Source organism: Arachis ipaensis, chromosome B6 (genome assembly GCF_059453495.1).
Source record: "Arachis ipaensis isolate K30076 ecotype BB chromosome B6, ASM5945349v1, whole genome shotgun sequence".
In the NCBI taxonomy this organism is placed as follows: domain Eukaryota; kingdom Viridiplantae; phylum Streptophyta; class Magnoliopsida; order Fabales; family Fabaceae; genus Arachis; species Arachis ipaensis.
This window is the reverse complement of record NC_142441.1, coordinates 142,972,727-143,043,838: the sequence shown is the minus strand read 5'-3', so window position 1 is coordinate 143,043,838 and position 71,112 is coordinate 142,972,727. Positions and strand designations below refer to the sequence as shown.

The 71,112-nt window shown below is 34.0% G+C and overlaps 5 protein-coding genes and 1 pseudogene across 12 annotated transcripts; 3 read left to right on the top strand and 3 right to left on the bottom strand.

Annotated features, from left to right (window-relative positions):
• Positions 1-12,088: 12,088 nt before the first annotated feature.
• Positions 12,089-17,382, top strand: ELP6 (elongator protein 6). Of its 2 annotated transcripts, none has more exons than XM_016306995.3 (6): positions 12,089-12,330; positions 12,421-12,694; positions 13,066-13,138; positions 13,500-13,699; positions 13,781-13,927; positions 16,904-17,382. In XM_016306995.3, the coding sequence occupies exons 2-6, from the start codon at positions 12,455-12,457 to the stop codon at positions 17,024-17,026; spliced, it is 783 nt and encodes a 260-aa protein (XP_016162481.1). In that variant the 5' UTR covers positions 12,089-12,330; positions 12,421-12,454; the 3' UTR covers positions 17,027-17,382. The 2 variants fall into 2 exon arrangements, with proteins under 2 accessions (XP_016162481.1, XP_020960736.1); XM_021105077.2 differs by lacking the exon at positions 16,904-17,382 and adding an exon at positions 15,384-15,864 and having other exon boundaries at positions 12,109-12,330.
• A 2,482-nt stretch (positions 17,383-19,864) lies between these two features.
• On the top strand, positions 19,865-30,020 carry LOC107605207 (uncharacterized). Of its 2 annotated transcripts, none has more exons than XM_088491855.1 (16): positions 19,865-20,050; positions 20,636-21,028; positions 21,118-21,203; positions 21,962-22,116; positions 24,190-24,254; positions 24,370-24,564; positions 24,686-24,740; positions 25,321-25,566; positions 25,666-25,799; positions 26,654-26,843; positions 26,970-27,029; positions 27,115-27,363; positions 28,204-28,462; positions 28,536-28,741; positions 29,352-29,399; positions 29,590-30,020. In XM_088491855.1, exons 2-16 carry the CDS (start codon positions 20,925-20,927, stop codon positions 29,878-29,880), a joined length of 2,343 nt encoding a protein of 780 aa, XP_088347981.1. In that variant the 5' UTR covers positions 19,865-20,050; positions 20,636-20,924; the 3' UTR covers positions 29,881-30,020. The 2 variants fall into 2 exon arrangements, with proteins under 2 accessions (XP_088347981.1, XP_016162480.1); XM_016306994.3 differs by having other exon boundaries at positions 29,349-29,399.
• A 2,441-nt stretch (positions 30,021-32,461) lies between these two features.
• LOC107605212 (cation-transporting ATPase) lies at positions 32,462-40,087 on the bottom strand. Of its 4 annotated transcripts, none has more exons than XM_016306996.3 (7): positions 39,667-40,087; positions 39,461-39,563; positions 38,014-39,081; positions 37,696-37,758; positions 37,390-37,607; positions 36,701-36,819; positions 32,462-32,848 (listed from the first exon to the last, which is right to left on the bottom strand). In XM_016306996.3, exons 1-7 carry the CDS (start codon positions 39,736-39,738, stop codon positions 32,752-32,754), a joined length of 1,740 nt encoding a protein of 579 aa, XP_016162482.1. In that variant the 5' UTR covers positions 39,739-40,087; the 3' UTR covers positions 32,462-32,751. The 4 variants fall into 4 exon arrangements, with proteins under 4 accessions (XP_016162482.1, XP_016162483.1, XP_088346342.1 ...); XM_016306997.3 differs by having other exon boundaries at positions 38,062-39,081; XM_088490216.1 differs by having other exon boundaries at positions 38,062-39,095; positions 39,667-40,052.
• Positions 40,088-48,622: 8,535 nt separating this feature from the next.
• Positions 48,623-52,224, bottom strand: LOC107605213 (uncharacterized). Its single transcript, XM_016306999.3, has 7 exons — positions 51,958-52,224; positions 51,784-51,832; positions 51,278-51,380; positions 50,962-51,057; positions 50,770-50,844; positions 50,320-50,389; positions 48,623-48,970 (listed from the first exon to the last, which is right to left on the bottom strand). Exons 1-7 carry the CDS (start codon positions 52,222-52,224, stop codon positions 48,896-48,898), a joined length of 735 nt encoding a protein of 244 aa, XP_016162485.1. The 3' UTR covers positions 48,623-48,895.
• A 105-nt stretch (positions 52,225-52,329) lies between these two features.
• On the top strand, positions 52,330-59,099 carry LOC107605214 (TLC ATP/ADP transporter). Of its 3 annotated transcripts, none has more exons than XM_016307000.3 (13): positions 52,330-52,625; positions 52,728-52,892; positions 53,613-53,699; positions 53,800-53,931; positions 54,057-54,125; positions 54,199-54,295; positions 54,381-54,483; positions 55,283-55,490; positions 56,616-56,729; positions 57,723-57,854; positions 58,057-58,137; positions 58,359-58,475; positions 58,611-59,099. In XM_016307000.3, exons 1-13 carry the CDS (start codon positions 52,527-52,529, stop codon positions 58,695-58,697), a joined length of 1,491 nt encoding a protein of 496 aa, XP_016162486.1. In that variant the 5' UTR covers positions 52,330-52,526; the 3' UTR covers positions 58,698-59,099. The 3 variants fall into 3 exon arrangements, with proteins under 3 accessions (XP_016162486.1, XP_016162488.1, XP_088346272.1); XM_016307002.3 differs by having other exon boundaries at positions 52,457-52,625; positions 58,636-59,099; XM_088490146.1 differs by having other exon boundaries at positions 52,458-52,625; positions 54,057-54,101.
• Positions 59,100-62,063: 2,964 nt separating this feature from the next.
• Positions 62,064-62,586, bottom strand: LOC107647549 (uncharacterized; annotated as a pseudogene).
• Positions 62,587-71,112: the final 8,526 nt, after the last annotated feature.

Here is a 71,112-nt window from a genome sequence, read left to right as displayed (position 1 = left end):
TTCATGGGATTTTCACATTTTGTCGAGCTTAAGTCGACGCGTTTCGTAGAAAGAATGATAATAACGCAAAATGGAATTTATAAAGAGATGTGGAGAGAAAAGATCTTTATTTATTCACAAAGGTACTTTTTGCTACTAAGAGTTTTGACAATTTGTTACCCCTTAGCCCTCACTTTGATGCCTCGTGAAAAACCCCCTTCAGGAAAACCCTTTCTTTGGGAAAAAAACCATGAAGTTGGGAAAAGAGTACATCAGGGAATGGAGTTCGCTTTTAACTATAGTACCTTTTCATATTACAAGCATGCCACGACCTAGGTAGCTCGGTGCCGTTTAAGTCGGTCACTTTATAATAGCCTTTTCCTAAGACCTCACTAATTTTGTATGGTCCCTTCCAATTGGTAGCAAGCTTTTCATCCCCAGATTTATTGACTCCAATGTCATTTCTAATCAAAACCAAGTCGTCTGGGGTGAAACTTCTTCGAATGACTTTTTTGTTATATATATTTGTCATCCTTTGTTTCAATGCTGCTTCTCTTATCTGGGCTTGTTCTCGGACTTCAAGGAGTAGTTCAAGTTCTTCTTTGTGCCCCTATATATTTCCAACCTCGTCGTAGAAGCTCACCCTTGGACTTTTCTCATTGATTTCAACTGGTATCATGGCTTCTACGCCATAAGTAAGTCGGAAGGGTGTTTCCCCCATAGCAGACTGAGGTGTAGTTTGATAAGACCATAGTACTTGTGGGAGTTCTTCAGCACAGGCTCCCTTTGCCTCTTGAAACTTTTTCTTCAACCCTGCCAGTATGACTTTGTTGGCTGTCTCGGCTTGTCCATTCGCTTGTGGATGTTCTACCGAGGTGAACTGATGCTTGATCTTCATACTGGCTACCAGGTTTCTGAAGGCTGAGTCAGTGAACTGAGTGCCATTATCAGTGGTGATGGAGTGAGATACTCCATACCTTGTGATAATGATTTTGTAGAGAAATTTCCGACTTCTCTGGGCGGTGATGGTAGCCAATGGTTATACTTTGATCCACTTTGTGAAGTAGTTTACCCCCACTATTAGGTATTTTACTTGTCCAGGCGCCTAGGAAAATGGTCCTAATAGGTCTAATCCCCATTTTGCGAAAGACCATGGAGAAGTTATACTAATGAGCTCCTCGGGGGGAGCAATGTGGAAGTTTGCATGCATTTGGCATGGCTGACACTTCTTCACGAATTTTGTGGCATCTTTCTACAAGGTCGGCCAGTAGAACCCAGCTCGGATGACTTTCCTGGCTAATGACCTGGCTCCAAGATGATTTCCGCAGATACCATTGTGGACCTCTTCTAAGACTTCGGTCGTCCTTGAGGTCAGAACGCACTTCAATAATGGTGTTGATATCCTCCTTTTATAGAGGATATTTTTCACCAAAATGTAGTTTTGTACTTCCCTTTGGGTAGGATATTCTTGGTCTCTTTTTTCTCTTTGGGTAGGATGTCGAATTTTAGGTATTCGATTAAAGGACTCATCCATCCGAGGTCTAATCCGGAGACTTCAAGGACGTCTTGCTTGGTCTTTGTTTTTGCCACAGAGGATTCTTGGAGAGTTTCTTGGATCAAACTTCTATTATTCCCCCTGGTTTGGTACTTGCTAGCTTGGAGAGGGCGTCTGCTCTGCTGTTGAGATCCCGAGTTATATGCTTGACCTCGGTTTCTACAAAGCGCCTAAGATACTCCTAGGTTTTGTCCAAGTACCTTTTCATGTTAGGGTCTTTAGCCTGATACTCTCCATTTATCTGGGAGGTCACCACCTGAGAGTTACTGAATATTACTACTTTCGTTGCACTGACTTCCTCTGCCAGCTTTAATCCTGCAATCAAGGCTTCATATTCTACCTGGTTGTTAGAAGCTGGAAATTCAAATTTGAGGAAAACTTCTATTTGCGTTCCCCTTTCTTGACCAGTATTATGCCTGCACCGCTTCCTATTTTGTTTTAGGATCCATCTACATATAACTCCCATGTAGTGGATTCTTCCTCTTGGTCTCCTGCATATTCTACTACAAAGTCAATGAGGCATTGGGCTTTTATTGCTGTCCAAATTTCGTACTTTAAGTCGAACTCGGATAGCTCTATTGCCCATTGAACCATTCTACCTGCAATATCCGTCTTCTGGAGGATTTGCTTCATGGGTTGGTTCATTCGGACTCTTATTGTGTGAGCTTGAAAATAAGGTCGTAACCTTCGAGAGGCTACTATTAAGGCATACACAAACTTCTCGAGTTTTTGATACCTTAATTCAGGGCCTTGTAGAACTTTGCTGGTGAAGTATACAGGATGCTGCCCGACCTCGTCTTCCCGTATTAGAGCTGATGTTACAGCTTTGTCTGCTACGGACAAATGCAGGACGAGTTCTTCCCCAACTTTAGGTCGGATCAGAATGGGAGGTTAGTTTAAAAACCTTTTGAACTCCTGGAATGCTTCTTCACACTCTGGAGTCCATTCGAACTAGCATCCTTTTCTTAGTAGAGAGAAGAGTGGTAAGGATCTTAATGCTGATCCCGCCAAGAACCTGGAGAGGGCGGCAAGTCGGCCATTCAGCTGCTGGACCTCTTTTAAGCAAGTTGGGCAATTCATTTCTAGGACTGCTTTACACTTGTTGGGATTAGCTTCAATTCCTCTTTGTGTAAACATGAATCCTAGAAATTTTCCAGCCTCTACTGCGAAGGTGCACTTTGTGGGATTCAACCTCATCCCATGCAACCTTATGGTGTTGAAGACATGCGAGAGGTCTGTCAAGAGGTCGGTCTCATCCTTAGTTTTTACTAGCATGTCGTCTACATAGACTTCCATTAATCTCACAAGGTGAGATGCAAACACCTTGTTCATCAGCCTTTGGTACGTGGCTCCAGCATTTTTCATCCCAAAGGGCATGACCACATAGCAATAGTTTGCCCTAGGCGTGATGAATGATGTTTTTTCTTGATCCGGCTTGTACATTGGGATTTGATTGTATCCCGAGTATGCATCCATAAACAACAAGTATTGATACCCTGAGCTGGAGTCTACTAGAGTATCAATGCTTGGAAGTGAATATGGGTCTTTGGGATACGCCTTGTTCAGGTCGGTGTAATCGACGCACATCCTCCACTTGCCGTTTTGTTTCTTGACTAGCACCACATTTGTCAGCCACGCCAGATATTTGACCTCTTTGATGAACCCGGCTTCTAGGAGGGCTTGCACTTGTTCTTACACTACTTGAGCTCGTTCAGGTCCAAGCTTCCTTCTTCTTTGCTGAACAGGTCGCGAATCGGGGTAAACTAATAGTTTGTGTGACATGAGTTCGGGGTCTATCCCTGGCATGTCGGAGGCTTTCCAAGTGAAGAGGTCGGAATTTTCTTGTAGGAGCTTTACAAGCTTCTCCTTCACATCTTCTTTCAAGTTGGCTCCTATATTGGTGTTTTCTTCCTTCCTCTTCTCCGATTCGTACCTCCTCAGTTTTTCTCCCGGGTTGTGGTCACAACTCTTCCTTGGCTCTGACCACTCCCCGGCAATGGCGCCAAAAACATGGTGCATGAATTGTGAATCACACTTTTCACAACTTGTACCACTAACCAGCAAGTGCACTGGGTCGTCCAAGTAATACCTTACGGGAGTAAGGGTCAATCCCACGGAGATTGTTGGCTTGAAGCAAGCTATGGTTACTTTGTAATTCTTAGTCAGGAAATTAGTAATAAAAATGATTGGGCTTATGAAGAGTAAATAGCATAAATTAAATAATACTTGTTATGCAGTAATGGAGAACAGATTGAGGATTTGGAGATGCTCTGTCTTCCGAATCTCTGCTTTCCTACTGTCTTCTTCTTCACGCACGCAAGGCTCCTTCCATGGCAAGTTGTATGTTGGTGGATCACCGTTGTCAATGGCTACCATCCGTCCTCTCAGTGAAAATGGTCCAAGTGCGCTGTCACCGCACGGCTAATCATCTGTCGGTTCTCACTCATGTTGGAATAGGATCCATTGATCCTTTTGCGTCTATCACTACGCCCAGCACTCGTGAGTTTGAAGCTCGTCACAGTCATCCCATCCCAGATCCTACTCGAAATACCACAGACAAGGTTTAGACTTTTCGGATCTCAGGAATGGCCGCCAATAGTCCTAGCCTATACCACAAAAACTCTGATCATGAACTAAGAGGCTAAGAAATATACACTCAATCTAAGGTAGAACAGAAGTGGTTGTCAGGCACGCGTTCATAGGTTGAGAATGGTGATGAGTGTCACGGATCATCACATTCATCAGGGTGAGGTGCGAGTGAATATCTTAGAATAGAGACAAGTGTGATTGAATGGAAAACTGTAGTAATTGCATTAATTCATCGAAACACAGCAGAGCTCCTCACCCCCAACCATGGGGTTTAGAGACTCATGCCGTCAGAAATACAATATGAAACGTGTAAAATGTCATGAGATGCATAGTTAGTCTCTAAAAGTAGTATTTATACTAAACTAGTAGCTAGGGTTTACAGAAAATGAGTAAACTAAGATGGATAGAGATACTTATGCAATTCATTGGTAAGAATTTCAGATAAGCGTATGGAGATACTTTGTTCCTTCTGAATCTCTGCTTTCCTACTGCCTTCATCCAATCATTCATACTCCTTTCCATGACAAGCTGTATGTTGGGCATCACCGTTGTCTGTGGTATTCCGAGTAGGATCTGGGAAGGGATGACTGTGACAAGCTTCAAACTCGCGAGTGTTGGGCGTAGTGACAGACGCAAAAGGATCAATGGATCCTATTCCAACATGATCGAGAACCGACAGATGATTAGCCGTGCGGTGACAGCGCATTTGGACCATTTCCACTGAGAGGACGGGAAGTAGCCATTGACTGAAGTCGATGCTCAGAGTTTTGGAATTTCCCCCTTTTATATATCCCAGTGGTTTTATTGGTGTATCCCCCAGTCCATATAAGGTGTCAGGATAAGCTCTTAACTCCTTTTCATCCAACCCCAGCTTATCGAACGCTGGTTTGAAAAGGATGACGGCTGAGCTCCCCTGATCTACCAGGGTTCTGTGAAAATGGGCGTTGGCAAGGCTAGGGATGGCAAAAACCCCCGGCGTGGCGGGTATCCGCGGGAATTTACCCGCCGGGGGAAGATATGGGGGGCTTTTTGAACCCGCAGGGACGGGGGGCGGGGACCCGTTTATTATATGGGGCGGGGACGGGGATAGTAGTACCCGCCCCGTGGGGATCCGTTTAATTCCCGTTTATGTGAAAATACTAAAATGCCCCTATTATATATATATAACATATGAGAGTTGAAGCAAACCCTAGCCGTCACTCACACTGCATTACGCTCCTCTCTTCTGTCCTCTGCTCCTCTCCTCTCCTCTCTGCGACTCTATCTCTCTCAAACCGTTTCCTCTCACGAATTCATCACCGCCGACCTCCACCGTCACCTCCTACCGCTGAAGCCCCTCACCGACAATGCTCAGATCCTCCCCTCTCAGTCTCGACGTCACAACAGAGTGAGGCATCGCCGTCTTCACCGTTAGAGCATCCAAGCCTCTGCGCCACTTCTCAGTCTTCGTCGTCTTCGCCGTTGGAGTGTCCGAGCCTCTGTGCCGCTTCTCAGCCGTCGCCGATCTTCACCGATCTCTGACCCTCTTTTCTTCCTTCTGATAGGTAGCTTCTATGAACTCTGAATTTCTTTTTTTACTTTGATTTGAAGCATTTGTGATTCTGATATTGATTTTTAGTTTGTAATTTGAAGCACCAGAGATTTTACTTTTTTTTTTTTACTTTGATTTGAGTTAGGTTAACTATAATTTATATTTTTTATTCTGATTTTGAGTTTTATCATTTATGTGATGCTTTGTTAATTCTGTGATTTATGTAATTTTATGTGTTTATGTTACATTTTTTATTTTGATTCTGATTTACATAATTTATGTGATTGTGTTATAATTTCTTTGATTTAGGTTAATTATGATTTATGTTTTTTATTCTGATTCTGAATTTCATGACTTATGTTTGTGATTTTTGTAATTTATGTTTGTACGATTCAAGTAAATTGGAATCCACATCACTACCATTACAACTATTACAAGATGAAGAAGGCTTGAGAATTATTGAAAATTATGTTTCTTTGATGTGATGAATTATGTTTGGTTATTTATAGATTATGTATATGTTATTATGTTTGAGAATTATTGAGAATTACGTTTCTTTGATGTGATGAATTATGTTTGGTTATTTATAGATTATGTATATGTTATTATGTTTGGCTGATTTTGAATGTAATTCGGGATTATCTTTATTTTCTATTTTTTTCAATTTTTTTTTATTTTTCTAGATTTTTATTGTTTTTTACAGAACTCCGCGGATATCCGCGAAGACCCCGGTCCCCGGCGGATACGGGGTCCCCGTTACCCGTAGCGGAGACAGGGCGGAGACGGGGACAGATTTTGGAGGCGGGGGACGGGGGGCGGGGGGCATGTCCCCGCCCCATAGGGACCCGTTGCCATCCCTAGGCAAGGCCAATGGTTATCACCACTGGATCATCATGTCCAGGAATGATTCTTTGCCCATCTTCTTTGGTGAATGAGATAGTGGGGAGGTCGGAAGCCTGGCCCCCGACCTGGTAGACTTCCTTCAAGTGCCTCTTGCGCGCTGAGTTTGTGAGGCCGCCTCCACCGAATCCCCCTGAGATAATATTTATATGTCTTTCTGGGGTTTGTGGTGGTGGATCTCTTCGGTCCTCGTCATCTCGCTTCCTTTTTTCAAGATGGTCCGACCTTTCCATGAGATATCTATCAAGCCGACCTTCTCTGACCAGCTTTTTTATCACATTTTCAAGGTCGTAATAATCATTTGTTGAGTGACCATATATCTTATGGTACTCACAGTAGTCGCCACGACTCCCCCTCGCCCTTTTTATTTTTGATGGGTCTAGGGGGTGGTAGCCTTTCAATATGGCAGATTTTCCTGTATACATCAACCAGAAAAACTCTTAAAGGAGTATAGGAGTGATATCTCCTAAGTCTTTCGGGGCCGACTTCCTCTTTTTTCTTGGGCTCTCTTTCTTTCTCTTTTGATGAGTGAGAAAGCCCAGGTCGCCAACTCGGCTCTCGTAGCCTGGCATTTTTCTCCATGTTGATGTACTTTTCAACTTTCTCCTGTACATCACTTAAGGAGGTCGGGTGCCTTTTCGATATAGACTGGGAGAAGGGGCATTCCCGAAGTCCATTTACCAGGCCCATAATCACTGCCTCCATGGGCAGGTTTTGAATCTCCAAGCACGCTTTATTGAACCTTTCTATGTAGTCTCTTAAAGGTTCTCCGACCTCTTGTTTTACTCCCAGGAGGCTCGGTGCGTGCTTCACTTTGTCCTTCTAGATGGAGAACCGCATCAAGAACTTTCGCGAGAGGTCGTCGAATCTAGTGACCGACCTTGGGGAAGACTGTCGAACCACTTCATCGCTACTTTCGTCAAGGTGGTCGGGAAATCCTTGCAGCGAGTAGCATCAAAAGCGTCGGCCAGGTACATCCGACTTTTAAAGTTGCTTAAATGATTTTTCGGATCCGTGGTTCCGTCGTAGAGGTCCATATCAGGACTTTTAAAGTTCCTTGGAACTTTTTCCCTCATTATGTCCTCGCTGAAGGGGTCTTCTCCACCTAAGGGCAGGGACGGACCTAGAGGGGGGGCGAGTAGTGGCCTCGCCCCCTCCCCCCAAATTTTAAGAAACTATATTTATATATGAGATATGTGTTTAAAAAATAAAAAAAATATTATGTAATTTAATAATTTTATATGTATTATTTTTCATTATGTGATGGATTTATGTCTTAATTGTTTAATTCACTAATATTTTTTACTTAACTAATTTCATATCATACTCTCAAGTCTTTGTACCTTTCAAAATAGTTTTTATATAATAATCTCTATATTTATTTTTAAAAAATCATTTATTTTTTTATATTAAGATATTTAACATTTATATTATTATATTAATAATGACTTACGTAGTTATATTTTGGTAATCACAATATGTACTTTAGATATTATTTTTTTTGTAAAAAATACTCATTTTTCTTCTAAATTTACGTTGTTAAAAGAAACAAATTTATAAAGATATCTTATATCTTGTATTTTATAAGGGTATTGTGTCTTTTAAATAATTAATAATTTATAATTTATTTTTAAATTTTTTAAAATTTTTTGAAAGAACTAATTTTAATTAATAAGATATGTGAAAATATATATATATATATATATATATATATATATATATATATATATATATATATATATATATATATATATATATATATATATTAAAGAGTAAAGTATCGTTTTTGTCCCCAACGTTTGGGATAAGTCCTATTTGTGTCCCTAACGTTTAAATCGTCCTATTTGTATTTTTAACGTTTATAAAAGTGATTCAATGTTATCCTACTATCATTTATATTAACAAATCAGATTATATTTTTCAATTATTCTTACTTGGATGTATTCATTCTCAATTAGACCTCACTTGGATGTGTTCAATTTTAATATTATACCCACTATTTGTATTTAGATTCAATTATGTCCCTAGAAAAGTGAATTATGTAAATGTTGTAGGAATTAGTTTCAACTTTTGATGAGCAATTTTTCGGAGTGGATCATCGATTTTATGCCAGACATTTGTATTCTAACTTCAAGAAGAGATTTTTAAAACTCAAACTAAAGCGTTCATGATGTGTAATTGACGGCAGGATAACATTGAATCACTTTTACAAACGTTAGGGATACAAATAGGACGATTTAAACGTTAGGGATACAAATAGAATTTACCCCAAACGTTGGGGACAAAAACAATATTTTACTCATCTTTTAAAAAACTAACTCTAATAATTATATGTTAATTATTTTTATAAAATAAAAAAAATATCTAAAATTCGGCCAAATTATCTAAAATTCGGCCCCTCCTTATTAAAATTTTTGGATCCGTCCCTGCCTAAGGGAGAATCTTCTCGGTCGCTACGGGAACTTCGACTTTTGAGAGTGGACTCCAACATTGAGAGCTTTTCTTCTAGCTCTTTTCGTCGTTCTATCTCGTTCCTCAAGTTTCTCTTTACCTCTCGCTACCGTTCCAGTTCTTGTTCCAACTGTTCCAAGCGCCCTTGATGGCTGTGGAACAAACCCATGAAATCAGCTGCATGGGGTTGTCCTTCTTTTCCTGACTCGCGCTCGTTAAAAGAGTTTGCCTTTGGGTCTTTCAACCCAGAAGTGCCCTCTCTGTTCTGGTTGGTCACCCCTTGGTGGGTGGCCATGTCCGCGTCATTGTTCCCAACGTCCAGATTCTCTTATTCAAAATCGGACGCTGTGTGACTATCTTCGGGTGAATTGTCGCCATTGCTGGTTGATCTCTCGGGTCTCCGACAATGGCGTCAATATTACGATGAGTAACCAGAGATTAACGGGTTGGACTCATTGGGTTGGTCCAATCGTCTGAAGGAGGGAGCCCTTTGACTAGGTTCGCGTTTGAGAGCCTCCATCCGACTTGTGTGTGCGTGTGAGAATGGGAGTGGTACCTGCAAAAACACTCCGATGCCTAAGTCAGCAAGGGTCTAAGCAAGTTTTGAGAGTATTGAAACTTTTTGATACCTGAGGGGTGTCAGTGTATTTATAATGGTGAACCAATAACCACCGTTGAAGTAGTTCTACCTTTTAATGAGGATAACCGTCCATTTATCTTAGGGAAGTTGAGATATGGCTCCTGGAAGTGGATGAGAGATTTTGGGGGCATTTACTTTTTTGAATAAGTGTTATCTGTCAGCTAATCTTCACTTTCGACTTTCTTAGAGCAAGTCGTGGTTGGAACTGATTTTTTGAGAGAAGATCGGTGTAGAGTGAGGATCAATCTTTTGGATCGGACCTCTCATTTGAATTTAGGCCTTAGTGTTGAGTTAGGGTATGAACAGATATAATAATACGAACTCATGAATTTGACCAAAATACTTCAAAATATTATTATGCATGAATAAAATTACTTAGCTTGTTTGACAAAGTTACACTAAGTTACTGTCTTATTCACAACAAAGTCGTGGCCTGTGAATATGTTGATATTTGTTTGCGGGGACTATAAAACGAGAATAGAATATAAAAATATTGCTGCTTCTATTATTAGCATAAATTGTCACAGATGCTGATAGCCACTTCTTGAAAAATTGGTTCTTTTTTCTTAACAATTGATGGACAACTTTGTGTAGTAGTCAAAATTCTTACTTGCATGATCGTAATATGAGATTAATAATATTCGGGTCAATCCTCAGAATTTTGAAAATTTTTTGTTCTATAGGATATTTTCTTAGTATTATAATCCCTCACGGCTGAAACTAAAACATTTGTTCAATATAAAAGGAATCTTCCTGTTGAAACAAATCTTTCAAGATATTTTGTACTTAACAGTTCATTCCTATAACTATTCACTACAAAAGCTTTATTAGAACTGTCATATGGTTTGGGATAAATTTTAGTTTTTGTTAACGAATATTATTAAGACAAGGACACTTGTTAAAAATATGCTAAAAGATCATTTTCTGTTTTTCTCATTTTATGCTTTTATAAGAAATACATCGATAAAAAGATTTATGTTTTTATAATAAGAGAATTGCTATACATTTAAGTATTTTTTTTATTTAAGTAGATTTAACACCAATAAAAATTAAAGAAAGTCATTATACGTGTTTTTTTTCCTTCTTCTTCGCACATGCAGATTCTTTTTGTGTTCCTCCTCCTCCTCCTCCTCTTCTTCTTCTACTTCTCCTCCTCTTCCTCTTCTTCGTCTTCTCTTCTTTAGTTATCGTTATCACTAACAACAACAACATTTTGCTAACATCTTTATTTGTTTTGATTTTCTCTGGTGCCATCATTAAATAATTTCAGTTCATTTATAAATTAATTTCAGTTCATTTGTGTGTTAATTTCGGTTTACTTGTGAATAAAAAATTTGGTCAATACTTATTAACAGCATTAAGTGAACCGAAATTAACACACAAATGAACCGATAATTAACGCACAAATAAATCGAAATAAATTAAGAAATGAATCGAAATTATTTAATGATTGCAGCAAAGAAAATTAGAATTAATAAAGACGTTTGTAAAATGTTAATATTATTGGTGATGACGATAAAAAAAAGACGAAGGAGGAGGAGGAAAAGAAAGAGGAGAAAAAGAAAAAGGAAAGAAGAAAATTTTGTGTGTGTGCAAATTTGAAAGAAGAAGAAGAAAAAAAAAGAATGAGGAAGAGGGAAGAAGAAGAACTAGGAGAAAGAAACGGAGAAGGAGAAAAAATGCATGATTTAAAAAATTATTATAATAATTTGGATAAATTTAAATAAGTATTTTATTTAAATGTAAAGTTTTATTTTTATAATAAATACCTCTAATAACGAAAAAGTCGTTCGTGTTTAAGGTGAAAATGATAGAAAATGAAATTTTGAAAAATTGAAGATAAAATTTGTGATAAAGATGCATGTCTTATATCTAATATTTTTATCCTAATTTTTGGGCAAGACAATAAAATAAATATATTTTGTGTGTATCATTGTGTATTAGCATGTAATATTAAAATTTGTGTTTTACTAAACAAAAAAGTGAACATGTGTCATTAACTCATTATCTCATATCTCTGATGAATATAGATAGCAATTCAACACACCCTAAATGAGTCAAAATAGTTTCATAAATAACAGAATTGAGTTAAATTAAATCTTTTATGGAATTAGTTCAACTCAAGTTTATTACCCATAAAAACTACTTTGCCCGATGAAAACCAAAATGATTTATACGTGTATTTTTTTTAGACACCAAAATGAGGATTTGCTCTATCGTCACAATTCTCATCACTTTCTTCTTTTTTGGTCATGTATTCTCACCACTTTTTCCAAATTCCATTCCGCACTTCTCATTCTTGGGCCACAGAGAAGTATCCTCAATTGCTTTAACACCTTTTAGCCCCATCTCATTCTTCATTGGGCCGTAATACTAGGCCCATTTTGATTCATTACTGTCAACTCACTTAAATAAAATGCCTAAATTAGGAGTTATCCAATCCATAAAACCAAAAAAATAAAAAACTCACTTCACTGAATAGGCCGCCACCCCGCACCACAGGCCGCACAAGTCTTCTCCGCTTTCTTCCTATTCCTGACTCACCACCGCCGGCCGCCTGCGTTGTGACTTGTGACCGACCACGACGACAGCCCCGCCGCCGCACAACGCCGATTCTCCTTATTAGCACCGCTCCAACCTGGAAACACTTTCTCAACACAACACTTTTTTAGACATCCGATACTGGTATTCCATTTTCTTAGCTCTGTTCATTCCACCCTATGTGAATTGTTTAATTAATTATAACTTTCAGTTTCCTTTTGTTTTGTGCCCTAGACTTGAACTAGAAAGCACGATAGAAGAACAGAAGATGGAACCCCAGGGCCTGAACCTTATGGATCAAGCATTGGGATTTCACAGCAACATGACGCAGCAGCCATGGCCTCTGTGCGGTCGCTTCGTGCTTGTGGAGGATTGTGTTGACACCAGTGGTGCGTTCGTTCTTCACCACATTCTCAAGCGCTCGTTCACTTCTCGCCCTTCTTCTGCCGTTATCTTCCTCGCTTTTGCTCATCCTATTAACCACTACGACCGTGTTCTCAGGAAGCTTGTACTTTTCTCCTCTTTCTCGGCATCGCCGTTTCTTAGAATTTAACTTTAAATACTTCCGTTCAGAAGAAACTTTATATAGACATTCAGTTATTATTTATGGATTACCATCTTAGTAGAAGGGGTTTAGGGTTTTCATACATGCAAATGGACAATGTTGATTTTAAACTGTTGTTATTAGTGCATCAAACTTAAACTCTTCTCATTTCCAATATCTCTGTCTATGAATTGCATCATTTCCACCACAGCTTGAAGTGTCCTTCGATTACATGCTAACTGGTTACTTCTATGATTCTGTAGTTTATTTACAAATAAAATGCCTTTATTTTCTTTATGGATTGTATTTGAATTATTCATATTTGCATATGGTAGGGTTGCAACTTATCTTCTCAAAGAGATAACGGGAGATTCTTTTTCCTTGACATGCTTATGTTGCAGTGTCCAGGTGAGGAAATTATTTATTTATGTTTGGTTTTGATTCTGTTTATAACTTTTTCTAACCATTTGTTTTTACAAAATTAATTGATATAAGGCTTGTAAGTTGAGATACTTAGGTTATTCTAGTTTGAGAAAACATATTTTGTTTTCAAAGTTAAGCAAAAAATTGTCACCTTTTTCACCGTCTCTTGTTTCCGACATGTTGTAAAGGAAACATGGAAAAGAAAACAAAACATTTCTGGTTTTAACGTCTTGTTATAACTTACCGTTCATTAGGGGCTGTAAGTCTGTAAGTAAATTGAAATATCTGCATTGTCTCTGAAGGATCATACACATGGCCAAATAACACCGACATTATTGATGACCAGTTGAAGGAAAACCAAAGCACGATGGACTTGCTACTGTCTTTGAGAAAATTGAAAGAGTGATCAGTGAATTACATCCAGAAAACAAGAAATTTGTCACTGTCGTCATAGATGACATCTCGTGCCTTGAAGTTGCTGCTAATGGCTCATCAAATGATGTTTTAGACTTCCTGCATTACTGCTATACGCTAACATCAGAAAATGTAAGATAACATTTGCTCGACCAATTTGTTAGATCATTTTAATATAGTTCTGTTCTTTATTTCTCTCTTTTCTTGTCACAGGGCTATGCACTTGTTGCACTCAATCATCAAGATATTTATTCAGATGGAGAGAGGCCTGCTTTTATGTTAGAGATAGAGTACCTTGCTGATATCTTGATCAAGGTTGATCCATTAGCTACTGGTTTAGCAAAAGATGTGCATGGACAGGTTTGGTTCTATCATTCTATTTAAGAAGTTCATAGACCAGTTATTTATAATGTTCATGCTAGAAAGTAATGAAATCTTTTGATCGAGACCAACCTCTCTTTGACTTCTATTTGATAGATTTTGACACCCAGAAGGCACTAAGCAGTTCCTTACTTTTCATGACTAATTGCTAAGACTCTACAAACCTTGTGTATTTTACTCATCTGTTGGCCAAATAAACCCTGCAACTACGCTATTATTATTTTGGGTGGCAGTTAAGGAGAGTGAAGAGGCCAACTTTTAATCAAGAAAAGTGTGAACGTACTCAAGGCACCTTTAGAGTTTGGTTGATTTGTAAAAGCATTTTTTTAAAAGGATTTTGTGAAGAAAAAAATTGAAAACAATAAAATCTTATATTTGTTCTCACTTTTTCCTTTAAAAAATCTTGAAAACAAAAAACATTGAAAATGAAAACAAAATGTTTCACAAACTCAATAGAGTTTTCCAAACATAATGATTAGTTTCTCTTCATTTTCCTCAGCCACCTTGTTTGAGATGAAATTGTGTGAGATAACTCGTGATCAAGAAACCGTAACCCTTCTGTCTCACTTAATATGAGCCCACTTTGATGACAATGTTGTAATTTGGAGGCTTGCTTTAATTGTCTTACTGTAACATTCTAGTATATCAGCATTACCCTTAGTTGTTCCTTCATGCAAACATACCCTTCACATCAAAGCATAGGCCTCTTCTGACCCTCTTTCTTGGTATTCATCCTACAACAGCTTCCTAAAGTTTCTTCCTTGACCTGTTCACTAGACCTGCAACATTCAACTTGTATGAATTACCTGACTATACCATTGCTTAACATATGAACTTGAAATATTCATTGTGTATGGAAGTCTCACATTGGAGGCTACATTGTTTGTCTTATCTGTCAAATCAATATGGGAGCTTTGATACCAATTCGTAGTTCAGGTTAGAAGTTAGATGAACAAACAATTAAAGGTCAGAAGTTTGGTGATGGAACCTTGTGTTATCCAATATCTCTCTTCTAGGTCAAAGCAGCTCTGCAGAAGTGAAAAGAATGTCTACAATAGACCTTCAAGTAGTTTGAGAGTATGGCCCTCTCCACTCCCCAAACAAGAGAGTCCAACCATTGGTGAAAATCTTATCATGGGTCCCACAAGAGTATTTAGAGTTTAACATGATCGTGTGGATTTTTAAATTGAGAGGATCTACACCTCCAACTCCCTGTAACTGGACTACCCTACCTGTACATGATCTCCTCCGACCCATGTTTTTACTTTTTACATTCTTGTCATCTAAATCAAATCATTTCCCATCAAATTCTATTAAAAGTGACATGAAAATACACAGAAAATATCTGGTTTTTTCAATGTATCTCTCTTGCCTCTTTTCTCTCATGGCTTTTTTTATTTTTCACCTCATCATGATTTTCCTTTTTCTATTACAGAAATCTAAAATGAAGCTGTTAAGTATCTAAAATGAAGCTGTTAAGCATCCTATACTTCCCGATGTGGGACTTTGAGCACCCCATAATACCCAAGTCCCTAACAATACACCGCCCCTGGAGAGCCGATGTCCACGGTGGCTTCACTCTATCGACATTGATCCAACGGTAGCCACTTTGTTACCGGCTATCAGTATCAGTATTCACTTTAATCCAGCTTATAGGTAGCCCTTTCCATGGTGCCAACAACCATGCTCTAATACCATTGTTAAGTATCTAAGAAAAGTGGAAAACCACACCTTAAAAGTTAGCTAATAAAGGGGAAGAACCACTCTCCTTCTATACAACATCAAGCATCCCATCCTACTCGATGTGGGACTTTAAGCACCCCATGATACCCAAGTCCCTAACAGAAGCACAAAGATGAAGGAAAATAATTATGCATGTATAAGATGATACTTTGAATTTTTCACTCTATTTTCCTTAACTCTTCAAATGTTGTTGAGAGCCAGCTATATAGTGAGTAGCTTGCTTCTTCGAATTGGTTCACTGCCTCTTCTTTTTCTTTGCTGATTCTGCCCGTTGTAGCTGTCCTTTTCCTGGCGTGCTTTCTTTTCCATTTTGCACCATTACAATAGCTGCCCGTTGCTCTGCATTTTTGTTTTGTTCTACCCAACTTTGCTAATGATCTTCTGCAGTTTGATCTTGTGCTGTCCTTATGTCCTTGCTGTCCCTCGTTCTTCATAGTGTTGCCAACTGTCCCTTTTTGCTTTTGCTTCCTTAGTCAAACCATGCAATGTTGAACCATCTCTCTTGGTACGGTGATTCTGATTTTTGTACTCACCATCACCCAGGGCTGAAGCTTTGATTTGAGCATTGTGGAGTTTTTGCTGAACCTTCATGATGTGGGCTGAGATGAATATATTGGGCCTACACTACTCATAAACCCATTAGCACACTTTTGTGCTGTTAACCCAATAACAATGTTTGTCATCATATTATCACACTAAAATTAATTCTAACTCAACAACATGGATTTGGAAAATTATATCAGTTCTCATTTTTGTTCTATTCCAAACAAGTTATTTCAGTTCCACATGAATTCCATTCCTCTTTTGTTCTAACTGCACCCATACGAAGCTTAAAATTTGCTTTAGTTGCTTCATGCCCAATTTATCTTTGAAATAAAGCATGGCAGTTATATAATGCAATTGATATGCAAAATCTATAAACAATTGCTTCATGGAATTGTAAATTCATGTGCTAAGTCCTTCATATCCTTGCAAATTATCGAGTAAATAGGAAAGAAGGAAGAAACTCTTTATTGTTAATCTTTCTAATGTTGAATTATGTTCTAGTGACAGTGCAACTGCAACTGCAACTGCAAATAGCACTTGCTTCACTTTTTCTTTTCTGTTTAATGGTGACTTAATATTGGTAAAACTGTTGCCTGAACCATGAATTTTACCACATTAACGTCTAGTTACTTTGTCTTGTTAATTATTCATCTTTTTTGGATTCAGGTGATGGTTTTAAATAAGGAAACACAAAAGCAGCAAGGAATTTCATCAATTAAGATTCAAAATTTTCATTTCAAGATCAAGGAAAATAACATTGAGTACTTCTACGCTGGCACAAGAACCTAGAGCTGAAGAATATGCTTGTACAGAGTTGTTTAATCTTGAATGAGACAGTGATTTGTGCATCTATTGTGTTAGACTCTTGCAAGTTTTGGAAGAAGCGATTCTTAATTTCAATGAGGATCTTGATTATTTTGACACGAAAATGGTTGAGTTTTTTTTTTTTTTTTTTTGGCCAAACGACTGGGGTAACCACCAAATAAGGTAACTGATCTCGTGTTGACTGTAGGCACTTCAATAGTTGGGATAGTAGCCCAATTTTTTGAAGGTTTTATGTTCCAGAGGTGGATGGAACACTCAAGATTTGGTTAAGAGACGAAGAATTCAAAATATTGAATTATTAGATGGACTATGTTTAGGCACGAAAGACCATATTGAATTTGGTGTTCTTTGGAATTGCGTCTTTGCATTTATCCTAAGGTGAATACTTCCATAAGGGGTTTTGATTGTAGGAAGCTGAGGTAAATCCATGAGTTCTTGGTTTAATGTAATATATTTACTGTCATCTAAAATTTTTATTATTATTTATATTAATTTATTAAAAAAATGGATTAATGGACATTTTAGTGACTATTAATACACTAATATTTAACAATCACATTGATTTGAAATTCTTAATCCCTAATATCGTACAGAGTATTTTGGGACGAAAGTAATATTATGATCTATAATTTATCTAAAATTTCTTTCAGAGTTAGAAACGGATGGTAAAATAGTGAACCTGATCTAAGTTTAATGTTGAAGTCAAACATGAAATAAGTAAAAGTACATCTAATTGTAAAAGACATTCTAATATTTAAATCAATACATATATATATAATGTAAAAAATAGAAAATTAGATATTATAGCATACATGTATAAGATGATAGATATAAAACATGCATGATATAAAACTTAGAAATAGTAGAAGATGATCTCATGTATAATGTTTAGATATAAAACTTACAAGAGTTCTTCAAAAGATTATTGAACTCATAGAAAGAGATGGATTAATGAAGTTTTCTCTAATTCATAGATCAACAAACTTGGTTGCAGAGCAGGTCGTTAAATAGGATGCTAAAAATCAACTTACTCATGTGAATTGCCTCATTCCAAATAAGGATTTGCTTCCCTAATGCAGTGCGATTTGATTCATTAGTTTAATGCCTTTTTTTTTTTTGCAGTTCTTCTTTATACGAAAAAAAAAACGGTGCTTTAAGCATAAAAATTCTCAGAACTTCCCTTTAGCTGAGAAAATGTAGATGTATTAGGTAGGAAATAAATCTTCTCAATTTTTTTTTCTAATTGAGAAAATAAAATATAATTTCTAATTCTTTAATATTTTTTTATTATATTTTTTTTATCTCACCTACAAAATATATAATAAAAAATACTTTACTTTTTCAAGTGAAACAAAAAATTGAGAAAATCCATTCACATCTTATATAAATGTCTCGATTAATTATGAAAGGGATTTTAGTTTTGAGATGTAAAGTTTAAGTATAAAAGTTGGTATTAATAGTTATTGATGTAGTAGAAGGATACCGTTAATATTCGTTTTAAATTCAAATTTTAAGGTTATCAATTAAAAAAAAAAACATACTTCCTCTTAATTATAAGCTTTTGCCTTCTTCGAAAATCATCCACCACTTTTATTGCTATGATAAAAAAGTATCAGAAAATATTAATATGACAAATAAAAATTAAAAATAATTTTAAAAGAATATATAAATAAAAGATAATTTATGGACCTAACACGAAGAAGAAAAGATTTAAATAAAAAGTTAGATTTAAGGAGAGAAATCCTAGAAAGTAGAAACGTATGATCTGCACGTATAAGACGAAATATATGAAATGTAAGTTCGGCCGTCGAAGAAAAAATCTTAATACAGAAGTGAAGATTAGAGAAAACATCCTATAAAAAGTTAAAAGGTTTAAGTATCTTGGGTGCATAAGGAGAATGGAGATATTGAATAGGATGTAAATCATAGGATTCAAATAGGTTAGTCAAAATAGCTGAGTACGTTTTATATGTGACAAAAAAGTGCCTTTAAAACTTAAAGGTAAATTTTATTGCACTGCTATCAAATCGGCTAGATTTTATGGTACAGAGTGTTGGGCGCCCAAAAGGAAGCACGAACATAAATTAAGTGTAGCAGAGATGAAGATGTTGAGATGAATGAGTGATCATACGTGAGAAAGAGTTGGAATAGCATCTATTGTAAAAAAAAATTGGTAGAATCGGGTCTTAGGTGGTTTGGACATATAGGAAGAAGACCAACAGAATCCAGTCACAAGAGTGGATGAGATGGAAGAATGGAAGATGGATAAGAGGTGAAAGGCAGAAGACCTAGGAAGACTATCCATGAGTTGTCAAACGAAATTTATATATTAACGATATCTTTGTAGACATAATATATAATAGAGTCCAATGACATTGTTTGATCTATGTAGCCGACCCATCTAATGAGACAAATTCGATGTTGTATATAAATAAAAAATAATTAAAGGAGAGTAACATTATTAATTTGAGGGTAATATTATTTTTTTTTTAAAATATAAAATTTAAAGTTTTAACATATTTATTATATATTATATATTTATTAAAAATTTAATTTTAAAATTTTAAATAATTTTATATATACATCCAATTATATAATATTAAAAATAATAAATTTTACATGAATAATTATTGAAAAGAATAAATGTAATTAAACAATCAAAATTATATTTTATTAAAATAAAATATTTAAACATTTCTTAAGAAATGGATCACATAAAATAACTGTTGGAACATGGCATATGAACGAAACGAAACGCATGTCGTTCAGAGTATCAAATATTACCGAATTACATTGATCACCGGTGTGCTTCCGCCTTCCAATTTTCTGTTACCAGTTACCTCTTCCCTTTGGGCAGTTTTTCTTCACTTTCTCCTTCTTCTCTTCTCTCCTCTCACCAAACCCTACGAAACACTACCAACGCATTCCCATTTCCCAATCTGGGATCACCGTTTTCGTGTTCCTCGCTTCGTTCACTCTCATCCTTTGGTATTATTTTCTTCCCCCTTGTTTTTGTTAATTGCCTTTCCCTCCAACTTCTTTCTCTCTACCGATGCTTTGATACCGGAACTTTGTTTTGTTAACTTCGTTTGTTATCTTAATTATTATGGGGATTAATGGTTAATTACGTGCAATTAGTCATCGTAATGTTAATTGTTGCTGTTCTTAATTTTGGATAGCTTGTTAATAGGTATATAGGCAGAGGAAAACGGAATTTAGCGAAAAGATGGTTCCATGTTTTAGAAATTGTGAGATTTTGCAAACACTTATCAGTGTAGAAATTTGACTGTAAGGGGACTGTGTATGCCATGACATGATATCATTTAAGGAAGAGAAAAAAAAAAAGAAAAAGAAAAATTGGTTACCAACTAAGAAGTAAATGCTGTGGTATACAAGTATTTTGTTTTATTGTTACTATTATTCTTAAAACTACTAAATACTTTATATCATTGTATGTGCGCCCATACTAAAGTTGCTTCTGATCAAAGCTGGCTCTTTGGAAAGCCCTTTGATAATTAATTTTTGTTTATATGCTCATTGTGATTGTGTTCTGTTATTTATCTATATGTGCAGCTTTTAGTTGATTGAGGAGGTTACTGAGAGCTAATCTTGTGAAATTCAATCCAGTTTTTCATTTTAACCGCTGGTCAATTTGGCTAAGAATCAGCAGCACATGAGATCTGAATCGCCAATTGAATTTGATGCTAGATGTGAAACAAAAGAAAGATTACGTACGTGTGTGTTACTGGGTATTGTCATAGATATATAAGCACATGCAGCATGCAGGCTACAGGAAATAAGTAGGCTTCTGTTTTGGTTTATAAATAGAAGATCCTGGCTAACAGAAGGGCTGTCTAATGTAATGGCAAACTCTGTCAAAGTCAGGCCAGGAGGTATGTTGAAAGCTGTACAAGAGATTGGCATCTACATTCATAGGTTTCACAACCTCGACCTTTTCCAGCAGGGGTATGCATCAACTTCTACTTTTTGTCTTTCTAAGTTCCGTTATGAGTTCTTACTTGGTTAACTGATATCGGTACTTTATTTTTATGTAGATGGTATCAGATCAAGATTACTATGAGATGGGAGGATAATGAAAATACATCTTTTGGAATTCCAGTTAGGGTGGTTCAATATGAAGGTAATTGGTCAATATTGTGCTCTATTATTAATGTTGCTTGTTCATTATTCTATTGTCTTTCTCCTACTCTAGATACCAGTTCCTTACAGATATGAGAAATCTACTGCAGATGAGCTTTTTAATGATTCAATCATCTTCCCTATTGATTTTTCATTTTTCCCTTAAGCAACACAATGAGGAGATTGAACTATAAAAGTTTCTCCCTCTAGATCTTTGTGAAGAAATGCATTTCATGTGCAATTGATTATTGATATAACTGCAATAGCTGCAGCGGAAGAGATAGCCATAGTGAAGTACTTTTGGTTATAGGGGAAAATGTATTGCTGCAATAGCTGCAATTGAAAAAAGAGCTGTAGGGAAGCAATTTTGGCCAGAGGAAAATGTGCCATAATTAAGACCATGAATATGAGTATATGATTTAGCAACAAGACTTGCCTTAAGAGGGCCAACCCTGTCTAGTCCTATTTTAATAACATATATATGCCTATTGGTAACCAACATTTGACTCCCTTGGAGGTTATTGAATTGGTATTTGTAAAGTAAGTTGTAGATATAGATTGAATATTTCAAGGATTTTTCTTGGTTATGCATTTGACTGTGGTTCCTTGATTTATTATTCTGTAGACATTTTGTATTTCAAATTAGATTTTGTAAAGTTACACTGTTCTTCGTATGAAAGCTTTTAGAGAGCTATTTCAGTTTTGTTTTGATGATTACTAATAAGTTTTTTTTTTTTTTTTCCCTTTATTTTCTGGCAGCTCCCGAGCTGGGTCTTGGTAGTGTATATGGTATTTGGAGGATTGACGATACAGACTACAGTTTTTCAACTCAACCCTTTCGCATAAAATATGCTAGGCAGGATATTTATTTATGTATGATGATCTCATTCAACTTACCACTTATTGGATTTGAGGTAATGATCACTCTCTCAATTTAAGTAAATGTTACAACATTTTAATAACTTTTTGTTTGTGTAATTTTTAAAATTCTAACCGTTGGATTAGAAGCTTATATGTTGTAGATCATCTCTAGAAAATTTCACGTCTATCCAAAATCGTTTGCTATACAAGTTATTTATTTATTTATTTTTATTCTTTTTAACAACTATGTCTTGTGGTCTATCAGACTACAACCATTTGTTGTTGCTGATCAAGCTTTCTAACAGGTTTATGTGGACCAACCAATTTTTGTAACTGCAAAGGCTCTTCCATGTGAGAGTGAATTATTATGATATAAAACCATTGATGTGCCAAGGGTAAATACTGTGTAGGAATGTAAGATATGTACTAGAAAGTTTTTTCTAGTATCAGGTTATGCTGATTAATTAAACAGTATCATGATTGCTAAAACTTTAAAATGACACTTTGTGATCTCATTTATGAATCAAAATATCTTCTAATCCACTGTGTACTAACACAAGCATGTCAAGCCAATCTAGGCACAAGCGATGGATCGGCAGAATCACACATTAAAGAATTGACATCATTATGTTTTTCCCCACACGATTATATCCTATTTCTTTTGTCTGCTCTAAAAATTGTCATGTCAAGTATTGACTCTCTTAAATGATTAAGTTGTTGCATGATGCTCATAAGTCATGATTGATTTATGTATCATATAAGCCCCATCATGCAAGCCCTTTTTGTGCTTGATTTGTGTAGCACCTTCACTAACAGAATACTGCACCTTTATATCTACTTAAGCGTAGTATTCTGTTAGTGAAGGTGTTACAATTTGAACCATGAAAATAGACTTATGCTATAATAGGGGGAACAGCAAGGTTGTAACTATTGACTATGTGGACATGGGGGATTTCATATTATGCCAAGGACCTACTCTCTTAGAAGTTTAAGCTACTGATTGGAGACTCTATTGGTTTTATAGTTATTGCAAAAGTATTTTTGAGATCAACATTCAATATAACCAGTATTGAATTGAGTTTATTAAATTCTAAAAACATCATATCAGAGTAAATCCCTCAATCACAACCCCTTTCCTCCTCGGTAAACCAATATGGAAATCCAAAGCTCCCTCTAAAGTTAAATCATTAATTTGAAGAGCTGTGCTCAACAGAATTAACACAAATGGCAATTTGCAGGTTAGAAGGCCACATAAGGCCATTTCCCCTGATGTGAGTGTGTTATGTGTGGGGTAAGCTCAAAAACAACCTCACATTTGTTTTTGCACTGCCATATGGCTGATTAAGAACGAAAATGACAAGATGAGGTGCTCCGGCACCTTCATGGAGTTCTTTGTTTGGTGTTGTTGGCGAATCTTTGGTGTGCCCCATATCGCAAGATCGGCTTCTATTGGCCTGGTTTGAGGGTTTTGGGATATAAAAGAGGCAAAATCTTTGTGGTAATGTACAACATATGCCACTATTCGGAGTATTTGGCTCGAATGCAGTTTGCTCACTTTTAATGATAGATTTTTGGGAAATGTTGCTGTATGGGATAGAATTAGGCGTCAGGCATCTATATGGTGCAAAGGACATGATATCTTTAGAGGACTTCCCTCTTAGACACGTTTAGAGATTGGAAACCTGCGTTTCACTTATGTTTTGATTTGCTTTATATTATTCTATTTGGGAGGATGTCTTTTCCTCTGCCTTTTTGTATCTTCTCTACCCTATCTTAATAAAATTCTTTTTTATTGAAAAAATAATAATATTCAAGTAAATAAATGCTTTATAGGAACTTGTTTTACTTTTATCTTATTTTTATCTGTAATATTTGTAAGGTTTTTCTTGTCATGTTGACACTTTCATCTGCTCATATACAGTTTTATATGTAAAAACCAATCAAATATGTCAGGAGGATTTTGCTTTAATCTCTAAGACAAGCTATAGAATGACCAAAATAAAACTACTCAACCCTTTCTAAGATTCTAAGCAACCTATTACTCATCAATTATATCTTTCATCATTTATTTCTCGTGTTCAGTATTCTTGTTTCACTATATTGTGTTATGTGGCTCTCAATTGCAGGGCTTACCAACAACTGCTGTAATTCTAAAATTTGAGCTTGTGTATGCTCCCACATTTGAAAATGGGTGAGTGATAAAAGTTGCATATTTATTTTAAAGAGCCAAAAACACATGCTTGTTTATTTAAAGTTGATCTCATTCTAGTAAAATCAGCATACTGACTGGAGTGTATCCTGCACAGTGCTGACTTGCAATCTTCTCTAGATGCTTACCCTGCTGCTGTCCACGAATTCCGCATTCCTCCTAAAGCTCTTTTAGGATTGCATTCTTATTGTCCGGTCCATTTTGATATGCTACATGCGGTGCTTGTTGATGTCAGTGTACATGTTAGTTTACTGAAAGCTACCTCGTCCCAGAGGGCATCGAAGGTACCCAGGTTTGTCATGTTTCTTGATTATTTTAGTATGATTATACTAGATATGTATTAAAATTGATAGCATTTTTCCCCATTGCATGTTTGATTTTATAGTGTAACCTGTTGAGTTGCTCCATTTCAGCAATTCTGGCAATGTTGAACTTGTTGCTGATAAAAACGATGACACATTGGACCAAGTATGCTCTAATTCATTGTGTGGCTATCTACAAAATTTTTTATGCAAAAATCTTTCTTTGCATGTCTTCATGTTTGTTTTCTTTGCTTGATTTATACCCTAGGCTTCTAAAATAACTGATATCTTACATAGTGTCCCTGCGTATTATTTGTGCTAATGCTGTTTTCTTTAATATATACAGACAAAAAGGTAGCAAGTTCATAATATTTTACAATATATAGACATCTAATTATTATATAAAATAAAACTACAAGTCACATACATATCTATCCTAATAAATCCTAATAAATAGAAATGAGGTCATTTTTCTATCATAATAAAATAAAAGAAAAAAATCATGAAATATATAGAAATTAATCATAATATATCGTCTAAGATTCACTTTCATATTCTAGTATAATCTACTCTATTTAAAGATATGATAAAGATTATATGAGGTATTTTTCTAAATCATTTAGAAAAGTGGTGTTAAATGTTTGGTTTTTGTATTATAAAAACTAGGAATGTTATATATTTCTTCCAATTGATTTAGTTCTTTTGATACTCTTATCATTCATTAACAGAACACTTTATTTGACCAGGAATTGGGTGAATTTGCTTCTCTCGATTTGAAAAATGTCACGTTTGTTAAAGCATTCTTCGCAGCTCGTGATATATTGCTTGAAGAACTACAGAAGCTTAACGAAGTAGTTGATCAACCTATTGATATTACAGAATTTGTATCTAAAAAGAGCAGGACAAATTTATTAAATTCTGTTCTGGAATCAAATCAGTTCCCAACAGATGTTGAACCTTCAGGACAAGGCAAGCCACAAATTGATCTTGAGGTCCTTACTTTTGTTTCATGCTATAGACTATTGACTTTCCATTTATATCAATTTTACTATTTCTTTTTTTTATTAATTGTACTTTGTATTCCTGTACAGGAAAGAAATAGTGATCCAGATTTTCTAAATGTTGAGAACTTTGATTTATTGGCAATTGATCAGCTGTTGGACTGTTTTCACATATTGGGAGATCAATTGACACACTTATGGAGCGTATTTCTGCAGTTCCACAGGTTTGCTTTTCATCACATCATTAGAACTTAACAGGAAAGAATAGGTATCTAAGTTTCGGGTCTGAATCAGATTCAATATTGTAGCTATTTTTGCTATGTAGTTGCAACATTTTACAGCAGCATAATAACAGTTTTCCTGCTGTTAGGGGAGTTAATCTTTATAAAGAAATAGAAGAGATTAAATTATGGGTCGGTGACATTTGTTAGTAACCAGAGTCTTGGAGAGTTGTGCAGGCTCTACTTTTCCTCAGATCAGTGAAATCTTAAGGCCCTTGGCACAATGCATTCATTGCTGTAACATAATTGCTTTATTTGTGATCATCTGTTCTAACACTTTCCTTTTTAACCTGCTAGAATTATTTTTTACATTTTTGGTTTTCCTTTTGTGCTCTGCTCTTGGTTGATTTCTTGGGGGTGTTGTTATTTGACATTCGATGTAATTGGTAAGCACTGTTGCACATTTTATCTTAAGATTTAGCTCCCCCCACCACCACCTCTCTCTCTCTCTCTCTCTCTCTCTCTCTCTCTCTCTCTCTCTCTCATGAGGAGCCTTATCCTTTTTGTACTTAAAATTCTCTTTGTATGTGTGTTTCCTCCAGCAAGCAGATGTAATTTGATTTGCAAAGTGTTTATTTTGTAAGTTTTCTTGGGTCTGATAAGCAATTTTGTCACCTACTGTTCTCCTCATTAAGCCTTCTTTTCCTTGGACTTTCAGAATATATTTCCATATTTAGTGCATATAACCTGCAATTTGAGAAAACATTATACGTGGTCTCTTTCGTGACCCCACATGGGCATGTCCTATGTAAGATCACCTCAACCTGTTTTACCTGCTAATATTTACATCTTAATAGGAATAACAAAACAAAGATACTAGAATTTTTGCGTGATACATGGGCTAAGGATCGGAAAGCTGAATGGTCAATATGGATGGTGTACTCTAAGGTAGAAATGCCTCATCATCATACAAAAAGTGAGAGCGACGAGTCGGCACATCATGGTGGACATAGAAGAGTTCCTAGTTTGTTGAAGGTATCTGAAGAGGTAAGCTCTTTCCTTCATATGCTTGACATAAGGCTTTGACTAAGAATTTTTTTTTTTAGCAGAAGTCTAAAACCTATTTTCTCTTCTCTTTTTTCTTTTTTTTTTTCTATCACCAATTGTATACAGCCTCATCAGATTGCAGCTACACGTGCTGAACTTCATCGAAGAAGCATTGCACAAATGAAGGTATTTATCAACTTTTATATGTGATCACTAGCTCATATTTTACATTTATTTATATATGGCCTAATAATGGATCACATTTTTGTAGATAAACAGTCGATCAATTCAAGACATGCATATATTCGGGGATCCTTTACGTATACCAATCGTCATTGTTGAACGTGTGATGAATGCACCACGTCGGACTTTGAGTGAAAATTCATACTTGAGTAATGTTGAATACCTAAGTTCCGATAGCTTTCAAACAGCGCACAGTTCTGACTCTACAGACACGAAATCTACACCCCTAAGTAATGCACAGGTGTTGAAGATTGTGGTCTTTGTGCATGGTTTTCAGGCAAGTCTTGTTCTAGTTGAAATTGTTGCAAAATATACCCTTCTTTTATGTTTGTAAGACAAGTATTGATGTGCTATCTCAGCTACCAAAATCTCCTTCTAATTCATTCTAGCGAATTCTTCTTGATCCCCTATGCTGATTTTAGAGTCAGACACTTCATGCCATGACCTAGGATTGACTAATATGCTCATGTTCAATCAGTTTTTCCGCCTTTTCTTTTTTCTTTTGGAAGATATAAATGAGAATTTAGATTTGTGGAGACAAGTTGTAGAGATAGTACTTCGGGATTTATATGCTATAAAACAATATCTTTAAAGCTTAGAACACATGATTTATAGATCAGCTATGTTGTATGAGACAGTGTTGGCTGGTAAAGAGTCAACAAGAACACGAGCTTAGTATGGTAGACATGTAGATGTTTTCATGGATGAATTGTCACACCAGAATGGAAAGTATAAGGAACAAAGACACGAGGGATATAGCTCGATGGGTAGGGATATAGGGAGACTTAATAAAACTTTGAAAGAAATTATTAAAAAGAATTTAATCATAAATAGGTTGAGTTTTACTGACATGATCCCAAATAGGGCACATTGGTATTATTTGATCCATGTAGCCAATTTTACCTACTGGGTGATAAGACTGTTTTTGTTTCTGTTTATTTCGGAAGGAACAAGAATAAGCGAAAATACATGTAATATAACATATTATAGACATCAAAATCCAATTGAAGCATTTTCATTTCAACTGATTGCAAAGCATCATTTATTTGGCTACATATATATTTTTTATCTATGCTTTTGGTGAAATGCTTACCCTTCATAACATAAAATGTTGTAGGGGCATCATTTGGATCTAAGACTCATTCGAAATCAATGGCTTTTGATTGATCCCAAAATAGAATTTCTTATGTCAGAGACTAATGAAGATAAAACAAGTGGAGACTTTAGGGAAATGGGACAAAGGCTAGCTCAGGAGGTTATTTCTTTTGTTAAAAAGAAAATGGACAAAGCATCAAGATATGGGAGTTTGGGAGATATTAAGCTAAGTTTTGTCGGACATTCTATTGGTAACCTCATTATCAGAACAGCGATTGCAGGTAATTCATAATTTCAAATGTTCCAATGTTCATACGTTGACAGTTGGCACTAAATTTTATCCTATGGTTACAGAGAGCATCATGGAGCCATTTTTAAGATATCTATATACTTATGTTTCACTGTCGGGTCCTCATTTGGGGTATCTTTATAGTTCAAACTCCTTGTTTAATTCTGGATTATGGGTCTTGAAGAAACTAAGAGGCACACAGTGCATTCATCAGCTCACCTTCACAGATGATCCAGATATCCAAAATACATTCATCTATCAGCTGTGTAAGGTACGGGAAGTTTTCTTTGAAGTATGTGATTAAGTGACTGGCATAAGCTATAATTTGTTACTCTTGAATACCTTACACTCTTATACCATGAGCATTTACTATGCTTGACCATCAACTGTTTGCTCAAGTAAGGTTTCCTTGAATTTGAAAACATTAAATAATGTTGATTTGATTTTTATAATATGGTATCAACAATTTACATAATGAATTCTTCCAAACTGCTAGTAATCTCTTGACAATTTATCCTACAAAATGTTTGCAAAACGGCTAGGTTAGTAGTATGCCTTTTTTTGCTTTTCCATTTCAATAACTATTACTTTTCACATAACAATAACTATGACCCCACAACTTTCAATTGCAGTGAACAAGCCTTATCTTTTGAAATATGTTTCTTAATTTATGTTCATGCAGATGAGCTATTTTTGGTTCAAATAAATAATGAATTAATGTATACTGTTTTTTATGGTGCTTAAATGTATACATGGTTAGTTGCATATTAAAGAACAAGTGTTGATTTAATGGTCCTAAGCATTTTCCTGTCATAGGTGAGTTAACTGCTTTGACGAGGTTCTAATGGAGTTCACTTTCTATTTTTTCTTTCTTTCAGCAGAAGACATTGGATCATTTTAAAAATATTATCTTGATATCTTCCCCACAGGTAGTCCCTTCTCTCCTGACTCTTGAATCCATTCGTAGAAAGAAAATATGTGTTGTAATGAATCATTTTTTTCCTGAAAAACTTAGGTTGTCTGGATAGAGGCACATAATAATTTTAAGAGTATGCATGGTAGTTTGCTTTTACTTCAGGATTAAGTCAGTTTGCTGTTAACTGGTAATGCTATTTCCAGGACGGGTACGTGCCATACCATTCTGCCAGAATTGAGACGTGCCTGGCTGCCTCACATGACACTTCAAGGAAGGGGATTGTGTTCATGGAAATGCTGAATAGTTGTTTGGAACAGATCTACGCCAATCCCTCCGAACGAAGAATATTTATGCGCTGTGATGTCAATTTTGATACCACTGCCTATGGCAAGAATTTAAACTCTTTCATTGGGCGTGCTGCACATATCGAATTCCTGGAGTCTGACATCTTTTCCAAGTTCTTGATGTGGTCTTTTCCTGAGCTATTTCGATAGGATTTCCTTTGATTTGCACTGCTATCCTGAGACATAAGGTGTTCTACTTCATTTATCAGCTACAAACAACAATGGTGCTCAGATTTCAGCACGTGCCACGTGGTATTCAAATAATGGAGAAAATCTTGCTGTGTTGGCCAAAGCATCTACACGTTTATGTTTAGTAGGCTGTGAAACTTGGTGGAAACTCAAGTGCAGTTGACTTCACGTGAAGTTGATAGTTGAGAGCCGTTAGATGAAAATTTAGTCAAATCAGTCAAATCATCTAACGGCTTTCAACTATTAATTTCACGTGAAATCAACTGCACCTGAGTTTTCACCGTGAAACTTTTGTTTCGTTCACATGTATATCCTTGGAAATGGTTGAAATATGTGATGTAATTATTCTAGGTAATTAGATCACCGTTAGTAATTTTTTTCTTATAAGCCATTATATATGGGGTTCTCCTTGCGACAGTCCTGCGTGGCTTTTTCTATTTTAGATTGGTCTAAATGTTAGGATTAATTTCAACTTTCTTTGTATATACCTTAAAACTTTCCATTAACTAACTAAACAGAGAATCGTATAATTACGTTGATAGTCATGTACATGCTAATTGCAGTGTTTCTGAAATATGGCAAATTGTTATAAAATGAAACCAAGTATCATATATATTTAAACTAAGATTATAAAATGGCTAATGACATTTGTCTTCTATGAGGTGTAAAGATTTTACACTTTATCTCCGCTTAACTTTTAATAACAGATAAGGCAATTGTACCTCCTTGCTGTGGATGGAGACGAGAGCTTTTAATTGTGCCCGCCTAAATATAGTCTCATTATGTCCCAATAGGAAATCTAGAACAGGAAATGGAAGTCCAAACTGTTCTGATATACATATTTTAGTTATCTTTTCTGCTTTAATTCTTTTAATTCTGTTTTTCTCTTCTAATGTTTCTCTTTAGGTTAGTTCATCAGTCACAAACTCCCCTATCCCCTGAATTCTGATTTTTCCTTTTAAAGGGATACAACGTAAACCCAGGAGGTGGTAAAGACTATAGAATAAAGATATTACGTTTGTGAACTAAGTTGAGTTGGTTGAGTGGTCAGCTCACTCGTCCGCTTAAACAAGTGTCGGGGGTTTGGATTCTGCCTTGTGTATGCAACAACCCATTGGCCAGCAACAGATCTTTAAATAGATCTCAGATTCGCGACGAATTAGTTCTTGTTCTGTCGGAGTTGGATGATACTGTGGACAACCAAAAAAAAAAAAGATATAACGTTTGTGGTGGATGTTGACAAAAAATAGTTTAACGAAAAAAGAAGGGAATGAGGAAAACATGCCAAATATGGAGTGATCGGAGAGAAGCAAAGGGTGAAACAATAAAACTAATGGTTTTTTGTTTGTCAAATAGATTGGGCAAAGAATTTTGAACAAATACTCTTTTTGGACCATTTATTCGAATGACAAAATAACACTCTATAATTTGAATATTCTTATCTATTTTTCAACTATTTAAGTAACTGGTCTAAGCAGTCTTTATTATTAGTCTAATCTGTCATTGATACATCAGCAGATTATACGAGCCGCTTAGACTAATTACTTAAATAGTTGGAGACCTGTTAAAGATTTTTGAATTGTGGAAGACTGTTTTATCCTTTAAACAAATAGTCTGGAATTAAAAAGGACATTTACTCAAACTTTTATCAGTTATAAATTTGTGGTATCTCTGTTTCTATTGTGTTTGTCTCTCACTTGCACTCATCCAACATATTGCCATCGTTGGAGGCTTGTACTAATGTCTAATGGCACATCTTGTGCCTTTGAAATGACCACACTCAAATTTGAGAAGTTGAGTTGTGGATGTGAACTCTTCTAGTATTGTGTGTATGAAAGTAGTGTGGCTGAATTGTTATAAACTTGTAATATGGAAAAAACTCACACACACACACACAAATTGCCTACTTTAATTCCCCTAATTTCTATATTGATTTCATCACATTTTGATCTTTACCAATAAGAAAATTTGTTTTTTCATTGTGAAAATTTATTAAATTTCATAATATTGTATTTTAAAAGAGATAGATATTTCAATGAAAACTTTATAATTATCTATGTAGAGATGTTTTCTTTTGACTATTAGATGATTTCCTTTGATTATTAGATGATAGATTGTGAAATTTGATTTTAGTATATTATAAAAACGTTATTTCCTTTAAACTGCTATTTTCTCCCATAAGTGATGCTTTTAAAGTGTAACGAAACAAATATCTTCCTAAGATATTTTTGACATCTCTATTAAAATACATACCTTTTAAGAGAATGGTCAATATATTATTGTTTCGAATAATTTGCTAAAATGAATCTTTACATTTATAGAGTCCAACGTCCAAAGTACCAAAATTCAAATCCATTTAACTCAACTAATTAGATTCAAGTTAACCAGCTCACTATTAAAGAATGAAATAAACTATCGTAAGTCATTTTTAAGCCCACTCTTCACATTCACAAGATTCGAATGCGAAACTTTATTTAAATTGAACAAGCGAGAAAGCACTCAAGACCAAAGAAAAAAAAAAAGAGAAAGCACTGATCCTAGCTTGCTTCCAACTGATGTTAAAATAGATGCTGATCATTGTTTTCTGTAACTAAAATACAGAAATGAAGAACATCTAACTGCTATAGAATTCTAATTCTAACAATTATTGGTACAAGTAAAGATTTTAGAAGGTAAAAACAGCTAGTGTTACAGTGATGACAGGTATCATGGTTCCCTCATTTGGGAACCTAATCTTTAGTATTTTCGCATGCTCATGGCAATTACAAGAACCTCGCTACTAATTCTGAATAATTAATAAAATAAGGTAAACAGATCAAACTTGTCAAATACTTAGCTCTCTGACAGTAAAAAATTGCATGTTGAATATATTGAAGCTGCAGCTGCATTAACTGCTAATTCTTTCTCTGAACCATCTAATCCTGTGACCCTGCACAACATTAAATAAATAAATAAGAGAGATTTTTAATCCCAGAACACAATTTCAATTCCTTCAAACACTGGGGATACAAGAGACCAAAATTTGTAGGGATAGAAACCAAAATTTTAATAATATTTCTTTCCAAAAACACTCATTTAATTTTTCAAATTCTAAACTATCATTCGGTCTTCATATTTATCTTAAACCAAATATAATCCTGAGACATAACTCAGTCTTGTATATTTTATACTAAACACAATACAGAAACTTAATTTAGTCTATGTCTCTCAGTCTCAATCTCCCTTCCAAATGCAGCCTTAAGTAACGTTTATTTTAAGATACTGGAAGACTAAGATTAAATACATGTTTGTTGGCCTAGAAACTGATACTAAAATTTCAGTCTGTTTCCAAAATTTTAGTATTTCAATACCTACAAAAAGTAGAAACACAGAGTATTGAAATTTTTGGGAATGGAGACTAAAACTTTAATAACATTTTATACCTAAAATACCTCCATTTCCTTTAATTAATTCCAACTTTACCCTTTGTACAAATTAAATTAGAGCTTCATTCTTATATTAGTCTTTATCTCCCACTTTACCCCAAATACAATACTGAGATTTATTTCAGTCTCAGTCTCTCTTTCAAACACTACCTAGTAGTGTTTGTTTTGTGATATTGGGACTGGGACCGAAACTGAGGGACTGAAACTTAGAATTGTGTTTAGTAGCTAAAAACTGGAATTAAAATTTTAATCCCAGAACACAATTTCAATTCTTTCAGTACCTCCAAAAAATGAGAAAATAGAGAACTGAAATTTTTGGAAACCGAACCTAAAACTTCAATAACTTTTTTTCCTCAAATACCCTCATTCAAAATTTCATATTCCAAATTTACCCTTCACAATTCCTCCGCTGCCAACACTTTCTCACAACCCTTACTTCTTACCCTCAACCCCACCCCACCTCCCACCCCACCACCACACCACTGCCATCACCAAATTCCACCACCACCAACATTAATAATACCAAAAATAACAATCTCATAAACATGTCAAAATCAGATTCATAACACAAGATTACAAAATCAGAACAGAAAAGAGAATAGTGGGAGATATTGGAACTGGAACTACGGCGGCAACGAATTGGAATTCAAACAGAGGCGGCGCGGCAAGCACAATAGGGAACAGACGGCAGACCATCGGCAAGCACAGCGCAGAACTGGAACACACGATGGCAGAACGCACAACCCAATGAACACGGCGGCAACGAACACGACACAACAGAACAGGACGCAACGAACACGATGATTGACACAACGGTGTTGGGTGCTGTCGTCGCCGTGGAGGGATGGAAACCGCCACTGTGTGTGTGTGTGTGTGTGTGAGAGAGAGAGAGAGGGGGGGGGGGGGAAGGACTAGGGTTTTATTTTGATTTTTTTAATTAGTAAGGGTATTTTAGTAATTTCACTTATTTAAGTCCCCATTTTTTTTTATCTTAAACCAAACAAGATACTAAGATATAACTCAGTCTTGTACACTTTACACTAAATACAAAACAGAGACTTAATTTATTTTCAATCTCAATCTCCCTTCCAAACGCTACTGAAAAGTATAGAAGAGGCAGAATCAGTTAGGTTAATCTGTTAGATAGTTAGGGTAAGTTCCAACTAAAATAGATCTTGCAATTAACTTAAGCATGAAAAGTCCCTTCTATCCCTTTGTACTAGCTTACTAAATAAACTACTTTGCTATGTATATAAGCATTGAACTGTGTTTAAACTCAGTAATAATAATAGAATGAATATTCACTTTCTCTGATCAATTCTGTCAACTCTTTCTTCTCTCTTCCCTCGTTCTTCTCCATCCCTCTCTCTTAAACTCATGGTATCAAGTGATTCAGATTGAGCATGGATCCTCCCTCCAACACCTAGGAAATCTGTCACTGCCAACAATTCCACCTCCTTCGCGCGTCCTCTCCCGAATATCTCTCTACAACTCGAAGATTGAAACTTTCTTCTTTGGCAACATCAAGTCCTATCAGCATTAAAGGCAATCGCCTCTTTAATCTCATATTCTAATTGATCAATGTGCTCTTCATCCTCTACAACTTGCGTCGCCAAAGGATGCTCTCAACAACCGCGTCTCTAGCGAGTATGAGCTTTGTGATGAGCAAGATCAGATGCTCCTCGCATGGTTGACATCGACGAAGACCAACTCGGTGCTCATACTTATTGTCGATTGTGAGTTCTCATGGCAAGTGTGGGAGAAACATGATCCCTGCTTTGCATCGCGAACAAGAGCATGTGCACAACAATGGAAACTAGAGTTGAGCACCATATCAAAGACTTTGCAACCTCCTAACGAATATCTCCTCCACATTTGAGCTGTCATGAACACCTTGGCCTCTGTTGTAAGTCCAGTCTCTGAGCAAGAACACATTGTTGTCATCCTTGCTAGGCTCGGAAGTGAACACGATGCATTTGTCACCTCCATAAACATCAAGTCTAAGCCCTACTCTATGCCTTAAGTGGAGCCATATCTCATGACTCACAAACCTCAAGCTGAATCAAATGCAAAGTTCTCTGCACACTAGTTCTTCAAGCGCATTTTGCATCCCAGGCTAACACAATTTTAGAGGCAAACATGGTGGTTATCGTGGTGGTAGATCTGGTGGACAGATGACAAAGAGCCGGAAGGGTGACTCGGAACATAGTTCCATGATTTGTCAACTACGCCAAAAGCCAGTCATACTAGTTTCAACTCCTGGCATAGGGTTGATCAAGGGTTTCAGCCTACACCTCCACCCTACCACTGTATGCCAACTATGAGTCTATGCTTCTAATCTCCTCACTACATTGCTAACTAAAGTATTTCTCATTCTCATTATTTTCCTACTGTCTCGCAATTCTGCCCCTCATGCATATACATCGAGACCTACATTTCATTCATCTCAACTCCCTTCAAATGCTTGAGTTACTCCTGCTAGGACTCCCACACCATAATTTCACACTTGTTTGCCTCTATCACAACACCTGAATAGGTGATAGACTAAGCTTGGTATCCATATTTTGGAGCAACCTCAGATGTCACTCCAGAATTCTCAAACCTGCATCACCTTATCAGGCATCTGACCAACATCATGGGGTAATGGGCAAAGTTTGTCTATCTCTCACACTGGCAGATCTATCATAAACTCCATTTAATAGCCACTCAAATTACACAATCTTTAGCACTCAAAGTAATAAATGCTGTTTAATTTAATTATTTTCTTTTATCATGATTTTTTGTAAAAATGGGTAAACTCTTATTAGTTGTTTGATCCATAGCAAGACTTAGTAGCGTCGTTTGATCCATATAGCTAATTTCATCTAGTGAGATAGGATTTTGTTGTTGTGTAAAGTCTTATAAGTTTAAGACTTGAGTTACTTAATCTTGAGACTTCATGAGTTACATACATTCTAAGGTTTGACAACCTCAGTCATCTGGACTATTAGCCTTAGATACTATGTTGCACAAGAGCAACTTATAGTCCATCTCATACATAAAATCGGAAGACTCTTTGAGAAAATTTTAGTAGTTTCAATCCAGCGTCAAAGAAAAACACACTATCTCTTCTAGTAACAACTCTAGATCAAGGGAATTTTTGATCGCGTAAAATTTATGAGTATTAAGGGAAACAATTATTTATTAGTGCTATGTATGAACAGGATGGTATTTTCCATCAAAAGATTGCATTAAGAAACCTCTATCCATGTCAGAAGATATGGCTATATAAACAAAACCTCTTCTAATGCAGAAAGCTTGACTTTGTTTTAGAAGAGACATATTGCCAATCTTTATAAGATACATAATAAATTTACCTGGAATCATTTTCGGAAGTTCCCATCTGTTGCAAACCATATGCAATGTTCCAGTTTACTTGTTGCAGACCTTGGTCACATAGCACTTGCTTTTCTTTTACCTGATTCAACCAACTTTCCTGAAATTGTGAACCAAAAATACTCCAGATTTGGATGAAAAAGGCAAAAATTTCTGTAATTGAATCACAAATAACTGAATCATGAACCCGAAACCCTAAACCCTAATGGATTTCCAATTTATGCAAAATGCTTTTCTTTCAATTTCGAATTTTGTGACTGGTATTAAAAAGGTCCAATAATGTATGTATCTTGGACCTTTTGAGACATAAACCAAGAAACTTCACAAGGTTTGTATCTTATTGGAGGAGATGGAGTGGTATGTAACCATAAGGACATAAAAGTATAAAAACTCGATTCCAAGTTTTGGAGACACAACAGAGACTCGTGCTAAAACAACATTGTTTTACCAAATTTCCAAGAGTGACAATGAAGATGACAGCATTAAGATGTTTCAATTTTAATGTATGTAGCCCCTCCCCCCCCCCCCCCTTATTCTCTTTTTTCCCTCCCTCTCTCTGTGCTTATCATTCATATCACTATACCATTGCATTGCAGATCTAAACGAAATGCAAATAACCCTTAAGACCGTGCAACACATATTTTATTTTATTTGTCCTTTTCAAACTTACAAGTTGTTTTTCCTCTTCTGAAAGTGCTTCATCCATGTGATCAAACAACGCAGTCCATCTTGCCCGATGCACATCTGCTGGTTTGCTAGTGGAAATTCCCGCAGTCATTTTCGCAGCAAAAGGGTCATTTTCTTGATTATTTGCAAATTCCTTTGATATAAGAAAAGGCAACTCAGTAGTGATTACAGCTCGAACCCTCCTCCTACTGCGGCGCAAAGCTAACAATGTAGAAAAAAAAGTCCGAAAAGCAAACATAAGCAATTACACTTCTAAAAACAGCTCAAACAGAATAAATATGGCCATTACCCGAAAGACGCCCTTTAATGTCTTGATATAGAAGCTCCAACCATTGTGAAGCAACAGTAGCAGCTGATAAAAGATAGAAGAATCAACATCAGCAGAGCCAGAGAAGCACATGTAAAGAATTAATTTCCTACTATCTTAAACAACTGCTAAATCTCAAACACAAACAGAAAATATGGTGAAACAATTGATCCTTCCTTTTATTTATGCATTACATGAAACTATTTAAAGATATGCATAAATGAAAGCGAAGGCAAACATCTAAAACTGAAGAGAAAAAGAAAGGGGAGGGGGGGGGGGGGGATAGGGAGAGTGGCTAGCCTTTTAGGGAAAGAGAAGGAACGATTGCTAAGTTTGATGATTCCTCACTTGACAAAGTGGTCGAACCCATCAATGCCTTCGTTGAAGATGACAATTTCAAAGCTAAAATATCATCTCCTCTTTCAAACATCGAGTGTGACGAACAACTTCGAAGGTTAGATTTCTCTAACATGGACTTGTCACGATCACAAACTCTACTATCCATAATCCAAGGGGAATCATTCATTTTTCCCACATGTTTTTTCGTATGTCTGCTCCCATCAGCCATATAATCCAAGTCCCTTTTTCTGTTTTCAGTGCTTACATTTGTTCGGTGTGCAGTTTGATTACTCCCAGCATTGTTGTGTTCATTATTTTCAGACCTTACAAGAGCTTCAATTATTGAATGGACCTGCTTTCTATTTCTTACATGATTTATAATTCCAGGGTTTAGGTCATTAAGTAGTCCACTTGGAGCAGCAATCTTTGTAAACCTGCTTACCTGTTCTCTCTTAGCAATTTCCATCTTTTTCTTGAGCATTTCATTTTTGCTTTTTCTCCCACGTTGTTTTGGCACCGGAATGCCTCCATGAGACGAAGAAAGAAACCCATTTTGCTTCATCTCCTTCCATATCCTCATTGGATCCTTCTCCTCTATTGGTCCAGAGCAGCTTCCACTCTCTGAAACATCTTTAGATTTAAGATGACTGTATCCTTTATGACGATGTGTTGCTTCCAAATTTATAGAACTAGTAACATCTTCTGCATTAAGATCGACATTAATTCCCCTTGATATCATAAGATTACCACCTTGTTCCTTCTCTTGCTTTGATACATTAGTGAGATTCTCAACACATCCGCCTCTTGTATCCGTAGAGGAAAATTTGCCCCCACATGCATCATTGTTAAGATCGAGATTCCTGGGTCCCTCCTGGATTACTTCCCTCTTGGTTTCCTGTTCATCGAAAACATCCATTTCCATAGCTTCGGGGATTTCAGCCACTCGTGACACCTCCTTCTCACTAACTGCCTGCCAATCACAATGTTCTTCCTGCCTTGTAAAATCTGAATAATGAGTACTAGTTTGTGCTGCAAAATTCCAACTGCAAATTATGGTTTTTACTTGACGAGAAGTGCAAGTTATGGCTAATACTAACACAACAACCCGTAACATAGGTATGAAAATTTTCGCACAGGATTCAAATAAATAAATCGGAAAATAAGTCCAACTTGCAGTTATGTTTTTGAATAAGTGATAACTAACATTCAAATGCAAATAAGCTGAACATCAGTTACAATATTGAATTTAAAAATTGAAAACTTCTAAAACATAAAAATCTAACATCCACCACTAATAACCGATATTTATCTTAAAACTTGTTTTTTTTATTGAAAAAACCGAATTTTTGTTTCCAATGGTGGCGGGGAGAAAATGTCGAAGTAGATTGAGCCAAAAATATGAAGTTACCCGCCGACTGAACCACGGATTCAAGATCCCTAATTTTGACCCGTTTCCGAGGTAGGTCGTGCTTCTCTCTGAAATGGGAACTTCCACGCTTCTCCCCAAAAATCTAAAAGCACAAAAGTAAAGGAAAGAGGGAAAATTGGTTCAGATTATATAGTAAAACGAACTGGAACACTAAAATCCAAGACCCTATATATTAAAAATCCAACCTTGGAGTCCGATTGTGTAGTTAACATAGACTTTTCGGATGTAGCAAGTTCCGAATTGCAGTGTTCTTCCATAGTAACACAGTAGGTATCATCTAACAATCTAAGAGTCAATAATTCCCATATTAGGTTTTGAAGTTAAAGGATCAAGAGAGAATAAGAGAAGAAAAGGGAAAAGCAGCTAATAGAGTGTGGTTGGGAGAATTTAGGGTTGGTGGGAAATAAAAGGGATGATGGATGAATGGATCTGAAATTAATTTGAATGAGAGAGAGAAGGAGGGAGCGGGGTTTTAAATGTTGTGCGAGCAAAGCAAAATGTGTTTTTGTTTCAAGGATGTTGTTACTTGTTATTGCAACGTGTGCTGAAATGCTTAAACATGTGAGGACACACAAGAAAGGTGCCTTGCTTGGTTTATGTCTCTTTATGATGTTCAAAATATTTTAAACAAAATCAAATCCACATGTTGGAGGGAGAATGGAGTATGCAAGGAGGGAAGAGATAAGTAATTAATTAAATAGGTAATTTCTAATCAATTTTAGATTTATTACTTTTGATAAATAAATTGGTTTTTTCTTCATTTGTAATCAATTTTTAATATACATGTCAAATAAATAATTCTTAATAAATTTTATAATAAGTTAATTAGATTTTAAAAGATATTAAAAATAAATTAATTTTCTTTAAAATAATAAAAAAACTAATTTATCTCAAAAAAAATATTCAAATTCTTTTGGATAATAAAAATTTTATTGAAAATAAAATACGTTATCTAAAATTATTTGAGAACTACTTTAATGTTATCTTAATTAATTATCGCATATTGAAAATCAGATAATGATTTTTTTATTTTAGATGTTTCTTTTTATTAAATTTTAAATATTTCACATGATAATTTAAATTTACGTATCTTTTAAATAAATAATTCAAAAAAAGTATTAATTAGTTACCGTTGGTTACACTAGCTAATAGAATTGTTAAATTTTTCAATCTTTCAGTTCTTCACTTTTTTCACTCTTATCCATCTAAACATTTTATTTAAACATTTTATTTTTACTTCATTCCATTTTCCTTTTTTTTTATCTATAATTTTGTTTTATTTTCTATATTGTGTGCACATTTAGAATAATGTAGTTTTTAATGAAATATTTTTTTGAAATAAATAAAATAAAGTCATTAATTCCTAAATCAAATTAATACAACTTTATATGCCAGAAATGTTTTTTTAAGTTAGGCAAAATCAAAGTACTCCCATTATGATTTTTGTTCAAAATTGAAGTACTCCCCATCTTATTTTAGTGAAAAATTAAAATGATTTATCGAATCTTATTTGATTTTGCTTCAACTAGTATATGTTTTCGTATATTGTACGGGATAATTAATAAAAATATATATATATTTTTTAATAAAAAAAATTAAATAAAAGATATATATAATTATTACTATAAATATTTTACAAAGTTATAATTAAAATTAAAATTTAATTATTTTTAATATTAAAAATATTAAAAATACTTAGTCTTTGTCTTAACTGATTTGGATTGATTGAGTGGTCATCTCACTCGTCTACCTAAATAAGTATTAGAATTTCGAATTTCACCTTGTGTATGTAACAACAACTCATTGGTTAGCGATTGGTTAGCGACAGACCCTTGATAAATAGAGTTTCAATCCGTGGAGGATTAGTTCTCGACCTGCCGAGTTGGAAAATACAGTGAAAGAAAATAGTATTTATCTTGAAAGTAGAACAATTCTCATTGATAATAGCAATACTTATGGAGATTTGGCTTTGTTAAAATTTAACTGTGACGGTTTTATTTATTAGTATCATATTCATTCAGGAAGTCAACTAACATGATCAACGTTATTATCGGTTAAAATTTTATATTTTATGACATGATTTTCAAACTTCTAAATTTATAAACTTATGTCATTAAAAAAGCTATTAGATTGATTAATATTTGTTGGTAATATTACCAAAACACCGTAGTTGAGTATATTAAATTGTGTAAAAAGAAACTATAATAACTTTTGTTATTTAATATATAATTTATTCTATTGAAAAATAAGTTATTATTCCTAGATTGGAATATATTTTTTTCCATTTTTATATCATTTTATTTGACAATAATTGCCAATAAAAAAATAAATGACTACACTATTTTATAATATGATGTACAAAATAATTTTTTATTTCAAAATTAATTCTGGTTAATGAAAAAAATTTAAAATATTTTCTTACGCAAATTTAAATTTAAATTTGAATTCAGAATTAATTAACAACTCACCTTTTTTAAAACTTTAATAACAAAAACAAAATTAATTAACGGCAAAATATTTGGCATTTAATAATTTTAATCATTTAAATTTTAATTACCAAAAATTGAGTTAAAAATTAATTATAACTTAATAATCGATAATACACACATATATATATATATTAGTACACAAATAGTAATATCTAATATATCATTTAATTTTTTTAACAGAGCTAATATATAATTTATTGAGGATTGATTTATTGTCTAATTTTTTTTAAAAATTTTATAGTATGTAAAAATAGTGATCTTATTTTTTATTATTATTTAAAAATTATTTATAATTTTTTATTATGTAATTAATTTAATTAATAATAACCTTTATTATTGTTATTCTACAAACAAAATCATGTTTATATTATTTGTATATTTTTTTAATACTAATAAATATATAGATACTTGTATTATTATATTTATTGTCTTAGATAATTGGCTTAAGTTACTTATTTTGTATGTTAAATAATATAAATTATATTTTATATATTAAATTCATCAATTTATTCATATTAAGAGGAAAAAAATTATGCAATAAATCATATGTTATAAAAATTAGTTAAATTACATATAAATTATCTTTAGAAAAATAAAGAAATAATTTATCACATATAGTAATCTTTGATATATGTAGTGTCATGTGTATATTAGGATGATATATTTTAATTATGTGAGTGATTATTATTATTCACTTTTTCAATGAGATAGTAAATAATATTTAAAATTAAAAAAAAAAAGATAATTAAATTTTTTTTAGTTTGATTATAATAAAATCTATTATAAGTATACTTAACTTTTATATATACTATATATAATCATATTTAATAGTATAGTATTTATTACAATAATGACTCAAAATATTAAGTCAAGTGAGTAAGATCTTCCTAAGTTTGATATCCTTTTAGGTAACTCAAGCTTGTTTTAGAGTAACATGCGATTCCTTGGATATCTGCCTTGTGCTGTTTAAACTCTTTTTCTTGGCTCATATGTTATAAAAATTAGTTAAATTACATATAAATTATCTTTAGAAAAATAAAGAAATAATTTATCACATATAGTAATCTTTGATATATGTAGTGTCATGTGTATATTAGGATGATATATTTTAATTATGTGAGTGATTATTATTATTCACTTTTTCAATGAGATAGTAAATAATATTTAAAATTAAAAAAAAAAGATAATTAAATTTTTTTTAGTTTGATTATAATAAAATCTATTATAAGTATACTTAACTTTTATATATACTATATATAATCATATTTAATAGTATAGTATTTATTACAATAATGACTCAAAATATTAAGTCAAGTGAGTAAGATCTTCCTAAGTTTGATATCCTTTTAGGTAACTCAAGCTTGTTTTAGAGTAACATGCGATTCCTTGGATATCTGCCTTGTGCTGTTTAAACTCTTTTTCTTGGCTCATGTATTCTCTGATGTAACTTTGGACTTGCATCAAAGAGAAACATAGAAATCTTTGTAAATATTATCCTTGTTGCTTGTCCTTTCTCTGAGGTCTTGTATCATTTTGAGTGGCTCGAGATTTGTTTTGATGACACGTGCGATCATTAGATATAGCAAGAGATATGTTAGGTCTTTAAGATACATTGTGCGGATGCGGGAGGTGGAGTTTGTAAGTGTGCGACGTCACAGGAAGTTGAGGAACTTGATTCTTGCGAAGGAGTTTTGTTGAAGTTAGACTTGTGCCTATTAGTGGGTTGCGAAATGTTTGATGAGGTTGAGAATCCACAGAGAATCTGTTTAATATGGTATGATTGGAAATGGTGAAGTTACGTCATGTTGAAGTTTAGGCAGCTGAAGCTCTAAAGTTGGTATGAGTTCTGTGTGCAAACGATATACCTGTCATTCTAATATCAGCGTGCCTTGTAACCTTTTTGCATCGAGCCTATCTTGTATCTTTTGCTTTACACCAGACTTCTTCCCTATATTTTTAAGCCATAAGAATATCTTGGATTTGAAAACTTTATAAGTATATATATATGGTGAGACCTTAAAGCTTCTTTCTTATATGTTACGTCTTATATATGCCAAAATATTTTACTTTTTTTCCTAATGTGTTCAAAAGTAAAGCTAGTTTGAACTTTTTTCATCTTGCATCAATTTTCGAAGACGAAAATTTTTATAAGTGGAGTAGGATGTAAGACCCCGAATTTTTAAAAATTAAATAATTAACTATTTATAAGTTATTATATTATATCAAGATATAATTTTAAAAAAAATTATTTTCAACAAAAATAATTAAATATAATTTTATAAATATTAAAGTTTAATTTAATTGTTATTTATTTTATTAAATTTAAGTTATTTATCAAAAATATATATTTTGATTAGACAAATATTAAATTTATTATTATTATTATTATTATTATTATTATTATGCTTCCTTTGGCCGAAGCCTTAAGGAAACCAAAGGAAAGATAAGGAAAGCCAAAGTTAGCTATTATATATATAAACATGACACATGTATCTTAATAATCATATAATTTCATTACCCCTTTTCTTTCTTCCACCGAAGCCATAAGAAAAGAAATAAGAAGTGTGGTTCATAAGCATATATATATATATATATATATAAGTATGACACATGTCCTTTCATTTCAATAAACTAATGTCACTTAATCAAGAATCCATATTCACTTCTCTTCATTTGTCACTGAACTTGAAAGAAAAGAAAGGAACCGAGAGTGAGGAAGAGAGAACCTCCATGACCATAAGATTTTCGACTTCGATTTTTTGAGATCCGTAATTCTAATTAAAAATCTAATCCGGTAAAAGTGTTCGTATCCTCATCCTCTACACATTGACGTTATTTTTGTCCAGTAGAAGTTGACGGTGACGTAACTCCTCTTCCCTTTGAGTTCGGCTAACTGGAGTTCTAGGAAGCACAGATGATTTCTGACGTTTTCTTCTTTAGCAGTTCGGTCAGAAAAGCTTCTCCGGAGCTATCGTTAATTTTGATGTCATACGGAGGTAGGGAGTTTCGTTTTTAAAATTACAAGTTTTTAATTTAAGAATGCCAAGAAGTTTATTGAGTAATTGCAAATAGTTTACACTTGTTTTGTGTGTCTAATTGACGAGAATTGGTTGTAATTGTGAGTGTTGGTCAATTTGGTGTTGCTTGTTAAATTGAAATGTGATTTGAGTTTATGAATTGGGTTTAAATTGAGACTGTGTTTGATGCTGGAATTTATGGTTATGGAAATGGATGATAACTGATTTTGGTAGTAGTATCTAGTATGATGGTGAATAGGTGCTGATGAAGGGCCGGTAAAAATACGCAAGAAGGTGATTTTGGTTAGTATTAAATGTTAAACGAGTATGGTTGGAGGTATTTGTAAAGTCTGAATGAAGAAAAGAATTTCCTTTAATTTTCAAAAACAAAAGATTTGAAACGGGCTAATTTTATTGAAATAGAAAGAGGCTTAGTTTTAAAGAAAATGATTTGATTCTATTTGATATTTTGAACGATGTGAATATTGAAAACGATTTATTACTTGAAAATATTTTGAAAAGGGTTTGAAAGATAATTAATAGAATCTCTACCACATGAGAGCAGAGAATAAAGATTAGAGAATATATTAACTAAAAGGATATCTGCCATAGGAGAGCAGGGAACAAAGATTAAAGGAATACATTAATTAATGAAATGACTGCCACAGGAGAGCAGATGTGACATTGTTTGGGCCTTAGCGCCAAATGTAAAGTGGGGACGCCCACACACTGAGAATTGTTTTCCAGATGTACGCTTATTGATTTGGAAAGTTACATTGTATGCGGCCTAACCCTACGACTTATAAGCACACTGTATGTATCTGGAAAGCCATATCTGGGACTTGCGCCCGGGTAATGTCGGGAGCGAGTAGGCAACCGACACATGAGCTCATGGCCTGCATTAAGAATAGACATGCATCATGTTGTTTGCATATTTGTATTTGGTTGTGTTTGCTTGTATTACTTCTCTGTGATTGTGCTGTTTAACTTGTTTGTATGTTGGTTTGAATCCTTACTTGTGCTGTTAGTTCACGGATGTATTGAGGTGAGATGTTGTGAAAAAAAATGATTATGTAGCTGAGAGATGGTTAGTATGGCTAATTTTGTAATTAAAATCAGTATTGAGATTAGAAATTTAAAGAAAAGTAATTAATTATCTAAAGTAGAAATAAAAGTATTTTCAAAAGTTTAACAAAATAGTTTTACTAAAATAGTTTTACTATGTAAGTTAATTATTTGCATTAAATTCATTACTTTTACGGCATTCCCATTCCTTACTAAGAACGTGTGGTTTGTTCTCACCCCAAAATCTTTCACCCTTTCAGCGTGACACAGGTTCGAAGATTCAGTAAGGAGATGCAGACGACTAGTAGATTTACTTGTGATTCCTGTTGTTTTTATAGAGTTCTCTCGCCCTTGTCGCTTTAGGGTTTTTATTTTATCCAGAGAGATAGGTATTATATTTGAGTTTTACATTGAATTTAATTGTATAGTATCTATTATTATTAATAATTATGTGATTATTATTTGAAGATCTTTTGTTATGTGATTTTAGTTACTAAAATCTATTTTCTGGAATTTTCTTAAAAACAGAAACACGATATCGACGTAAAGGCTCAATATTAAATAGATAATAAAAAAAAATAGGTTAGTAACTCCTTACTTTTGGTACGATTATGACGTGCTAAAAGTTAGGGTACGATTATGACGTGCTAAAAGTTAGGGTGTTACAATTTTTATATTTTGAATCTGTTTTTGTGCAATTCAGTTAGTTTGGGATTTCACTTCTTATAACGTAACCGAACAGCATGTTGCCAGTTTATATAAATATTACTTAATCTAATTCAGCAAGTCACATGTTACAAGATAATTTAAACGATGAAAAAGGAAAATGATGTCTTTGAGACCTTGAATTTAGGCTTAATTTAAATGTAGTATTTTGGAAAGGTAAGCACAAATATTTTATTTTATGTTTGATAAATTAAAAAATCATGTGTTTATATTTAATTAATTAATTCTTAAATTTAACTCTTATAATATTTATAGTTATTATAGTATTTCAAATTCTAAAAACTATTTTACTCAATACCATTGTTGTTTGTATTTATTAAAAATTATTTTTAATTTAATGTACCAAGTATAAATACTACAACTTTTAAAAATTTATCTTTTAAAAATTAATTTTTATAAATTACTTTTTGAGAAAATAAAAACCTTTACCAAATCAAATTTTAAAGAATTTAATTGAATGGTAAAAACTAATGACTTGAATAGAAGAATAAAATTGATTACTTTTTAAAATGATAGAGAAAAAATTAAAGCAAACTAAATTAATTGTTAGATATCATTTTAATAAATTTTGAAATTAGACAATATATATATATCCACACAAATGAGAGTAAACTATCAAAATGATATCCGAAAGTAGGGGTGTGCATGGTCCGGCCCGACCCCGAAGATCCGGCTTGGCCTCGAACACTTTAGGGGCTATTTTGGTGTGATTTTACCGGGTGTAGGGCTGTGTAAGGGTCTAAAAAATAAGCCCGGTCATTATTTCGGGTCGGGTCTGGACCATGGCTCGGGTCACCCGAATTCGGTCCGGTGGTCCGGTCATCATACACAATTAATATTTTGTGTTATTAGTGATGGATGATGGCTATTCTTACGTGGAATTTAAGTATTGTAAACCTTAATATTTTGTGTTATTAGTTATTATAAGTCTATAAGTTAATGTTTTATGTTTAAAATGCATAAGATTTTAGACTAATGTATAATATTGTGTTATTTGTATTGATTTAAATATTTGGTGCTATTAGACAATATTAGTATTGATTATGGTTATACATTAATTTTAGAGAAGAGTTGGTTCTTGTTATATTTTTCTAAGTGAATTTTACTATGTCAAATAATGGTTGGAGTTTTGGAAATTTGGATATTTTCACATGCTAGCTTATAAGAAGGTATCAAGGTAATGTAATGTTAACAGCTCGGTTTTTACCCGTTATAATCGTGACCCGAAAGTGTATAGGTTTTATCGGGTCTAGGGTCGGGTTCGGGTCTAATAAATAAGCCCGATATATATTTCGGGTTGGGTCTGGATCACATCAAACCTAGTTTCACCTGACCCATGCACACCCCTACCCGAAGCCGAAAGTAAACATTGTTGACAAAAAAACCCCCAAAACTTGCTAATAATAGAAAAGTTCCCAAAAATTTAAAAATACGACAAAAAAAAAAAATCAGATATTAAATATTAAATATATATTCTAAAAAAAAGCTTTAGAAATAAAAATTTGAAGCAAATTTGTAATTATTATTACTGTTTGAAATAAATTTTTTCATCCTTAAAATTTGATAATTTTATCTGAAGTAAATTTTTTAATTTTTTATTGTGAATGACCATTTTTTTAAATAAAAAAATCTAAAAACTTCTAAATATTTATTCAAATATTGATACAAAAATTCAAGACAAATAGATAAATCATTTGCTAAATACGAAAATTTTTGTTACTTACATAAAGTATAGGGCAATATTATTAAGTGTTTTTGGTCACATTTTTAAATCATTCAAGGACTGAATTGTCAATAACATCAAGGAGTTTTTAATCAGCGGCTGGATCTTTCAGACAGCGAAATTGGTAGTTAAGCCCACAAATTGCTTGTTATTTATTTAACCGAAGAAATGCAAAATGTATACACACCATGATTTTAGCCAGAAGTATCAAACACTCGAATGGATCTCAATTAGTACAAACCAAGTCATTACATATAACACCCGAATTTTCAAGAGAAAACTACATCCTCAAGCAGTTTTACAAAAACTTGTATCTTTTCCAAAAGGAACCGTTTGAAGTGGAACAATGCGTTATGGTGTTCAATTCTATGGACCCGTATAAGATGAAGCATATTTACTCTTTCAGCAACTCCTTTGCCTTGTTTACCCAAGTGTCATAAATTTCAGGCAAAAACAGAACAAAGTGGACCTGAAATAAAAGTTTAGAATTTAAATACATAAATATTAACCAATCAAATTTGTACTTTTCAAGTCATAAAAGCATTATTGTACACAAATCTGAAATCTTCAACAATTAAATTCTCACATTTCAAATAACTCAGTAAGTTGTCTCATGGCTCATATTACAATTCTAGATGTTAATTTTAATTTATACGTGTACGGAGATTTTGAACTTTGGAACACTATGCTTAGAATAAAAAAAAAGAAAAAAAAGAAAAGTGTATACATACTACGTACGGGACAATATACTGAATACCCTACTTATCATTGAATAAATGTGGATTCTATTTGGATTAATTGATTTCACATTCCATCTAATAATAGATAAAGTGACTTGACATATTGTTCCAATATAACAACTCAATCACAATATTGAGAATTGAGTTTATTTGGAAAGTTATATAATAACAACTAATTTGATTATACAATATAAGTTATTTTTGTAAAACAAAACTCTTACATTAACAACTCCCACCAACAACTATATTATTTTAACAACTACAAAAAAAAGGTGAGAAATGTGTGTCAGTGTGAGTGTGTGTATCCTTCTTTTGTGTAGTTGTTGATATTTTGTTGCTATGTAAAATTATTGAATAAAAGTTGAAATGAGCTTCCAAGACACTACTAGTCTTACAAGCAGTCAGTTTTAAGTGCTCTATACTATTACGTGGTAAACAATAATATCAATTTTTTCATATAATCTCTGACGTAATTATATGCGAATAATCTTTATATTTTACTACATATGATTAGATAATTACGTAATAACGTTTTGCATTCACAATGTAACCTGTAAGAAGCTTGGTTTATAGTGAGATATGAGAAAGACCTTTCATAATTGTTGGATCAACATTGAAGGCCAATATTTAAGTAAATTAGTAAATTACACTCACCTCCCCTCTAGTTATCCAATCTACACTATCTTCCTCTAACTTATTTTTGTCATGAAACATCAATGAAACCCTTTTTCTTCTCTCTCCTATACCAAATCACCATTCAATCATCTCTTCACCCTCAAACCGAACCCATAACCACGCCCCACTCCCCTTCCCACCACCACCATCATCACCACTTCTGAATATTTAGTCACATTACTAATAGGTTTCTTTAATCTTGGCCTATAATATTGCCGGACATCTCACAATTATCAAACACTAGTGTGAAATTACAGTGCTTAAATTTGTCAATATCTAAAGGGCTATTAGTAATGTGAATGTTCATTTTATTAAAATTAAGAATTGCAATGTATAGTTAATTATAACTATTCTTATCATATCTCATCCAATAAAGAAAAAAGGCGTAAACGTAATAAAGTACCTCTTTAAAGTCATTTGGAAACTCTTTTATGGAAGAAATAGCCACCGTAGCAGCTTCATCGTAAGGGTAGCTGAAAACATGCAACATTATGCAATTGCTATGAAAAGCTTAAGGTCTATTGGAAAATTGAAAATGAGCTGAAAGGAAAGGAATTAAAACTATGAGATTTGACAACAAATTGGTCATTCCAAAAGATAGTGTTTGATATCATAATCAGCTATTCTGTTATTTTTTGGGTAGATTTTCTTTTAATTCCAAAGATAAACTCCTAAAACGAATAGCCACAATGGTCTTTTTATTCTTGGAAATAATTAAATATAAATCTCCTAAAAGCAAATCATTGGTGCAGCCACATTGGCTAGCCCTAAATGATCATTATTCATAATCAAAACATAAGGCTAAATACATTAAAATTTAGGATGGCAGGGTGAAAATTGAAAATGAACCTACCCATAGACACCACATGATATGGCTGGGAATGCTATATACTGAATGCTGTTCTCTTTTGCAACCTTCAAGCTATTTCTGAAAACCAATTTCAGAATACAATGTCACTGAACCAAAACACAAAAAGGATGAAACTTACTCAGATTATAAACTGAAACAAAATATTTGCACAGAGCATGGCTTTACAAAACCTACCTGTACGCATTCGCCAGAGAGGCAGCTGGATTATTATCTGCATGGTAAATTGGTCCAACGGTATGAATAACATGAGAAGCTGGAAGCTTGAAACCTCTGTGCAGTGCACATGAACGAAGAAAAGAGTTTATAATAAATAACCAAAGGAAGTTATAGTATAACAATTCACAAGTATAACAGAAGTGCTATTTTGTTATTACCATTGGTATATATTCCCTTTACAGCAAAAGCTGTTTTTACATACTTTTTATTGCCTAATTTTCACAAGTTTAAGCTTCATTTTAAACATGCTTTTCTAAATGTAATAAGAACTCACGGCGTGATCCTTGCTTCCCCTGTTGGGCAGCGGATTCCAGGCCTGACTTCTGGAACCTTGAGGCAAGCTTGAACAAGATCTGGGCCTGCAGCTCTATGTATAGCTGGAAGTCACATAAAATGGCGTCATTCGTAGCTAGTTTGCTAGATCAATTCTTACCAAAAAGTATGAAAACTCGTCGTTGAAACTTTAAGGAATCAATTTGAATGCAACTGAAAAAGTTTTGCATTATCGTCCGATCACAAACAACTGCATATGTCGTTGACTTTTACCCAAGCTATTTGAATAGTCATGCAAACCTAAGTATTCAATTGGAAAAATAGTTTTATACTGTCTATACATAAGTACTCAATTCTAGATGCTGAAGCAAAAATGATGAATTTTCTATTCCATTCTTCTTCTTCAACATTTTCAAATTTCAGGGATCATATTTGAGAACAATAACTTACACGCGTTCAAAATCTTTCTAAGCTTCTAAAATTAAAAAAGAAAAAAAATTCAGTTACCTCCGTCAGCTCCACCACCTCCAAGCATTCTCTCATTGGCAGGATTCACCTTGCACGAAAAAAATTCGCATAAGAAACACATTGACCAACTTGTTTTATTTATAATTTATTTTTCAAAACCATTCTTCAAATAGAAATAAAAAAGAGAGAAAAAAGAGGAAAGTTTGAGCATACTATTGCATCAGTGGAACCATCAATGGACCACTTCGTGATATCTCCCTTCTGAATGATCAGAGCGCCCGACGCCGCCGATGACAACGGAAACCGGACCTCGCCGTCGCCACCGCCACCATTGGAAGAAGAAACCCTAACAGAAGAAGAATCCATCGCGAACGGACGACAATTTCTCACGCTAGCGTGCGAGTTCGAGCAGAATCTGAGGCTCCTCAGAAGAAGTCTTGGACCTTGCGCCACTGCTACTCCAGAGAACGCTGAAGTCATTGTTTTCTAGATTCTTTGGTGACGCTGATGTAGACGATTCTAGTGTGGAACGCTTCTGTTACGGTGCGCTTCATGTAAAAAGGAAAGTTCACGTGGATTTATGTTAACCGTTGGATTGTATTTGAATTTTTGGTTATTATATAGTGCTACTGCACATTATTCTCTATCGGTGTTCTGTTTTTATTGTTGCACGTGCAAACGAAGACTTTTGAGTTTTGACCTGAGAGGGTGTTCGTTAAGTTTGATCTTCTTCGATTTTTTATTTTTTGGTGTGTTCTTATTTTTTTCCGATCCAAAACGCGATGGGGCGGTCTCGGTTGGATGCGCTCGTCTCCGTGTTCGTTACGGTGCACCCGCACGAGACCTCTGCTCTGCTTCACTCCTTCTTCTGCTTCTTCTTCGTGAGTTTCTCTGCACTGAACTTCAAAATTCAACTACTGTGACAGCTCGCACGCTTCTGCTTCTTCGTTTGATACAGTTTTTTGTTTTATTTTTTGGTGCAGATTTTGAGTGCGTATTTTGTGGTTCTTCCTTTGCGAGACGAGGGTGCTATCTCGTTGGGCTTATCGAATCTACCAGGTTTATTCGTTGGGTCTTTGGTGCTCACACTCATTGCCGCACCCGTTTCATCTCTCATATTTTCTCTCCCTAATCTTTCAAAAAACAAGGTACTCTTGAATTTTTACATGTATTTTATTCTTTCTACTCATCATTAGGATATCTTGGACTGAATTCTCATAATTCATCTTATTATTCATGCACTCATCTTATTCGCATAATTTTGAGCAACTTAATTGAACATTTCCCCCTGATGCACGGCCAATAGTTCGTTTTTAATTCCTCTTAAGATTTTAAATATCGCTCTATGACATTTTGATCGTAACCTGTTATATGTGAGGGAATTTTAGAGTGGTATCTTGAACTTGGAGCTATAATAGCCAGTTAAATAGCACAAAATACGAAAATAAACCACCACAATGGCTGACTCAAATTGTAACTTGTAAGTGAGCCTGATGTTGGTGATCAAAGGGCTTCGACAGTGTTGGAGTTTGAGGATATGAGAAGCTTTGTATGCAGGGGAGTACTATGAGTGAGGTGTGATGAAACCCTAGAGGACAAAAGAAATTAGATAGTTACTTGAAATTTTGGTGCAATAGATATGTAATGGTGTATTTTATGCTGCCTAACTTAATGCATATATCAATGGGTGACCAATGGTGTAATTATACTCTGGGAAAATCATTATCACTAGAAAACATGCTTCCATATTTAATTTTTTTAAGTATTAGTCATTTTTATCATATAAAATGATCGAAAATGGTATATGATAGTTATTAATTTAAGTTTGCTTGGATGTGATGCTGCAATGGTTCTCCTTTGTATTACAGGCATTGGTTTCAATACACAGGTTCTTTAGCATATCACTCATAGTCTTCTTTTTTTTGTGGCGCTCCTCATCAACATCTAAATTGATAGTAAGCCAATAAGATAGCTGACCAATGTTTCGTTCTGAACTTCTTGTTCACTTCAGTATTATTTATATTTGATTGTGTTAAATTAGGGTTTTGTTCTCAGGAGTCTACTACTTCGACATATTCCTCAGAGCAAGATGGGAAGATTGGTGATCAAGGCAGTCCTACACCTCCATTAGGTTGGGATAGCCATGGATGGTTCTATATCTCAGTCCGAATTGGATTGTTTCTTTGGGTATATATTATATAACAATGATAATTATATTTACTATTTTATGTTCTAATGTATAATTTGACTTCTTTCTGCTGCAAGCATGCTTTAATAGACATTGTTTTGATCTAGTTTATACTTTTCTGAAGGTTGCTTTGCTTAATCTAATCACAATTTCTTCAACTTGGGCAAGGGTAATTGATGTGATGGACAGTGAGGTTTGTTTATAGATACATTATTTTTCAACACAGTCTAGTTATTCAGCGCTCATTTAACTTGCCCTGTGTTCAGTCAGGTTCGAGATTATTTGGATTTGTTGGGGCTGGTGCTACACTTGGACAACTTTTCGGGTCTCTTTTTGCTACAGGAATGGCTTTTGTCGGGCCATGTAAGTATGCATGTACCTTTACAGTCCATTGACACCTTTCTCTTTTAGCTTTTCCTTGCATTAATGTAAGTTTCTTCAATTGCAGTCTTGCTATTGTTTGCTGCATTACTATTGGAATTTGCAGCAAGGACATCAAGAGGGATAAATTGTAATTCATCTAATGCTGAAGAGGAATTGACTCCTATGAGGTGAACCATATATTCTTTTCTTCATAGTCACGTGAATGAGAACTGGGAAGAATTTAATTTTCCATAATTAATGTGCTATATACCTTATTTTATCTAGAGGGAAAATAGGACCTTGAGGAAGTGTCCAGCCTCTAGAACTAGACATCCCTATTTCCATGAAAGTTAATGTATTACTTTATTCAAAGAAAACTATTAACTTGATAAAGGTGTTCATATGATTTCCCCCCTTCCTTTGCTTGTATTGTTATCCAGATAAAATAATTTTTTCTACTATCTATGATTGTATTCAGAAGAGAACCATTTCCCGTTAGAGTCCACACCCTATGTACATAACTCATGAAGAGTTCTCACTTACATCAATCAAGGAATAGAGTCTAAACATCATTCAAACAATGTAGTCTCTTACAGATTGCAAAAAAAAAAAAAACAAACAAACAAACAAACTTCATTAGCATTATTGTCAATATAAAAATCAACCCAATTACTGTTAAAAAAAAAAAAAGCAAATTAGTATAAAAAATGGAGAATTGACTTAATCCCTAACAAAATAAAAAATTGGGAATAGTGACGGTAAGAGAATATTTAAATCTAAAAAGTACCAAATGTTATAGGAATTCTAGTTACATTTTGCAAATCAGAACTGGTAGATAGCAACAAAGACGCACTTAGGCATATCTTGGATTGCATGTACCTGTAAAAGTATTTTTCAAGGTAAATTGTTTTTCTTTTAGAAAAATGTATAGTGCAAGGCAACACGAATATAAGATCATAATTAGATATTCATTTGGATTTAATATAGAGAATCTGATTCCAACCATGAAAATGGAGCCGATGAGAAGAGTGAAGATACTGTTAGAGCTTCTCCAAAGTCATCTACTTCTTTAGTGAGACTTCAAATTTGGCCTATATTTGATGGATTGTGGCTTATACTATCATCAACTTACCTGTTGCATGTATCATTGTTCATCTGGCTGAGTGCAGTTATCTCTTCATTCTTCTACTTTCAGGTAATGTAATTTTGCACCTGTGATACAATCCTTGGTATTCAATTTCATTAACAGCAATTCTATCATAGCTGAATGGTAAATCTATATTGCTATGTTTAAATTCTACTGTCGTTGTTTTCTCCTTGTAGTTCTCTAAGATTCAAGTTTTCTAAAATTCAAGTTCTCTAGAGGACATAATAAAGAAATAGAAAAATCTGAAAGATGACTTAAAGAAGCAAACTATTATATATACTGAATGCTTGAGTAACAACATAATATTTGTTATTGGTTTTTATTATTGCCTTGTTAGTTTTCAACTGTTTTGCTGTTTAGTGTCATTTCAAAAATCATATATGTTGGGGATCTGGATTTCATGGAAGAGACTAGAGAGTATCAAAATTGTTTATAGAGTTCTAATAAATAACTAGTGGTTTCTACTATAGTGGGCTAAGCTAGTTTAGACTAGTTCACACCTATGTCAGCTAGGATAACTGCCACAGTTGGCAGTAACTGAATTATGTTGGGATTCCCTAAACTATCCCTAGAATAGTTATATGCATATTTTCAATCTCTGCATTTAAATACATGATTTTATATTTCTCATTCAGTTGATTCAATAACATCTCAGATTAAGAACGAACTCTTCTTGCAGATTCTCTCTACTCTGTCAATTTTGTCAGTTGTTTCGATCAATGTCAGTTCTGTCATGTGGTTACCACATTTTCCTGCTGCTTGGTTTGATTTAGATCTGAATTGTCTATTTTAGACTCTGATCAAATAGACTGTTGTTAACTGGATATGTCATTATTTGGCCTGGTCTTTTTGTAAGGAGCTGAAAGCTCAATCACCTCCAGCTTGACAGGGACATTTGAAATTTTTGCACTTGGATTGAGAAGCTGCAATGATATTGATTAGGCGTTTCTTAGCTTTTACTGGTTGATAACTCCATTTATCTGCTGCAAACATCCTACAAGAATATGAATGTCAATCTACACAATTCTCTCACTCATTTAAACTGAATAACTGTTAGTTTTTTTTATGTATGGGCCCTCCAAAACAGTAATTTTTGCTACATGTTTAAGGATGACTTTTTGAAAGCCATACAATCTATACTTGCTGCTGAAGTTTTCCCATCTGTGATTGCAGAAAGTAAGTGTGATTGCCACTACAGTTACAAGCTCTCTGGGAAGAAGAAAAATGTTTGCAGAGATAAATAGCTTTATTGCTACTTTTATCCTTGTTGGGCAGCTGTCCATGACGGTAAGCTGTTTCGAAAATGTCTGCTGATTTTCTGCTGGGTCTTTATTTAAACTTTCTCTTGAGTGGAGTTTGAAGCTTTTCCTAATAAAAATATGAATAATAACTTTGTTGCAATGCACCGTTTATCCTGCTGTTTTTTGTATTTATTAGGAGTGCAATTCTCATATCTTTGTGACTTAATTTCCAAAGTAGTATATTTTGTGGAATAAGATTAGAGATGGGCCCTATTTGGTTTAAAGCACATATGTGTATGATCTTCTAAAGGTCATTTATCTCTAGATATGTTAAGAGAGTGGGGAGTTTTCTATTTTGGATAGATTTCTTCTCCTAGGTAAAAACTGCTCAAACTGTGTCACCACAAGTTCAATAAACTAATATTTTAAAAATATATTATATGATAGGATAGGCTGTGCCAATTTCTAATATTCTATCAATAAGTAGCCTGTTAGAACAGTTTGATATTTAACTCAAGTGATACTTGGGCCCTCCTAGTTACATCTAGGAGACTCAAAACAACATGATGTTTACTTGATGAAAAATCACAATAACTCAGAAAAACTCAAGGAAAACTAAAGGAGTATAACATGTTAAGTCTATGTAATCTCAACCACATCACACAAGGTGATCGCAACTATTGCTTAGGCAAACTCCCATTTATTCTCTTAATCTTTAACTCTTCAATTCCAGTTCTCCTTCATTCTTCATCTTCAGAAATATAAAACTCCACCAACAGCCTTGTCTTTGACCATTCTTCTACACTTCTCATTTTCCTTTGCTAGTTCACCAAAATCAGATCATCATCGGAGTCTTGCTCAACAAAATCCTGGACTCCTGGTTCTAGTTAAACACTCTAACAGACTCATCCATGCACTCAGTCCAGTGATTCGCTTAATTGTTCATTTTTTGAATTATTTGTTTGTCTTGTTATAATGTCAGTATTTCGGTTGCATTTCTGCTCATTTTAAAAGTACATATATTTTTATTGTAATACAGGGGCGCATTCTTACTGTTGCTGGGGTGACTATAGCTATATGCTCTGCACCTTTTATTGGCCTTTTAAATTTAGTTGCTCTAGCTGTTTGGCCGGACTGGCTGGTTGTTGCCACTTGTGAAACATTAAGAAAGGTTATCCTCTGCAACTTTGAAGTATTTTTCATTACTTTAAGAGCAGAAATAAGAGTTGGAAATGCTTTGTTTCTTAGATTCATCTTGATATCTTGCAACGAAATACATAACTGCAACCTGTTACTCTATGGCAGCACATTGTTGATTAACTGTCATCTTTAAGATTATGTGAATTTTCTGTTCATATTCTATGACTCTGCAGGTTGTTACATATGTTGTGACAAGGCCTGGAAGAGAACTTTTATTTACTGTTGTTTCACAGGATGAGAAGTACAAAGCCAAAGTATGCTCTTCTCTTTTCTGTCATCTTCCCTTCTCTCCTGATTGTCTTGTTTATGCTTGTAGAATCACATTCAAATAGTCAAGTTCCATATTTTTCACTTTAGGTTCAACCAATGGTTTCCCTGCAATACCATTACAATTTACACAAAATTCAATTGGCCAACAATTGACTGAATGAATTTTGTCAAGACAAAACACTCAACTGACTATATCCTGATGCAGATATGCATCGATGTGTTGGTTCAAAGACTTGGAGATGCTGCAGCAGCTGGAATGTACAAAATACTTTTTGGTACTCTCAAGGGGAAACCATCAACCGTTTCCCTTTATGCTTTGCCTGTATGTCTAAACTTGTGATTCTTCATGTCTCTGTCTAAAATATTACTCAACTGTTTCGCAAATGCCCTTTTTCGTGTTTTATATTTCGTGTATGTAGGCAAGATTCGATGAACATTATTTCTTTCTCTAAACCAGGTTTGTATGTTGTGGATAATCACAGCATTCTATTTGGGTCGCCGGCAAGTAGAACTTTCAAAGCACCATCAGATTGCTTCCAGTTGATATAAGATTGAAAGTATAGTGAATTATATTTAAGGAACAGAGGGATAGATATGTTCAGAATGGGTAAATCAAAAACCTCATTGCACTGGAATTATTTATGGTGCTTTAATTTTGCGGAATTGATGAGTAGCAGTGTGAATAGTTGAAGCCAGTGCAGCATGCGAGCAAGTATAGAGAAAAAATTCAGGAAAGGGAAGAAAGAAGAATCCAAGAAGAGAGAATATAGGCATCGTTCTCACCAAATACATGCTAACCACTCCACACAGTCTCTTTTGATGGATTTACAAAAAGAGGACTGATTAATCATCTTAAGAGATGTGTTTTGTTATCTAACATTTTTTGAAAGTTTGTACCTTTTACTTCATGTAGTAAGGAGGATATTTAAGAAGCTTTTTGAGTTTATATTATGCTCTTTTCAACATAATGGAGATATGTAAGAAGTTCCACAGAATCTTAAAGGATGCTTCTGATGAATACCAAGAGCTGGGAAGGATGAGAAGATAGATAGCAGAGCTGGGACACGTCTCTCTTAAGGAAATCTGGGAATTAAGAACAAATTTCGTCTCGTGATATAATTAAAGCATTCATAACATTGCTCTCATGATATTTTTTAGTTAAGTCCGATTTTGTTCTTTAAGGTATAGGCTGAAATTTTTTTTCGTCTCCGACTTTTTTTTTGCATACAAAATCGTCCCTAAAGCTCAACATAGTTTTAAAATCGTCTTTTGGACCAAAATATCTTTCATCACATCATTTTTTTGAAATGAAGAAAGAAAGAAATGAGAGATTGAGAAGAGAAGGAGAATGTGGGGAAGAGAGGGAAAGAGACATAGAGAGTGCACGAGCTTGTTGGAACCGCCGCGTTGCCGCCGTTGCCTCTGTACTCTGAAATCGCCACCAAAGAAGGGAAGAAGAGGAGATTTAAAACCGTTCGTGGAGGAGCAAGTCCATGAGTGGGCGTGGTGGAAACGACATCGTGGAGAAGACAGAGTCGCTATTATCGCTACTTTTCGCTGTCATCACTGTTCCTCGCGTGTTCGACGCTATTTCACGCTCGTCGTCGTTGTTTCTGCTTCTGTTTCTTCTGTTTTTACTTCTGATTCTATTATTGTTGTTAATGCTGTGATGAAGAAGAGATGTTATTCTTGAATTTGAATACTATGTTGTTGAATATTGTGTGTTTTTGTTGTTGGTGTTTCATTAATAGTTTTTTTGTAGTTTTTTTTTTCATTAACGACTTCTATGTTCTTTTTTTTTTTAATTTTATAATTTTTTGTTAGGTATAATTTAATCCAAAATTTTAAGCAAAAGGACAATTTTAAAATTATGTTGAATTTTAGGAACGAAAAAAAGTTAGAAACAAACAAAATTTTCAATTTATATTTTAGGACCAAAATTGTATTTAATCTTTTTTTTTTATTATATTACATTCATAACAGTGCTCTCATGATATTTTTTATATAAAAAAAAAAAAAAAAAAAAACAAACTGACTAACTAAAACTAAACATATGCCATCGAGGGAAATAATAAAAAAAAAGGCTAAGAGGCATTTAGACGACTCAATACACGAGAGACATGAGCTTGCCAATCCAAAGCTAAGAGACCCTGAATTAATAAAAGGCTGATTGTGTGGGGGACAATTATTAATCAAAGAGACAACAGCTCAAGACAAAATAAAAATAGGCAACTACTTCAATAAAGATGCCTTAAAAAATGTAACTTATTTGTTTGATTATATTTTAAATAAAAATAATATTTTTATAATATATAAAAATCAAGTCTTACAATTTATTATTTAATGGTCAAAATAAAATATTTTCACATGATGATAATGATAAAATTTTTATTGGAGTAGCCACCAATATAAACAACAGAAATATTTATTTGGTGATAAACTAAAACAAATTATAAAAATCTAATTTATTTTAATTTTTTAGTCAAAAAATTTAAAAAATATATAATAATAAAAAGTATAGTTATAAAAAATTAATAAAATAATAAAAAATAAAAAATAAATTGTGTCTCTCGTTAGTGTCTCAGTATTTTTTTTCTCAAGATAGAAACAAAATATACTAATTCAATGTCTTTGACACAATATCTCTATTTATTTATGTCCCTATTTATGTCTTTGGATACAAAACTACTAAATTAATTATTATAATATTATTTTTTATATACTTTAATGTATATTTTATATTTTATATAAATAATTAATTTTTAATGTATTCATAATCTGGTAGACCAAACTTATGAGAAGACCATGATAAGCACCCGAATTCAGTGACATTGTCAATGAGAAGGCTACTGATACAGTGATACCTATCCTTAAAACAATTATAAATAATACTCCATGTTTTATTTGTTTAAAATGATAAAAGAATCTCATATGTTCTTGAATTTTAATATTTTACTCTTCATCCATCTAACCTCAACATATCTGTTTTCTTCTTTCCTTTTCTTTTATTATGCTTAGCAAGGGCTTGTGAAAAGCAAAGTTCAAAACCAAGCTTGGTGATATAAAAAAAATTCAACACAACAAAATAAAACATAGAAATAAGAAAAATAGAATACCAACACAAAACTAAATACAATGAAATTTAGATATTAAAAAATATCAGCAAATTAGACCATAATTTCTTTTTCATTAGTCACCTCTTTATTTTTTATTCCTAAGTGCATTTTTTATATCAAATTTTTTTTAAAATGAAAAAATTGATAAAGCAAAAATTTGAGAGTCTAAACTCTTAAATCAATATAGTAAGATTTAATTTAAAATAATAAAATCTTTAAATGATAAAAATTATAAATTTAGTAGTGATTAATTTTTTACTTTATTATTTTATTAATTTTTTATTTTAAAAATTTTAAATTCAATAGAACTCACAAATAATAAAAATTATAAATTCAACTCTAATTAATACTTTATTTTATTATTTTATAAATCTCTTCATTTTATAAGATTGTTTTCTCACTTCCTTAATTATGAGTTAATAGTCAAAATCGTCCCTGAAATATACCTCGATCTCCATTTTCGTCCCCGAAAGATAAAATTAATCAAATTCATCCCGAAAGATACTCTACCTGGTCACGTTCGTCCTTCCATCATGTCCATAGCTGAGTTAGCAAACGTCCGCTGATGTGGGCCGTTAACTGCCAAGGTGGCAAATGCCAAGCTATACCATGTTGCTGACCAGATAAGTCTTGTTTTAGGCGTCAAATTAGTCCTTGAAGTGGATAAACCCTAATCCCAAATTCAACGATAAAGATCAGAGCTCAGATTAGTTCCGAATCTTTCATGGCTGATATGATGAAAAAACCAGGGCTATCCAGAACAAAATTCGAAGGAAATTTCAACTTTCAGCATTTCATACATAGCCTTCAGTTAAAGTAGGTTTCTTCTCTTCTTCTTCACAGTTTTTCTTCTTATTCTTCTTTGCATCATCTTCAATTCCCAAGCCTTGCAATTCATCAATGCAAGGTTCTTCTTCACCTTCTCCACAATTTAGCTCCTTCTCCAACCACAATTTCGTCCACAACCTCCTCCACTTCGCAGCTGCTACCACCAGAGACCTTCACCTCGTCGCCACCTTCTTCGCATCCTTTCTCGACGGCACATGCTCCGGGCAGCTCGTTCTCCGGCTCGATCCCAATCACAGCATCGGAGGTTCCCTCGGCTGCGGCTGGCCACGGGTCGTTGACGCAATCTCCGGCGGTCTCATCATCGTCATCGGAGAAAATCGCGGCGGCGGACTTCACGGCAGCGGTTGCTTTAAGGAATGCTTGTTGGATGGATTCAGGCGGAAGAGCACAATCTTCGAGGCCTGCATCTTCAAGGCGCGGGGGTAGGATCTGGTGCAGTAATCCGTGTTGTTCTTTGGTTGACTCCATTGGAAAATCAGGTTCCAATTCCCAATTAGATTTCTTGTGATTTTTAAATTTTGTGAAATAAAACCCTATTTGCTAAATCTCAAGGAGAAAGTTGTGCTATATTAGGCTCCGAAATGTGGTGGTGACTTGAACCTCACTGTCTTTGGTCTAATGGCAGAAACTGTTGCCTGAAAAGATTCAATTTGGGGTGATGAACCATTAATGGCACCTGCAAGAAGCTCAGAGAAAGATATAAAAGTAGAACAATTAGGCCTTGAAGCAACTGATTTTGCCATAACTACTCTCTTAGTTTCATCAATATCCATTTTCAGTCAGTACTTTTTACAAATAGACAGTCTGCAACTTCCACTCTTCCTCAGAAATAGCAGGAATTCCTCTTGATGATGGCTTCAACTCATCCTAAGATAAGGATCACCAACCTGGAACACCTAACATTATGCCAAGTTTTAATATTAGTTCTTAATACAGAAAGAAATTTCACTATCATGATTATAAGTCTCACTCATGCTACTGTGCCTGGTAAAGATGGCCAATGTAAACAAAAGAGAAGACAAAACGGGGGTAAAGTTTGCAACGTTTGAATCTCTCTTCTGAAGACAAAACGACGACGTTTCAAGGCTAGGAGAGCCTTCTACCAAAACGGAATCGTTTTGGTTGCCACATTGGCAGTTAACGGTCCACGTCAGTGGCCGTTTGCCAACTCAGCTACGGAGATGACGGAAGGACGAACGTGACCAAGTAAGATATCTTTGGAGGACGAATTTGATTAATTTTATCTTTCGGGGACGAAAATAGAGATCGAGGTATCTTTTAGGGACGGTTTTGACTATTAACTCATTTATATTCAATCGTCCAACTGAAATTTCCAATACCATCTCTTCAACGAATTCCTTTTTTAAACTATCCACCCGATTTGGGTCCATGTTTCTCCACTGAAATCACATATTTCATCACTCAAATTCTATAATAATGCATCTTATGTTTTTATTAAGATCTATTATGTTTAATTCTTCCACATCAATATTATATGAGAATCTTCTCAATTTTTTTAAATTAAAAACATAAAATGTGATATTTAATTTTTTAATATTTTTTATATTTTATTTATGAAATATATAATAAAAAAGCATACTTTATTCCATCAGATAAAAATAAAAAAAATTGGAAAGTTTCAATCTCGTATGTAACAAAGTTTTGAAGTTATGTTCATTACTAACAATTAGTTTTTGAATACAATAATGCTCTGTATCTATGTAATTTTCCTAATCAAGTTCAACCAAGTTATTTTTCTTCACGCGCTGCGCCACCTTTCAGTGTAAATTTTTTCTCTCATACTTTCATAATAGACTTTTAACATAAACATCAACGTAAAGTTTCATCTTCAACGTAAAACTTATCTTCTTCTTTGATTTTCTTCTTCATTTTCTTCTTCGTTTTTTTAACGTAAAACCTCATTTATTTGTTTTCATTGTTTTTAGATTTCGATCTGTATTTGAATAGCGTATCAAAACAATGAATGATTCAAGTTCAAATCAGTTAAATAAGAGCGATTTGGATTATTCTTCTAAATTGAATCAAGTGGACAAGATTTGGATTATTCAATTTTGAATTGAATGGAATAAAATGCAATTGCTAAATCCAGTGTTGTTTATGAACACGGATTTTCGGTTCATTTAGTATTATACAATAGTTTTGTTTTGTTAATATTTTTGGTTCATTCAAGAACGCATGTATTTCTGAATTTGAATTTATATAATGGATAATTTTTTGTTCATTTGTTATTACACAATGGTCTTCTTATGATAGTATTTCGGTTCATTCTTCAACAATTTTGAATTGAATGGAATGGAATGCAATTGAATAAAGCGATAATGAATAGAATTTGGATAGAATGCAAGAGTTTCTGAATTTACAGAATGTACATGTTTCAGTTCATTGGTTCTTACACAATGGTCTTATTATGACAATATTTTTCAGTTCATTTTATACTCCAAGTGTGTTGTTGATGAACAATTTGTCCCAAATATTGGGTGACTTTCAAGACACTTGAAGAAGCTGGAAAGTTCTACAAAGATTATTCCAAACTTGCTAGTTTTTCTACGAAAATAAGGAACACAACTCGAAAGGAAGATGAAATTAAGAATAAACTAATTACATGTAATACAGAGGAGAAGTGGAAATTCAAGATATTTCCAACTCTGAAGACAAACCCCTAAGCAGGAATAAACTGTCCAGCCAGGATTTATGTATATATATTGAAGGACGTTGGTCTTTGGATAATTTCTAAAGTTGTTATGAATCATTTACACCCTTGTTGTCCATATCGAGTAGAGATGCTTAAATAACATAGGGAAATGAGCATGTTTGTTTGTCGTACCATTGAAAATAACGAGGAAGTCGAAATCAGACTGAGTAAAACATATCAGTCATTTGTAGCAGCAGCGGGCGGTCATCACAAACTAAGTTTTCTTGAAAAAATGTGAGGAATTTCATTACAAGGGAAGTACAGAATGTTTTCGAACAAGATGATGCCAAAGAATTTGGCAAGTACTTATTAAGAATGAAGAGAAGAATCAAAATTTCTTTTTTGAGCTTAACCTTGAAGTTGATCACTCTATCAAAAATGCATTTTGGGCCGATGCAAGAAGCAGGGATGCATATGAGTATTTTAGATATGTTGTTTCATTTGATACCACTTACAACACAAACAGGTATTCGGTTCACTGTGATAGATATAGTATTCGGTTCATAAGGCTAACAAATTTTGGTTCATAACTGTTGGTGTCCATTTTGCAGATACAATTTGGTTTTTGGTTCTTTTGTCGGTGTGAATCACCACGGTCAGTCGACACTTCTCGGATGTGCTTTGATGAAAAATGAGGATATCCAGTTATTCAAATGGTTATTCGAATGTTGGCTTCGTTGCATGGGAGGAAAGGCATAAAAATGGATTCTTACGGATCAATACGCATCAATGTAAAGGGCTATTAAGACCTGTATGCCAACAATAATTCATCAGTGGTGTATTTGGCATATCATGAAAAAGATCCCAAGAAAATTAAATAGCTACAAGCGACATGAAGAAATTGAACAAGAGATGAGTTATGTTATTTGGAACTCATTTACAAAAGATGCATTTGACAGAAATTGGAATGATTTTCTCACGAAGTATGGTGTTGGAGGCAATAAGTGACTTTCAGGTAACCGCGGTTTCATTCAAATTAATTGATGTTGTTATTTTTCGGTTCGAATGGGGTATAACTATCGATTCATTTTCACGTTTGATTTTTGAATTGTGTCCCATTTTGCAGAGCTATACGAAGATCGTCATTTATGGATTTCAGTTTATCTCGATCACCACTTTTAGGCCGGGATGAGAATCACACAAAGGAACGAGAGCATGCATATTTTTTTAACAAGTTTATCACACGCAATAGCTCCTTGATTCAATTTATGAAGCAATATTATAATTTCCTAGGAAGCAGAGAGCAAAGAGAGAGAGAATTTGATGCTGTAGATTTTCACACCGTGATACCATGTGCAACAAAATCACCAATAGAGGCTCAATTTTAGTACGTGTATACTCACGAAAAGTTAAGGAAAGTTCAAGCACAATTCAAAGAAAAGGTGAATTGCATCACAAGATCAATGCATTCCACTCTAAGTTTTACGGCATATGAAGTTGTAGAGCAGGTTTCTAACTTAACATTTGACAAGTTTGTTGTTGCACAACGCAATATCATGCAAAGTAAAGTGCCAGTGCTTGTTATTTGAGTCAAGGGGTATATTGTGTCGTCATTCTCTGAGTGCCTTAAGCTTTAAGCGAGTAGATAAAGTGGCACCGAAATATATATTAGAACGCTGGAGTAAGAAGTAAAGAGGATGCATACACATATCAAGAGCAGCCAAGACAAGCCTCTATTGGAGCCAAGAAACAAGAGGTTTGACGATTTGATGTTTCAGTCGCACAATATTTATGAATTTGAGTCATAATCTAAGGAGTTGATTGAAATTCTGCACCGAACTTTTGATAATGTCATGGCTGAAATGCAAGAATATCAAGCGAAAAGTAAAGGTAAATGTTCGTTATCTCACGAAGATGCTACGTTGAATGATGTTAACGACCTTCAAAGCCCCCATGTGTTAGAACAAGAGGACATCCCAAGAATAGACTGTGATCAAATATGGAAAAAAAAGATCACCAAATGCAATCAAGAAAAAGAAAAAACCAGCTCTAAACAAGGTAACATTGATTTGCTTTTGATAAGTGAAAAATATGTTGTACATTTTGCTAATATATGATTTATTTTCTTTTTTTAGTTGAACCTTTTAGATGGTGGATCAATGATTCAGTCAAGCTCCAGTCTTTATCATGCACGGGATATAAATTATCCCGAAGAGGATTATAGAAGTTTTGGTGTTTATTAGAATACATTTCGATTCATGTATGACTAAATTTCGATTCATTTGAGTTATAGTCATATAATGAGAGTTAATTTTTTATTTATGTTATGCTTTATTGAATAGTCACTTTTTGGTTTTTCTTATTAGCTTCTGCAATTGTGTTATGGCAAATAGTTTAGGTGTTTTTGAAATTGAATAGTCATATAATGAGGGTTCATTTTTCGGTTCATTTTGTGTAAAAAATTTTGTTCATTTGTGTTTTTTGTCAATCTTGAGGTTTGATAAATACATTCAACCTATTCAGTGTGAATCTAGATTCATTGAAATTAATGTGATCTCAATACAGTGGGGGCATTTCTAACAAATGAATCAAAAGGAATTTAAGAAAAGATTTTCAAATATATATATTACATTTACAACGAGTCAAAGAAGTGTTTGCCTCTTTACAATTTCTTACAAATTAGTGTTAATTAAAATTTCTTACGACGAGTCAAAGATTGAACCTATTTACTTTCTATATCCCAGATGAGAATTTACAAAAAGGACTTGAGAGGGCAGCGGATGACTTTGAGATTCTTATTGCTTTAGATGCCTCAATGACTTTGTCTTAATTTATTTACCTTGTCCAAGAGAATGATTAGACCATATTCCCGCCTGAAGACATCTACTTCTTCCTACAATTCGATTGAAAAAAATTACTTAATTTGAACTCAACTGAAATAAGAAATGAACTAAAACTTATTAATTTAGAAATTACTTACCTGTTTTCAGTTTTTACATTTATATTTTCTATTTTTGATTCTTTCAGGATCAATTATTTCTAGTCATTTCATCACATATATCCCGTAATCATAACTAAGAAAGAAATAAGAAAGTAAAATATGATTAATAGGAGAGGCACAGAAAATTATAGTAAAACATATTAATAACAGTTCTATAGCAAAGAAAGATTTCTAGGATGTTCGTTGACTGCTGATCGTAATATATGGTACTTCAACACCCTCTTCGTTGTCCACTAAAGGTTCTGTCCTAGCATAGACCCTCATCTAGGATACTATTAAGCCCTGAAAATAATACAAAAGGTGCACTTCAATTCAGTAATAATTGAATGAAACCAATCCCACAAACAATGCTCAATCAGGCACAAGGAGTGATTGATAATGGCTAGAAATAAGAGATAATTTACAACAAAAATATGTATTATGTAAATAACTTACAACAAATTTGTTCAAAGCTATTCTTTCTTCAGGTATATCTGATGGGGTCAAGCACATGGAAGGCCTTCTTCTTAACATCACCAATCCACAACCATCAATAGCCTCCATGGCAAACTAATGCAAACAGTTGAAGTTTGAAAAAAGGATAGAATATTTCAGTCTAAATGATAGCAAACGACAGAATTATTAAAAAAGTTTTAGAAATCACAACTTACAAATAGATGCGATGCCAGTTTTTTTTTTTGGCAGGTAGTCCTCAAATTCATGGATCCGGTAGGCCTTCTTAGTGTTTGGATCAATGTATTTATCTTTGTGCTTCCCCAACATTAAATTCTGCAAAATGAACCAAAATAAACAAATAAACGAACCAAATTTCTTAAGGAATAACAAATTTGGTTAATACTTATTAGCAGCATCAAGTGAACCTCAGTTAAATCACAAATAAATCGAAATTAGTTCAGATTTGAACAAGAAATCATAAAGACTCTATCATCAACAAAAACACATCAAATTTATTTCTGGATTCAAATGAATCAAAATTAGTTCAGATTTGAACAAACAATCATGAAGACTCAATCATCAATAAAAACACATCGAATTCATTTCTAGATTCAAATGAACCTCAATCAAACTAAGAAATGAACTGAAATTAGTTCATATTTGAACAAGCAGTCATAAAGACTCAATTATCAACCAAAATACATTAAATTTATTTTTGGATTCAAATGAACCTCAATTAATCTAAGAAATGAACCGAAATTACTTAAGGAATAAAAAATTTGACTTACCATAATATCTGTCAGCATGCAATATATTTCTTCATCAAATTTGCGACATTTTCTGTTGTTGAGAACCATACGCATTGCAAAGACCACCTATAGGACAAAAATTTATTAGATATATAAGAATATAACTTTTTAGAAAAATCATTAATGTTAATGTAATAGCCGAAGAATTTAGAGCTTGTTTGGAAACCATTTAACATGAGAAAAGAATTCTATTTCCTTTAAGAAAAGAATTAATTTCTATTTGAAATTCAATTTCATGATTTGGAATAACTATAATATATTAATAGAATATAATTCAAGTTTAAAGAGTGTGAGAGTTGATTTGGAAATCAGACCCTTTTTTGTCTGATTTACAAATGGAGGAAAAATGGAAATTGGAATTCTCAAAGGAATTCAAATCATTCATTTTTAGTTGTTCCAAAGCAAGAACCATAATTCAACTCTTGAGTGAATTCTAATTCCTAGCATTCCAAACAAGCTCAGTATTTTCTACGTCTTGTCCGAGTGTTAGAGATAAGAAGTCGCATCTACCCCCCTCTAAATGTGCTTTGTGGTCCAACATGAATATCGTTTCAAATTCATTGGTTGTCTCTTCTTTGTTAACCTTTATTTGCATCATTCGCTGATAATATTTCTCCCTCAACTCCTCTGTTATTTTTTTTTCACCAGAGTCTTGTACCTTTCAGGGGTGCTCAAACTCGACTTTGCACTGGTTTTCTCAGCATATTGCAATGCTGTTGTCACCTCAGTATCCATCACTGCCTCTACCAACATTTCAAGTTGTGTTACTGTTGGTTGAGAGGTCGGAGAACTTATGCCAAGGCTGAACGAAGGTGCATCATATTTCCAATGTCGAGGACAAGAAGAACTGCAAGATGACAGAGGAAAGTTTTACGTAATAATCAAAAAGCATTATGATATAACATCAAAAGTAATAAAAAAGATTTTAAGTAAAACTTACACATTTAGTGGAGCTTCTTGCTCGGATTGCCTTGCCGAGGTTTCTTCGCAGACTTGGTATTGGGGTTCCGGAAGGCAGCTGGATTAAAAAGAAAAGTGTTTAATAATGAACCAAAATTATTATTATATACTATCAAAACTAATAAAAAGAATTTTAAGTAAAACATACACATTAAGAGTTGCTTCTTGCTCCGATTGCCTTGCCGGAGTTTCTTCGCAGGCTTGGTATTTGGGTTTTAGAGGGCAGTTGGATTAAACAGAAAAGTGTTCAATAATGAACCGAAATTATTATTATATACAAAACTAATAAAAAAAATTAAGTAAAACTTACACATTAAGAGGAGCTTCTTACTCCGATTTCCTTGCCGAAGTTTCTACAGGGGCTTGCTGTTGGAATTTCGGAGGGTAGCTGGATTAAACAGAAAAGTGTTCAATAATGAACCAAAATTATTATTATTATTATATACCATCAAAACTAATAAAAAGAATTTTAAGTATTAACAGAAGCTTCTTCTGTTTGAGTTTTCGAAGGGATAGAGTTAAAGGTTTTTTGTTGTTTTATCTCTTCTACAAGAGAACTTGGAAGAGCAATTGTAATAGGAATTCTAATAAAGGTAAACAAGAAAGGAGTTATTGTTGAATGATTAGAATAGGGAAGTAAATTGGAAATCTGCACTAAATGAAAGCTGTATATTGATTAGAATAGGAAAGTAAAATGAAAAACTCACATATCCAAAGGTTGAGACTGAATTTCTTCTCGAACTACAAGAATTTGTTCTTGAGGATCAGGTGTTGGTCTACTGATAATTAAACAAAAATTCTATATCAATAATTAAACAAAAATTATTATCTAAATTTAAAAAACTAACGTAAGTATTTCAACTTATATAGTTGGAGGTTGTAAACTCTGTTTTTTCTTTTTTTTCACACCATTTTTTCCTGCTAAAAATTGTAACCGGGGGTTTAGGGGTATTTTTCTAATAAAAAAGATACGAAATTAAAATCATCAACCAAGGTATTCTAATTAAAAGTAGAAGAAGTAAATAAATGTTAAGAGAAATTACTTGGTATTGCTCAGTGCATTTACAGACCGTGCCAAGCTCGTCTGTGTTTGTAACACAGGTTCACTTTCACTGCCCAAATTTACAGTCAATAGT

Bases quoted from the DNA above. Each gene is read 5' to 3' on its own strand.
- ELP6 (XM_016306995.3), top strand. From the start codon at position 12,455: ATGGAACCCCAGGGCCTGAACCTTATGGATCAAGCATTGGGATTTCAC. The intron at 13,139-13,499 runs GTGAGGAAATTA...ATTGATGACCAG, and splicing joins GCTTATGTTGCAGTGTCCAG to TTGAAGGAAAACCAAAGCAC. The intron at 13,928-16,903 runs GTTTGGTTCTAT...TTTTGGATTCAG, and splicing joins CAAAAGATGTGCATGGACAG to GTGATGGTTTTAAATAAGGA.
- LOC107605207 (XM_016306994.3), top strand. From the start codon at position 20,925: ATGGCAAACTCTGTCAAAGTCAGGCCAGGAGGTATGTTGAAAGCTGTA. The intron at 24,565-24,685 runs GTTTGTCATGTT...GCTCCATTTCAG, and splicing joins AGGGCATCGAAGGTACCCAG to CAATTCTGGCAATGTTGAAC. The intron at 27,364-28,203 runs GCAAGTCTTGTT...AAAATGTTGTAG, and splicing joins TCTTTGTGCATGGTTTTCAG to GGGCATCATTTGGATCTAAG.
- LOC107605212 (XM_016306996.3), bottom strand. From the start codon at position 39,738: ATGGAAGAACACTGCAATTCGGAACTTGCTACATCCGAAAAGTCTATG. The intron at 39,082-39,460 runs GTAACTTCATAT...GGAATTTTGCAG, and splicing joins ATCCGTGGTTCAGTCGGCGG to CACAAACTAGTACTCATTAT. The intron at 36,820-37,389 runs GTAAGTTTGAAA...TCACAATTTCAG, and splicing joins CAGAAGAGGAAAAACAACTT to GAAAGTTGGTTGAATCAGGT.
- LOC107605213 (XM_016306999.3), bottom strand. From the start codon at position 52,224: ATGACTTCAGCGTTCTCTGGAGTAGCAGTGGCGCAAGGTCCAAGACTT. The intron at 51,833-51,957 runs GTATGCTCAAAC...TTTTCGTGCAAG, and splicing joins ATGGTTCCACTGATGCAATA to GTGAATCCTGCCAATGAGAG. The intron at 50,845-50,961 runs GTAGGTTTTGTA...ATTGGTTTTCAG, and splicing joins TCTCTGGCGAATGCGTACAG to AAATAGCTTGAAGGTTGCAA.
- LOC107605214 (XM_016307000.3), top strand. From the start codon at position 52,527: ATGGGGCGGTCTCGGTTGGATGCGCTCGTCTCCGTGTTCGTTACGGTG. The intron at 52,893-53,612 runs GTACTCTTGAAT...TTTGTATTACAG, and splicing joins CTAATCTTTCAAAAAACAAG to GCATTGGTTTCAATACACAG. The intron at 57,855-58,056 runs GTTATCCTCTGC...ATGACTCTGCAG, and splicing joins CTTGTGAAACATTAAGAAAG to GTTGTTACATATGTTGTGAC.